Genomic DNA, 62,500 nt, shown 5'->3' with positions numbered 1-62,500 from the left:
TCTGGACAAATAATTGTAGCAGGCCTTGACAAATGATGTGACATGTCTGGACAAACGATGTGACAGTCCTGGACAAACAATTGTAACATATCTGGACAAACAATTGTAGCAGCCCTTGACAAACAATGTGACAGGCCCGGACAAACAATTGTAACATGCCTGGACAAACAATTGTAGCAGCCCTTGACAAACAATGTGACAGGCCCGGACAAACAATTGTAACATGTCTGGACAAACAATTGTAACATGCCTGGACAAACAATTGTAACATGTCTGGACAAACAATGTGACAGGCCCGGACAAACAATTGTAACATGCCTGGACAAACAAGCTTGAGAACTGGCTAAACAAGAATGACAGGAATGACCAGACAATTGTGACAGACCTAGCCAAGTCAGTAATTCTGAACTGATGCCAAAACATTAGATAGTACCTCCGATGATTTGGCAGAAAGTTGTGTCTTTCTGTAGTGCCTCCATACAACACTCCTCGTACTGCCCTCAACCTTAGAACCTAGGACTGACGACTTTCTGTCTATTTTGGTTTCTTTTCTGGAAGCAATCAAAGGCTATAGACAATTACATCCAGCACTGTAGAGCTAACGACTTTGTCTAGAGTTTTGTTGTGTTTGTAACATGGAGCAAGTAAGCGGAAAAAAGACAATTCCGACATATTGACGCATGTCGGCGCCTTAAGAATAACTATATAATATATACTCGCAAGGTAACAAAAGGTCACGTCAGAAACACGTTCATACACGCGCGTTTCATGTAAGTTGCTGTATTCTTCCAAGGTTAACTGCAAATGCAGACATCGGCAAATGTTACAGTTTTCAGGTCATATACATATATTATATTTAAAGTGTAAACAGATATTTGGTGACGTTTAAAACAATGTGATTGTTGTAAGAGTGACTTTAGGTAAAGGTAGAACTTCAGTTGTATCTTAAATAGGCTTTGAATGTTAGTTCCAACAGAACTAATCTAAACCTTTTCAAAACGACTCTATGCTATACTTAGAACATATGATTGGGTATTTGCTGTGGGGAAGAAGGGCCTCGTTGAACCTTACTCAGTTCTATAAGAAACTAGGATCTTTGTCTCGGCTTATTAGTAAATTAAGATCTAGGTGAGTCTGGGTTTATTCAATGGTAAACCAGGTTGTTTGTTGCATTTTTTTGGAGAATAAATAGATGCAAATGAGATAAATATGAGCATAATTAATGTAGAACAGTCAACAATATACATTTATATCATTTTTGTCAGAAAAGGTTGAATGTGACCAATATACACAGAGTTACTGAACACCTTGATGCTGCTCGCTTAACACTCATCATTGTAAACCTTTCACATCTACCTTACAGCTGATTAACACTCGTTAAAGTCTTAGAGTAATATTAATTACATATAAAAAACTTAACGCGGAATTTTTAATATTCTGGTTCATCATTGCTTAACCATACTTTGAAAGTTTAAATTATTTCAAGACTCTAGTGATACCGCGGTATGACGAGGTGGTTATATAAACATTACACTGTCCCCTCAGTGATACAGTGATATGACGAGGTGGTTATATAAACACTACACTGTCCCCTCAGTGATACAGCGATATGACGAGGTGGTTATATAAACACTTCACTGTCCCCTCAGTGATACAGCGATATGACGAGGTGGTTATATAAACACTACACTGTCCCCTCAGTGATACAGCGATATGACGAGGTGGTTATATAAACACTTCACGGTCCCTTCAGTGATACAGCGATATGACGAGGTGGTTATATGAACACTACACTGTCCCCTCAGTGATACAGCGATATGACGAGGTGGTTATATGAACACTTCACTGTCCCCTCAGTGATACAGCGATATGACGAGGTGGTGATATAAACATTACACTGTCCCTTCAGTGATACAGCGATATGACGAGGTGGTTATATAAACATTACACTGTCCCCTCAGTGATACAGCGATATGACGAGGTGGTTATATAAACATTACACTGTCCCCTCAGTGATACAGCGATATGACGAGGTGGTTATATAAACATTACACTGTCCCCTCAGTGATACAGCGATATGACGAGGTGGTTATATAAACATTACACTGTCCCCTCAGTGATACAGCGATATGACGAGGTGGTTATTTCGATATTATATTATCTCCAGATTGATACAGATTGATCACAAGACGATATAAGAAATATTTATTGTCGGTGATCCCAAGACATTGGTCAGATTTTAATCACGGCTTTAAAATTTTTATTTCTGTTTAATTCGTTAGGTATAGTTTTATCAACTTCATCTATATTCCCGTTATTCAGTTAAATCGCCCATGTAAATATTTTAGCGTACATGTCACCAGTGTAATTTACACTGGCCAGTTGTCTCCATGTGCGTTTTCACTATAGTGTATATGTTTCTGAAAGTACGCTTAACATCACGAATGTTTCTGAAAGTACGCTTAACATCACGAATGTTTCTGAAAGTACGCTTAACATCACGAATGTTTCTGAAAGTACGCTTAACATCACGAATGTTTCTGAAAGTACGCTTAACATCACGAATGTTCCTGAAAGTAGCTTAACATCACGAATGTTTCTGAAAGTACGCTTAACATCACGCATGTTTCTGAAAGTACGCTTAACATCACGAATGTTCTTGAAAGTACGCTTAACATCACGAATGTTTCTGAAAGTACGCTTAACATCACGAATGTTTCTGAAAGTACGCTTAACATCATGAATGTTTCTGAAAGTACGCTTAACATCACGAATGTTCTTGAAAGTACGCTTAACATCACGAATGTTTCTGAAAGTATGCTTAACGCAGTTGGGGGTACGGCAACATCTGAAAACAGTTCATCAACACGGCAATATCTTAAAATAGTTTGTGCACACGGCAATATCTTAAAATAGTTTGTGCACACGGCAATATCCTAAAATAGTTTGTGCACACGGCAATATCTTAAAATAGTTTGTGCACACGGCAATATCTTAAAACAGTTTGTGCACACGGCAATATCTTAAAATAGTTTGTGCATACGGCAATATCTTAAAATAGTTTGTGCACACGACAATATCTTAAAATAGTTTGTGCACACGGCAATATCTTAAAATAGTTTGTGCACACGACAATATCTTAAAATAGTTTGTGCACACGGCAATATCCTAAAACAGTTTGTGCACACGACAATATCTTAAAATAGTTTGTGCACACGACAATATCCTAAAATAGTTTGTGCACACGACAATATCTTAAAATAGTTTGTGCACACGGCAATATCTTAAAATAGTTTGTGCACACGGCAATATCCTAAAATAGTTTGTGCACACGGCAATATCTTAAAATAGTTTGTGCACACGGCAATATCTTAAAATAGTTTGTGCACACGGCAATATCCTAAAATAGTTTGTGCACACGGCAATATCTTAAAATAGTTTGTGCACACGGCAATATCTTAAAACAGTTTGTGCACACGGCAATATCTTAAAATAGTTTGTGCATACGGCAATATCTTAAAATAGTTTGTGCACACGACAATATCTTAAAATAGTTTGTGCACACGGCAATATCTTAAAATAGTTTGTGCACACGACAATATCTTAAAATAGTTTGTGCACACGACAATATCCTAAAACAGTTTGTGCTCACGACAATATCTTAAAATAGTTTGTGCACACGACAATATCCTAAAACAGTTTGTGCACACGACAATATCTTAAAATAGTTTGTGCACACGGCAATATCCTAAAACAGTTTGTGCACACGACAATATCCTAAAATAGTTTGTGCTCACGACAATATCCTAAAACAGTTTGTGCACACGACAATATCTTAAAATAGTTTGTGCACACGACAATATCTTAAAACAGTTTGTGCACACGACAATATCCTAAAACAGAGGACAAAGGCTAATTAGATGGCTATTAGTGATAACATCGAAACTATCTTATGTTTAAGGTCTTTCCTCCTCAGGCTGGATATACGCCAGTCTAAAATTTTCCGCTTAGATTTTCTAATACGAAAAACATTAGCCTTTCTCGATAACGAGAGAAGGCCGTGGATAAATCTGCCAAATCGACTCCGGCATCTTGCATATTAAAAATATTACCACTTTTCTGGAACCCGCCCAAATTTTCGATAAAGAAATGAGATTCTCCGGCGTATGTTGCATGAACACATATAACTAACAACAACAGAGCTATAGCTTAAACCACCTGGTCTTAGTCGTCGTGTTCACTCCTACAACCAGGGTTGTAACCTGCTACAAAACAACCGAGAAACTTATCAAAATGAAGCTAATTAGTCGCAGGCTTTGGAGAAACTCACCCGTAATAGTAAATAGTGATACAGTTAATCTTTACATTTCTAGCTCAACCAATGTGTCGAAGCACTTTCCTTTGTTAGTAAAATATCAATAAATCTGATATTTCTACATTTCGCTCCTTTACAGGTATCACCACGAAACAGTTTGCGAATTATGATTTTAGTAAACGGTTTACATTGCATTTATGTGCACAGTAGCTTTCACGAAAACAAAACAATAAAAATACGATGTAGGAAGAGAGAAAAATGAAAGTCTGAAAAATTATTGTTTGTAGGTATTATAGGGTGGGTGAAATGGGAGTGAAGGTAACTCTGGTGTGGGAGGGAGAGGGGAGGCAGCTGTGATATGAAAGGGGGAGAAGATGGTGAGATGGGAGGGTAGGCAGCTGTGGTGTACGAGGAAGAGACGATGGTGAAGGGAGGGGAGGCAGTCGTGGTGTGGGAGGAAGAGACGATGGGTAGAGGAGGCAGCTGTGGTGTGGGAGGAAGAGACGATGTTGAGGGGGAGGCAGCTGTGGTGTGGGAGGAGAGAGGACGGTGTAGTGTAAGAGGGAGAGATGGATGGTGAAGTGGGAGTGAAGGTGGCTGTGGTGTGGGAGGGAGAGAGGACGGTGTAGTGTAGGGGAGGAGCTGATGTGGGATGGAGACGTGGAGAGTGAAGGGGAGGCTGTGGTGTGGGAGGAGAGAGGACGGTGTAGTGTAAGAGGGAGAGATGGATGGTGAAGTGGGAGTGAAGGTGGCTGTGGTGTGGGAGGGAGAGAGGACGGTGTAGTGTAGGAGGGAGAGATGGATGGTGAGGTGGGAACGGAGGCAGCTGTGGTGTGGGAGGGAGAGAGGATGTTGCGGAGGGAGGGGAGGCAGCTGTGCTGTGGAAGGGAGATATGGATGGTGAGGAGGGAAAGTTGTGGTTTGGAAGTTAGAGATTGATGATGATGTCGTACTGGGTAAGGAAAGGAAGATTTGATTGGAGGTATGATGAGGTTGGGAGCTTTGGTGTAAGAGGGAGAGAGGTATGGTGAGGTGGGAAGGGTAGGGAGCTTTGGTATGGGAGGGAGAGAGGTATAGTGAGGTGAGAAGGGGAGGGAGCTTTGGTGTGGGAGGGAGAGAGTTATGGTGAGGTGGGAAGGGTAGGGAGTTTTGGTATTCGAGGGAGAGAGGTATAGTGAGGTGAGAAAGGGAGGGAGCTTTGGTGTGGAAGGGAGAGAGTTATGGTGAGGTGGGAAGGGGAGGGACTTTGGTGTGGGAGGGAGAGAGTTATGGTGAGGTGGGAAAGGGAGGGGGCTTTGGTGTGGGAGGGAGAGAGTTATGGTAAGGTGGGAAGGGGAGGGAGCTTTGGTGTGGATGGGAGAGAGTTATGGTAAGGTGGGAAGGGGAGGGAGCTTTGGTTTTGGAGGGGGAGAGTTATGGTGAGGTGGGAAGGGGAGGGGGCATTGGTGTGGGAGGGAGAGAGTTATGGTAAGGTGGGAAGGGGAGGGGGCTTTGGTGTGGGAGGGAGGGGGCTTTGGTGTGGGAGGGAAAGAGTTATGGTGAGGTGGGAAGGGGAGGGGGCTTTGGTGTGGGAAGGAGAGAGGTATGGTGAGGTGGGAAGGGGAGGGAGCTTTGGTGTGGGAGAGGGTAGAGAAGGATAAGGTGTCTTTAATCGGTTAGTATACAAACATATATTTGCCGACAGTATTATAAGACATCTAGTGTGGAATTAATGGCACATGCCAGACTGGGTTCACTGTTCACATTACGAGACCAGTTCATTACGAGACCAGTTCATCACATTCCGCATATCTCTCACTATAATCACCGAGAATCGACATCGCCGAGATACTCCTCTAATCCAGTCCGTACCGATGTTGATCAACGGCAGTTTGTACATATAGGCATACACCAAAGGTGTCAGGTGTGGGATAATGTTTACTTTTCATGAAAAGTCGAAATGTGTTTCTGATGCCAAATATATTTATGGACTTTTACAGAATAGATGTACCCCCAGGTACATAGGTTGGTCAGGGTTTCCAACCGCATTATTTTTCAGTCAATATATCTGTTTCTACAATATACATACTTACTGGGAGTCATTCGACCTGAACGTCCCTGTAATACCTATAATTTCATCATATTTTCTTTTTAGTTTTGTTTCCTGTTCTGGTCGACTAGAATTTTGCTGTTACAGCTCATCGACAACAACACACACACACTCAGTTAGTGCCGACACAATCTGCCGTGTAATAACACGTGTACAGTCGCCCATAATTATAGGATACAATCAAATAAATCTACTTCTATGATATTTTCAAACTTGTCAATTTTTCTGATATTTTTTGTTACAACAGTTCATTTCTGCCTGTTGTAAACCGTTATCTCCCTGACTGTATCCTCCAGGACTCATAGCACCGATAACCTGCCGTCATTCAATCAAAGCGTTTTATAATTCGTTCTATTTTTAGAAACATATGGAATAGTACTTTCGATCTGAATCTGTGATAGACAAGCTTATCTGTTTACGCGAAAACGCACATGGATTCCAGTAACCCCCGCACGCGCCAAATTATGACATATGAAACAGACACCAGCATGCGGTAGTTTCATTTACGTAAGATTATGAAACCTGCCAAGTAGCTGAGCACTAACTGGATCATCAAAATTCTTCACTGCGGGCTAGAACAGGTGAAATTCGATTCGAATCAAGCGCTAGCTAAAAATAGATATGTAAATCAAGAAAACGTTTGAAGGTCATAATTTCTGCTAATCGTTTCATATCTTAAGACATGGATAGTCTAACATATTTACAGAAACATTTTTGTGCAGAAATGAAATTCTAAACCCAACCTCGTTGCATCCTGTTTAGGAACCATTTTGATCAGGTGTCTATAGCAGTGTTACGTCTGATGGTACAACAGTCCTATTAACTCGGTCACTTGAGCGACTGATTCAAAGTCTGGTGTTTGAAGCGGACCGACAAGCTTTGAAGTGCCTAGAAATCTACCAGTGCCTTTGTTTATTATTCGAAGTCTTATGGAATAAACATTTTGGATACAACATAATAAATGTTATAAAACAGAAATAAAAGTAGAATTGACTTCATTGATCTATTTCACTTTTTTATTTTCTGTTTACTCATCATATATTTATTTGTTTATCCATTAATTATTCACGTTGATCTTATATCTTATCTTAATCAATGGTTGTATAGACTCCGAAAACGTGTGGGGAAGAGAAAGAAAGGTGAACATCTTGTCGGTATAGAATGTGGATATCAGGGTAAAGAAATCGATGTCACACCGGTACAAGGATATTCACAAAATTAGAGTGTTATCTCCGTGACAAGTGAGATAAAATAATATGACGGTTTTGTAATTTTGTACAAGTACTAATACTCGCCATTCTTTCGACTTTCGCATAAAAGTGACAGATACTGAGAGTTTGTGTTAAGTCAGGTATGTACACGACAGTGCTTGGCCGCTACACATCTTATCGATCGTATAGAGTTTCCTACTCCAGTTAGAGACTATTTTTGGTAATCTGTAGTTATAATATAGAGGCAGCAAGGTGTATACAGTGTTCTATAGCATTGTGTGTCACAAGGTGTATAAAGTTATAATCATGATCATGTCGACAAGGTGTATAAAGTTATAATACAGATGGTGACGTATCGACAAGGTGTATAAAGTTATAATATAGAGGGTGACGTGTCGACAAGGTGTATAAAGTTATAATATAGAGGGTGACGTGTCGACAAGGTGTATAAAGTTATAATATAGAGGGTGACGTGTCGACAAGGTGTATAAAGTTATAATATAGAGGGTGACCGTGTCGACAAGGTGTATAAAGTTATAATGTAGAGGGTGACGTGTCGACAAGGTGTATAAAGTTATAATATAGAGGGTACCATGTCGACAAGCTGTATAAAGTTATAATATAGATGGTGACGTGTCGACAAGGTGTATAAAGTTATAATATAGAGGCACCTTGTCGACAAGGTGTATAAAGTTATAATATAGAGGGTGACGTGTCGACAAGGTGTATAAAGTTATAATATAGAGGGTGACGTGTCGACAAGGTGTATAAAGTTATAATATAGAGGGTGACATGTCGACAAGGTGTATAAAGTTATAATATAGAGGGTGACGTGTCGACAAGGTGTATAAAGTTATAATATAGAGGGTGACGTGTCGACAAGGTGTATAAAGTTATAATATAGAGGGTGACGTGTCGACAAGGTGTATAAAGTTATAATATAGAGGGTGACATGTCGCCAAGGTGTATAAAGTTATAATATAGAGGGGGGCGTGTCGACAAGGTGTATAAAGTTATAATATAGAGGGTGACGTGTCGACAAGGTGTATAAAGTTATAATATAGAGGGTGACGTGTCGACAAGGTGTATAAAGTTATAATATAGAGGGTGACGTGTCGACAAGGTGTATAAAGTTATAATATAGAGAGGGGGGGTGGCGTGTCGACAAGGTGTAGAAAGTTATAATATAGAGGGTGACATGTCGACAAGGTGTATAAAGTTATAATATAGATAAAGTTATAATATAGGGGTGACGTGTCGACAAGGTGTATAAAGTTATAATATAGAGGGTGACGTGTCGACAAGGTGTATAAAGTTATAATATAGAGGGTGACGTGTCGACAAGGTGTATAAAGTTATAATATAGAGGGTGACGTGTCGACGAGGTGTATAAAGTTATAATGTAGTGGGAGACGTGTCGACAAGGTGTATAAAGTTATAATATAGAGACGTGTCGACGTGTCGTGTCGACAAGGTGTATAAAGTTATAATATAGAGGGTGACGTGTCGACAAGGTGTATAAAGTTATAATATAGAATTAGGGTGACAAGGTGTATAAAGTTATAATATAGACAAGGTGTATAAAGTTATAATATAGAGGGTGACGTGTCGACAAGGTGTATAAAGTTATAATATAGAGGGTGACGTGTCGACAAGGTGTATAAAGTTATAATATAGAGGGTGACGTGTCGACAAGGTGTATAAAGTTATAATATAGAGGGTGACATGTCGCCAAGGTGTATAAAGTTATAATATAGAGAGGGGGGGTGGCGTGTCGACAAGGTGTATAAAGTTATAATATAGAATTACCGGGTCGACAAGGTGTATAAAGTTATAATATAGAGGGTACCGTGTCGACAAGGTGTATAAAGTTATAATATAGAGGGTGACGTGTCGACAAGGTGTATAAAGTTATAATATAGAGGGTGACGTGTCGACAAGGTGTATAAAGTTATAATATAGAGGGTGACGTGTCGACAAGGTGTATAAAGTTATAATATAGAATTACCGGGTCGACAAGGTGTATAAAGTTATAATATAGAGGGTGACGTGTCGACAAGGTGTATAAAGTTATAATATAGAGGGTGACGTGTCGACAAGGTGTATAAAGTTATAATATAGAATTACCGGGTCGACAAGGTGTATAAAGTTATAATATAGAGGGTGACGTGTCGACAAGGTGTATAAAGTTATAATATAGAGGGTGACGTGTCGACAAGGTGTATAAAGTTATAATATAGAGGGTGACGTGTCGACAAGGTGTATAAAGTTATAATATAGAGGGTGACGTGTCGACAAGGTGTATAAAGTTATAATATAGAGGGTGACGTGTCGACAAGGTGTATAAAGTTATAATATAGACAAGGTGTATAAAGTTATAATATAGAGGGTGACGTGTCGACAAGGTGTATAAAGTTATAATATAGAGGGTGACGTGTCGACAAGGTGTATAAAGTTATAATGTAGTGGGAGACGTGTCGACAAGGTGTATAAAGTTATAATATAGAGGGTGACGTGTCGACAAGGTGTATAAAGTTATAATATAGAGGGTGACGTGTCGACAAGGTGTATAAAGTTATAATATAGAGGGTGACGTGTCGACAAGGTGTATAAAGTTATAATATAGAGGGTGACGTGTCGACAAGGTGTATAAAGTTATAATATAGACGTGTCGACAAGGTGTATAAAGTTATAATATAGAGGGTGACGTGTCGACAAGGTGTATAAAGTTATAATATAGAGGGAGACGTGTCGACAAGATGTATAAAGTTATAATATAGAGGGTGACGTGTCAACAAGGTGTATAAAGTTATAATATAGAGGGTGACGTGTCGACAAGGTGTAGAAAGTTATAATATAGAATTACCGGGTCGACAAGGTGTATAAAGTTATAATATAGAATTACCGGGTCGACAAGGTGTATAAAGTTATAATACAGATGGTGACGTATCGACAAGGTGTATAAAGTTATAATATAGAGGGAGACGTGTCGACAAGGTGTATAAAGTTATAATATAGAGGGTGACGTGTCGACAAGGTGTATAAAGTTATAATATAGAGGGTGACGTGTCGACAAGGTGTATAAAGTTATAATATAGAGGGTGACGTGTCGACAAGGTGTATAAAGTTATAATATAGAGGGTGACGTGTCGACAAGGTGTATAAAGTTATAATGTAGTGGGAGACGTGTCGACAAGGTGTATAAAGTTATAATATAGAGGGTGACGTGTCGACAAGGTGTATAAAGTTATAATATAGAGGGTGACGTATCGACAAGGTGTATAAAGTTATAATATAGAAGGTGACGTATCGACAAGGTGTATAAAGTTATAATGTAGTGGGAGACGTGTCTACAAGGTGTATAAAGTTATAATCACAACATTTATATATACTGTCTTTAAGTGTAACAATGAGACACATTTCACAGCATGAAAGCAAACCGTCTTAATTCAGACGCAGCATGGCAACGTACCGTTTGACAGACATATTTTAAACTAAATGATGGATATCTTGTTAACATAGAAATCCATTTAGATCACACTGTGACGTCTACATTTTCTATACCATTACTACAGGCTAAATTACACAACAGAGGGTGTATAGGTGTGGATGATTCAGAGGCTAACAATCTCCACAGACATAACTACAACGAACGAGTAATGTAATGCTTTATTGACTATGGTGCACGTGTGTTATCAGTGATCAGATCGCGTGTTTACGTATGGCGTTGGAGGGATAGGGGGTGGGGCTGAAGTTGGAAGAGGAAAATGTAGTTAGTAAACAATATCGTCTGAAGCTTACCCGATAAGTGTTCGATATAATTAACTACCGTAATTATATTACAAAGCTGTTCTTACACTAAGTCTGAGGTATCAGAAACAAGAACTGAACTGTCAGTGCCGTCTACAGGAACGTCCAGCTAACATAATAAATTCAATTCACATTTAAATTTGCCACTCAAAGGCATTCAACGACCGTTCCTTTGATCCCTTGCCGACAAAACTTTTTTAATCCAGATAAACAACGAACAATGATGTCAATCATAATGTTGTAACAAACAGTGATGTCAATCATAATGTTGTAACAAACAGTGATGTCAATCATCATATTGTAACAAACAGTGATGTCAATCATCATAATGTTGTAACAAACAGTGATGTCAATCATCATAATGTTGTAACAAACAGTGATGTCAATCATTATGTTGTAACAAACAGTGATGTCAATCATCATAATGTTGTAACAAACAGTGATGTCAATCATAATGTTGTAACAAACAGTGATGTCAATCATCATATTGTAACAAACAGTGATGTCAATCTTAATGTTGTAACAAACAGTGATGTCAATCATAATGTTGTAACAAACAGTGATGTCAATCATCATAATGTTGTAACAAACAGTGATGTCAATCATCATATTGTAACAAACAGTGATGTCAATCATCATAATGTTGTAACAAACAGTGATGTCAATCATCATATTGTAACAAACAGTGATGTCAATCATCATATTGTAACAAACAGTGATGTCAATCATCATATTGTAACAAACAGTGATGTCAATCATCATAATGTTGTAACAAACAGTGATGTCAATCATCATATTGTAACAAACAGTGATGTCAATCATCAAATTGTAACAAACAGTGATGTCAATCATAATGTTGTAACAAACAGTGATGTCAATCATCATAATGTTATAACAAACAGTGATGTCAATCATCATATTGTAACAAACAGTGATGTCAATCATCATAATGTTGTAACAAACAGTGATGTCAATCTTAATGTTGTAACAAACAGTGATGTCAATCATAATGTTGTAACAAACAGTGATGTCAATCATCATAATGTTGTAACAAACAGTGATGTCAATCATCATAATGTTGTAACAAACAGTGATGTCAATCATAATGTTGTAACAAACAGTGATGTCTATCATTGTGTTGTAACAAACAGTGATGTCAATCATCATAATGTTGTAACAAACAGTGATGTCAATCATCATATTGTAACAAACAGTGATGTCTATCATCATAATGTTGTAACAAACAGTGATGTCAATCATCATATTGTAACAAACAGTGATGTCTATCATCATATTGTAACAAACAGTGATGTCAATCATCATAATGTTGTAACAAACAGTGATGTCAATCATAATGTTGTAACAAACAGTGATGTCAATCATCATAATGTTGTAACAAACAGTGATGTCAATCATCATAATGTTGTAACAAACAGTGATGTCAATAATCATATTGTAACAAACAGTGATGTCTATCATCATATTGTAACAAACAGTGATGTCAATCATCATATTGTAACAAACAGTGATGTCAATCATCATATTGTAACAAACAGTGATGTCTATCATCATATTGTAACAAACAGTGATGTCAATCATCATAATGTTGTAACAAACAGTGATGTCAATCATCATATTGTAACAAACAGTGATGTCTATCATCATAATGTTGTAACAAACGGTGATGTCTATCATAATGTTGTAACAAACAGTGATGTCAATCATCATAATGTTGTAACAAACAGTGATGTCAATCATCATATTGTAACAAACAGTGATGTCAATCATAATGTTGTAACAAACAGTGATGTCAATCATCATAATGTTGTAACAAACAGTGATGTCAATCATCATAATGTTGTAACAAACAGTGATGTCTACAATCATATTGTAACAAACAGTGATGTCTATCATCATACTGTAACAAAAAGTGATGTCTATCATCATATTGTAACAAACAGTGATGTCAATCATCATAATGTTGTAACAAACAGTGATGTCTATCATAATGTTGTAACAAACAGTGATGTCAATCATAATGTTGTAACAAACAGTGATGTCAATCATAATGTTGTAACAAACAGTGATGTCAATCATCATAATGTTGTAACAAACAGTGATGTCAATCATCATATTGTAACAAACAGTGATGTCTATCATCATAATGTTGTAACAAACGGTGATGTCTATCATAATGTTGTAACAAACAGTGATGTCAATCATCATAATGTTGTAACAAACAGTGATGTCAATCATCATATTGTAACAAACAGTGATGTCAATCATAATGTTGTAACAAACAGTGATGTCAATCATCATAATGTTGTAACAAACAGTGATGTCAATCATCATATTGTAACAAACAGTGATGTCAATCATCATAATGTTGTAACAAACAGTGATGTCAATCATCATAATGTTGTAACAAACAGTGATGTCAATCATCATATTGTAACAAACAGTGATGTCTATCATCATATTGTAACAAACAGTGATGTCTATCATCATAATGTTGTAACAAACAGTGATGTCAATCATCATAATGTTGTAACAAACAGTGATGTCAATCATCATAATGTTGTAACAAACAGTGATGTCAATCATCATAATGTTGTAACAAACAGTGATGTCAATCATCATATTGTAACAAACAGTGATGTCAATCATCATATTGTAACAAACAGTGATGTCAATCATCATGTTGTAACAAACAGTGATGTCTATCATCATATTGTAACAAACAGTGATGTCTATCATCATAATGTTGTAACAAACAGTGATGTCAATCATCATAATGTTGTAACAAACAGTGATGTCAATCATAATGTTGTAACAAACAGTGATGTCAATCATCATGTTGTAACAAACAGTGATGTCAATCATAATGTTGTAACAAACAGTGATGTCAATCATCATGTTGTAACAAACAGTGATGTCAATCATAATGTTGTAACAAACAGTGATGTCAATCATAATGTTGTAACAAACAGTGATGTCTATCATCATATTGTTGTAACAAACAGTGATGTCATTCATAATGTTGTAACAAACAGTGATGTCAATCATCATAATGTTGTAACAAACAGTGATGTCAATCATAATGTTGTAACAAACAGTGATGTCTATCATCATATTGTAACAAACAGTGATGTCTATCATCATAATGTTGTAACAAACAGTGATGTCAATCATCATAATGTTGTAACAAACAGTGATGTCAATCATCATATTGTAACAAACAGTGATGTCAATCATCATCATATTGTAACAAACAGTGATGTCAATCATCATCATATTGTAACAAACAGTGATGTCTATCATCATAATGTTGTAACAAACAGTGATGTCTATCATCATATTGTAACAAACAGTGATGTCTATCATCATAATGTTGTAACAAACAGTGATGTCTATCATCATATTGTAACAAACAGTGATGTCTATCATCATATTGTAACAAACAGTGATGTCTATCATCATATTGTAACAAACAGTGATGTCTATCATCATATTGTAACAAACAGTGATGTCTATCATCATATTGTAACAAACAGTGATGTCTATCATCATACTGTAACAAACAGTGATGTCTATCATCATATTGTAACAAACAGTGATGTCTATCATCATAATGTTGTAACAAACAGTGATGTCAATCATCATATTGTAACAAACAGTGATGTCTATCATAATGTTGTAACAAACAGTGATGTCTATCATCATATTGTAACAAACAGTGATGTCTATCATCATATTGTAACAAACAGTGATGTCTATCATCATAATGTTGTAACAAACAGTGATGTCTATCATCATATTGTAACAAACAGTGATGTCTATCATCATATTGTAACAAACAGTGATGTCTATCATCATAATGTTGTAACAAACAGTGATGTCTATCATCATATTGTAACAAACAGTGATGTCTATCATCATAATGTTGTAACAAACAGTGATGTCTATCATCATATTGTAACAAACAGTGATGTCAATCATCATAATGTTGTAACAAACAGTGATGTCAATCATCATATTGTAACAAACAGTGATGTCTATCATCATATTGTAACAAACAGTGAAGTCTATCATCATATTGTAACAAACAGTGATGTCAATCATCATAATGTTGTAACAAACAGTGATGTCAATCATCATAATGTTGTAACAAACAGTGATGTCAATCATCATATTGTAACAAACAGTGATGTCTATCATCATAATGTTGTAACAAACAGTGATGTCTATCATCATATTGTAACAAACAGTGATGTCTATCATCATATTGTAACAAACAGTGATGTCAATCATCATAATGTTGTAACAAACAGTGATGTCAATCATCATAATGTTGTAACAAACAGTGATGTCTACAATCATATTGTAACAAACAGTGATGTCTATCATCATACTGTAACAAAAAGTGATGTCTATCATCATATTGTAACAAACAGTGATGTCAATCATCATAATGTTGTAACAAACAGTGATGTCTATCATAATGTTGTAACAAACAGTGATGTCAATCATAATGTTGTAACAAACAGTGATGTCTATCATAATGTTGTAACAAACAGTGATGTCAATCATCATAATGTAACAAACAGTGATGTCAATCATCATAATGTTGTAACAAACAGTGATGTCTATCATCATATTGTAACAAACAGTGATGTCAATCATCATATTGTAACAAACAGTGATGTCAATCATCATGTTGTAACAAACAGTGATGTCTATCATCATATTGTAACAAACAGTGATGTCAATCATCATATTGTAACAAACAGTGATGTCTATCATCATATTGTAACAAACAGTGATGTCAATCATCATGTTGTAACAAACAGTGATGTCAATCATAATGTTGTAACAAACAGTGATGTCAATCATCATAATGTTGTAACAAACAGTGATGTCAATCATCATAATGTTGTAACAAACAGTGATGTCAATCATCATATTGTAACAAACAGTGATGTCAATCATCATAATGTTGTAACAAACAGTGATGTCAATCATCATATTGTAACAAACAGTGATGTCTATCATCATAATGTTGTAACAAACAGTGATGTCAATCATCATAATGTTGTAACAAACAGTGATGTCTATCATAATGTTGTAACAAACAGTGATGTCTATCATCATATTGTAACAAACAGTGATGTCTATCATCATATTGTAACAAACAGTGATGTCTATCATCATAATGTTGTAACAAACAGTGATGTCAATCATAATGTTGTAACAAACAGTGATGTCAATCATAATGTTGTAACAAACAGTGATGTCAATCATTATGTTGTAACAAACAGTGATGTCAATCATCATAATGTTGTAACAAACAGTGATGTCTACAATCATAATGTTGTAACAAACAGTGATGTCAATCATAATGTTGTAACAAACAGTGATGTCAATCATCATAATGTTGTAACAAACAGTGATGTCAATCATAATGTTGTAACAAACAGTGATGTCAATCATCATAATGTTGTAACAAACATTGATGTCAATCATAATGTTGTAACAAACAGTGATGTCAATCATCATATTGTAACAAACAGTGATGTCAATCATCATATTGTAACAAACAGTGATGTCAATCTTCATATTGTAACAAACAGTGATGTCAATCATCATATTGTAACAAACAGTGATGTCAATCATCATATTGTAACAAACAGTGATGTCAATCATCATATTGTAACAAACAGTGATGTCTATCATCATATTGGAACAAACAGTGACGTCTATCATCATATTGTAACAAACAGTGATGTCAATCATCATAATGTTGTAACAAACAGTGATGTCAATCATCATATTGTAACAAACAGTGATGTCTATCATCATATTGTAACAAACAGTGACGTCTATCATCATATTGTAACAAACAGTGATGTCAATCATAATGTTGTAACAAACAGTGATGTCAATCATAATGTTGTAACAAACAGTGATGTCAATCATCATGTTGTAACAAACAGTGATGTCAATCATCATATTGTAACAAACAGTGATGTCAATCATCATATTGTAACAAACAGTGATGTCAATCATAATGTTGTAACAAACAGTGATGTCAATCATCATATTGTTGTAACAAACAGTGATGTCAATCATCATATTGTAACAAACAGTGATGTCAATCATCATAATGTTGTAACAAACAGTGATGTCTATCATCATAATGTTGTAACAAACAGTGATGTCAATCATCATATTGTAACAAACAGTGATGTCAATCATCATAATGTTGTAACAAACAGTGATGTCAGTCATCATATTGTAACAAACAGTGATGTCAATCATCATATTGTAACAAACAGTGATGTCAATCATAATGTTGTAACAAACAGTGATGTCAATCATAATGTTGTAACAAACAGTGATGTCAATCATCATATTGTAACAAACAGTGATGTCAATCATCATATTGTAACAAACAGTGATGTCTATCATAATGTTGTAACAAACAGTGATGTCAATCATAATGTTGTAACAAACAGTGATGTCTATCATCATATTGTAACAAACAGTGATGTCAATCATCATAATGTTGTAACAAACAGTGATGTCAATCATCATATTGTAACAAACAGTGATGTCAATCATCATATTGTAACAAACAGTGATGTCAATCATCATATTGTAACAAACAGTGATGTCAATCATCATATTGTAACAAACAGTGATGTCTATCATAATGTTGTAACAAACAGTGATGTCAATCATAATGTTGTAACAAACAGTGATGTCAATCATAATGTTGTAACAAACAGTGATGTCAATCATCATATTGTAACAAACAGTGATGTCAATCATCATATTGTAACAAACAGTGATGTCAATCATAATGTTGTAACAAACAGTGATGTCTATCATCATATTGTAACAAACAGTGATGTCTATCATCATATTGTAACAAACAGTGATGTCAATCATCATAATGTTGTAACAAACAGTGATGTCTATCATCATATTGTAACAAACAGTGATGTCAATCATCATAATGTTGTAACAAACAGTGATGTCAATCATCATATTGTAACAAACAGTGATGTCAATCATCATATTGTAACAAACAGTGATGTCTATCATCATATTGTAACAAACAGTGATGTCAATCATCATATTGTAACAAACAGTGATGTCAATCATCATATTGTAACAAACAGTGATGTCAATCATCATATTGTAACAAACAGTGATGTCAATCATCATAATGTTGTAACAAACAGTGATGTCAATCATCATATTGTAACAAACAGTGATGTCAATCATCATATTGTAACAAACAGTGATGTCAATCATCATATTGTAACAAACAGTGATGTCAATCATAATGTTGTAACAAACAGTGATGTCTATCATCATATTGTAACAAACATTGATGTCTATCATAATGTTGTAACAAACAGTGATGTCAATCATAATGTTGTAACAAACAGTGATGTCAATCATCATATTGTAACAAACATTGATGTCTATCATAATGTTGTAACAAACAGTGATGTCAATCATAATGTTGTAACAAACAGTGATGTCAATCATCATAATGTTGTAACAAACAGTGATGTCAATCATCATATTGTAACAAACAGTGATGTCAATCATCATATTGTAACAAACAGTGATGTCAATCATCATATTGTAACAAACAGTGATGTCAATCATCATATTGTAACAAACAGTGATGTCTATCATAATGTTGTAACAAACAGTGATGTCAATCATAATGTTGTAACAAACAGTGATGTCAATCATCATATTGTAACAAACAGTGATGTCAATCATCATATTGTAACAAACAGTGATGTCAATCATCATATTGTAACAAACAGTGATGTCAATCATAATGTTGTAACAAACAGTGATGTCAATCATAATGTTGTAACAAACAGTGATGTCAATCATAATGTTGTAACAAACAGTGATGTCAATCATAATGTTGTAACAAACAGTGATGTCAATCATAATGTTGTAACAAACAGTGATGTCAATCATCATATTGTAACAAACAGTGATGTCAATCATAATGTTGTAACAAACAGTGATGTCAATCATAATGTTGTAACAAACAGTGATGTCAATCATAATGTTGTAACAAACAGTGATGTCAATCATCATATTGTAACAAACAGTGATGTCAATCATCATATTGTAACAAACAGTGATGTCAATCATCATATTGTAACAAACAGTGATGTCAATCATAATGTTGTAACAAACAGTGATGTCAATCATCATAATGTTGTAACAAACAGTGATGTCAATCATCATAATGTTGTAACAAACAGTGATGTCAATCATCATATTGTAACAAACAGTGATGTCAATCATCATATTGTAACAAACAGTGATGTCAATCATTATGTTGTAACAAACAGTGATGTCAATCATCATATTGTAACAAACAGTGATGTCAATCATAATGTTGTAACAAACAGTGATGTCAATCATCATATTGTAACAAACAGTGATGTCAATCATCATAATTGTAACAAACAGTGATGTCAATCATCATAATGTTGTAACAAACAGTGATGTCAATCATCATAATGTTGTAACAAACAGTGATGTCAATCATAATGTTGTAACAAACAGTGATGTCAATCATAATGTTGTAACAAACAGTGATGTCAATCATCATAATGTTGTAACAAACAGTGATGTCAATCATAATGTTGTAACAAACAGTGATGTCAATCATCATAATGTTGTAACAAACAGTGATGTCAATCATAATGTTGTAACAAACAGTGATGTCAATCATAATGTTGTAACAAACAGTGATGTCAATCTTAATGTTGTAACAAACATTTCAGACCTTTTGCGTTATTTTTTTGGCGTTATTATAGATTTATATTTGAGAAGTCGTGTTTAGATAGGTATTAGTAAAGCTCTCAACATTCGGATTTTGTAGATAATATGAATGCCATTTTACAGGAAAAGAATATCTATATGATTATTGTATGTTGAAACTAAAAACCCGACCCGATTAAACTACATGTATAACAACAAACAAACAAAAACAAAACAAACGAAAATTGTACGAAGCCCGTAACGAAATAATGTTTCGTAATATCGATATAGAATTAGAATGGTGTCAGTAAACAGGCTCCGTGGGAGAGGATATGTGAATTAAGATTCTCCAATTTTAATACATGTTTTACGGTGAGAAATTCAACTGCGAACTTTCAACCATATAGTAAAAATGCAGTGGAAAAATAGCCCTTGTCACAAATTGACGTGTTGCTCGTTGTTTGGGTAAATAAATGGTTAAGATAAATCTAGTCAAATATTTAGGACGTTATTTAATCAATGTTAATATCTAGAGAGAGTGTCACATTCGTGATCTGTGGGCGATGAATGGGGAGATAACTCTCGTCACACATTCGGGACGTGATATTTAATACACTGTTTAGGTCTATGGACGATGAATGGGGAGATAACTCTCGTCACACATTCGGGACGTGATATTTAATACACTGTTTAGGTCTATGGACGATGAATGGGGAGATAACTCTCGTCACACATTCGGGACGTGATATTTAATACATTGTTTAGGTCTATGGACGATGAATGGGCAGATAACTCTCGTCACACATTCGGGACGTGATATTTAATACACTGTTTAGGTATATGGACGATAAATGGGGAATACTCTCGTCACACATGTTTATTTAATATATTGTTTAGTATGGATGGACACACATACGTGATATTTAATACACTGTTTAGGTCTATGGACGATGAATGGGGAGATAACTCTCGTCACACATTCGGGACGTGATATTTAATACATTGTTTAGGTCTATGGACAATTAATGGGGGGATAACTCTCGTCACACATTCGGGACGTGATATTTAATACATTGTTTAGGTCTATGGACGATGAATGGGGAGACAACTCACGTCACACATTCGGGACGTGATATTTAATACACTGTTTAGGTCTATGGACGATGAATGGGGAGATAACTCTCGTCACACATTCGGGGCGTGATATTTAATACAATGTAGACGGTAGATGTAGTGATACAGTGGCTGATTGATAGGTTGAGAGTCTTGATGACGTTAAGCAGGGATGTCCTTTTCCAACTCTTCTACTCCCTGACTATATCAGGCTGTATACCCGAAGACTGGTGTGTTGTATTGTATGTATGGTTGTGCGTTGTGTTGTATGTTTGGTTGTGTGTTGTGTTGTATGTATGGCTATGTGCTGTATGTATGTATTGTTGTGTGTTGTGTTGTATGTATTGTTGTGTGTTGTATGTATGGTTGTGTGTTGTGTTGTATATATGGTTGTGTGTTGTGTTGTATGTATGGTTGTGTGTTGTATGTATGGTTGTGTGTTGTGTTGTATATGTATGGTTGTGTGTTGTGTTGTATGTATGGCTATGTGTTGTGTTATATGTATGGTTGTGTGTTGTGTTATATGTATGGTTTTGTGTTGTGTTATATGTATGGTTGTGTGTTGTATGTATGGTTATGTGTTGTGTTGTATGTATGGTCGTGTGTTGTGTTGTATGTATGGTTATGTGTTGTGTTGTATGTATGGTTGTGTGTTGTGTTGTGTTATATGTATGGTTGTGTGTTGTGTTATATGTATGGTTTTGTGTTGTATGTATGGTTGTGTGTTGTATGTATGGTTATGTGTTGTGTTGTATGTATGGTCGTGTGTTGTGTTATATGTATGGTTGTGTGTTGTGTTGTATGTATGGTTATGTGTTGTGTTGTATGTATGGTTGTGTGTTATGTTGTGTTATATGTATGGTTGTGTGTTGTGTTATATGTATGGCTATGTGTTGTATGTATGTATTGTTGTGTTGTATGTATGGCTATGTGCTGTGTTGTATGTATGGTTGTGTGTTGTGTTGTATATATGGTTGTGTGTTGTGTTATATGTATGGTTATGTGTTTTATATATGGTTGTGTGTTGTGTTGTATGTATGTTTGTGTGTTGTGTTGTATATATGGTTGTGTGTTGTTATATATGTATGGTTGTGTGTTGTATGTATGGTTGTGTGCTGTGTTTTATGTATGGTTATGTGTTGTGCTGCATATATGGTTGTGTGTTTTATATTTATTGTTTTTTGTTGTGTTGTATGTATGTTTGTGTGTTGTGTTGTATATATGGTTGTGTGTTGTTATATATGTATGGTTGTGTGTTGTATGTATGGTTGTGTGCTGTGTTTTATGTATGGTTATGTGTTGTGCTGCATATATGGTTGTGTGTTGTATGTATGGTTGTGTGTTGTATGTATGGTTGTGTGTTGTATGTATGGTTGTGTGTTGTGTTGTATGTATGGTTATGTGTTGTGTTGTATGTATGGTTATGTGTTGAGTATAATTATGTGAGATTCTAGATTTAGAGATTGCAGGTATTGGTGTTTTGTTTGCTTTTTTTGTCCCAATTGTCCTACCTTACAGGGTTCCGTATGCTGCCAGCCAGAAGACCCGAATCCAACTACAAACCAGTCTATGACCGTTGTACCCCGAGGTTCCCTTTATGTTTAATCTATACTGGATGGATTGTCTTAAATGTAGAGTTCGTGTATTTTCTTTTTAGTCTATTTAACGTGTTTATTTGTGTCTATTGTTTCAGCAGCGAACATTCCGTTCGGAACCCCCGGGGACACAACTGTCTTTGCTGTACGTGTAGACTATTTTATAAAATGGGAATGTGGGGGTGGGGCACAGAGAGGGACACCCCATACCTCATGAGGTGTCAGTATGTACCTATGAATGATATATCAGTAGCAATCATTCCTCGTAGTCTCCCTGGGTATCCTGGGAACCTACCCATAACGTAGAGTATTCCACAGGGTTCAGGTAATCGGAAGAGGAGCCTTACTACGTCCCTTACAGTGACCTAGGTATGGTATTTGTTCATAGTATCCTAATTCTACACCATCTCCTTTACAATCTAGTGTTCAGTACTGAAAAAAAAAACTCACACAAATACATGTCAAAACTGCTTCCAAGTTTATCCCCAAACCCCCAGAGAAACTTACAAACAGAAAACATAGCCCCTGGTGGAATGAGGCTTGCACCATAATAAAACACATCAAACGTAGATGGGAGAGTCAATGCAATAAAGATATTTCAAAAGTTGATTTAAAATGTAACAGAATAACCAAAAATAAATTTAACAGAATAGTCAATAAAACACTGGAAACAATGATAAACAACAGACTGAAATACTACTTAGAAAAACAACATAATCAACAAAAATCAGAGCGGCTTTATGAACAAGTTGACACTCGATTTCCTTGTTAGAATTACATCAGTGGTTAAAAAAACGCACTAAGCAAAACCATAATGCTATAGCTGTATTTCTAGACCTCGAAAAAACTTACGATCAAGTCTGGCATGAACGACTTTTACTATCACTTCAGGAAATCACCACTCGATTCCTAAAAGACAGAAGAATTCAAGTCAGGGTAAATAACTCTTGGTTAGAAGAAAAACCTAGATAATGGAGTCACTCAGGGTAGTGTCATTTCGTCTACACTGTTTAATATATTCATGAGTAAACTTGACCAAAATCTACAAGAGTATTCACAAACAAACAAATTAGCTTATATGGCACAATTTGCTGATGATACTAGTATTTGGAGGACAAATAAGGTTATTAAAAATATCGGTTACACGATTTAAAAAACTTTAAATATAATTAAAAATGGGCTTATGAATGTGGTTTTAAAATTTCAAAAGGAAAAAATGTACTTGTATCATTTTCTAGAAGACTTAAAAAACCAGATCTATATCTAGACGATGGGCACATTGAGTATGTTAAACAAGTCAAGATTTTGGACCATTAACTTTGTTGGAAACCACACATTCAATATAGAGCAGAAGGATACAGAGGAGGAGTTAACACGCCCACTTTTGTTTCTGGTAACAATCTTGTGTATATAGTATATATAGAGCGCTAATAAGATCTAAAATAGATTACGGTGTACAATTCGGCGTCAGATCATGTACTCAATACGCTAGATGTAACCTAACACCAGGCACTTAGAGTTACATAAGGCGCTATTAAAAATGTACCGTCTGTTAGTCTATTGGTAGAATCGGGCGAATTGTCTCTAAAACTCGGAAAAGAAAAACTGATTCTCAAATATTGGGCTAGGGAGGACACTCTGACCAAATGCTCTTCCCAATACATTGATAGAAGGAGCCAGAAAATGGAAAGACAATTCTCCACACAACATCCTACGATACGGTGTTTTGGTATATGGAGGGTGAAAAGAGAGGTAACTCTAGTCACATATTTGGAACATAATCTGTTATACGTACAGACAACTTTTACCATACATTCGGGACGTGATATTTAATCCATTGTTTATGTCTATGGACGTTGGATTAAAAAAACAACCACCTTCATACACTCGGAACATGGTGTGTACCACATTATTTAGGTCTATGGGTGGTGAAGGGAGAGACAAATCTCATCACACATTCGGGACGTGGTGTGTACTACATTATTTAGGTCTATGGGTGGTGAAGGGAGAGACAAATCTCACCACACATTCGGGACGTGGTGAGAATATTGTGAAGGTCTATGGATGGTGAAGGGAGAGACAAATCTCATCACACATTCGGGACGTGGTGTGTACTACATTATTTAGGTCTATGGGTGGTGAAGGGAGAGACAAATCTCACCACACATTCGGGACGTGGTGTGTACTACATTATTTAGGTCTATGGGTGGTGAAGGGAGAGACAAATCTCATCACACATTCGGGACGTGGTGTGAATATTGTGAAGGTCTTTGGATGGTGAAGGGAGAGACAAATCTCATCACACATTCGGGACGTGGTGTGTACCACATTATTAAGGTCTATGGGTGGTGAAGGGAGAGACAAATCTCATCACACATTCGGGACGTGGTGTGAATATTGTGAAGGTCTATGGATGGTGAAGGGAGAGACAAATCTCATCACACATTCGGGACGTGGTGTGTACAACATTATTTAGGTCTATGGGTGGTGAAGGGAGAGACAAATCTCACCACACATTCGGGACGTGGTGAGAATATTGTGAAGGTCTATGGATGGTGAAGGGAGAGACAAATCTCATCACACATTCGGGACGTGGTGTGTACTACATTATTTAGGTCTATGGGTGGTGAAGGGAGAGACAAATCTCATCACACAATCGGGACGTGGTGTGAATATTGTGAAGGTCTATGGATGGTGAAGGGAGAGACAAATCTCATCACACATTCGGGACGTGGTGTGTACAACATTATTTAGGTCTATGGGTGGTGAAGGGAGAGACAAATCTCACCACACATTCGGGACGTGGTGAGAATATTGTGAAGGTCTATGGATGGTGAAGGGAGAGACAAATCTCATCACACATTCGGGACGTGGTGTGTACCACATTATTTAGGTCTATGGGTGGTGAAGGGAGAGACAAATCTCATCACACATTCGGGACGTGGTATGTACAACATTATTTAGGTCTATGGGTGGTGAAGGGAGAGACAAATCTCACCACACATTCGGGACGTGGTGAGAATATTGTGAAGGTCTATGGATGGTGAAGGGAGAGACAAATCTCATCACACATTCGGGACGTGGTGTGTACTACATTATTTAGGTCTATGGGTGGTGAAGGGAGAGACAAATCTCACCGCACATTCGGGACGTGGTGTGTACTGCATTATTTAGGTCTATGGATGGTGAAGGGAGAGACAAAAATAATCACACATTCGGGACGTGGTGTGAATATTGTGATGGTCTTTGGATGGTGAAGGGAGAGACAAATCTCACCACACATTCGGGACGTGGTGTGTACTACATTATTTAGGTCTATGGGTGGTGAAGGAAGAGAGAAATCTCACCACACATTCGGGACGTGGTGTGAATATTGTGAAGGTCTATGGGTGGTGAAGGAAGAGACAAATCTCATCACACATTCGGGACGGGGTGTGTACAACATTATTTAGGTCTATGGGTGGTGAAGGGAGAGACAAATCTCATCACACATTCGGGACGTGGTGTGAATATTGTGATGGTCTTTGGATGGTGAAGGGAGAGACAAATCTCACCACACATTCGGGACGGGGTGTGTACAACATTATTTAGGTCTATGGGTGGTGAAGGGAGAGACAAATCTCATCACACATTCGGGACGTGGTGTGAATATTGTGAAGGTCTATGGGTGGTGAAGGAAGAGACAAATCTCATCACACATTCGGGACGGGGTGTGTACAACATTATTTAGGTCTATGGGTGGTGAAGGGAGAGACAAATCTCATCACACATTCGGGACGTGGTGTGAATATTGTGATGGTCTTTGGATGGTGAAGGGAGAGACAAATCTCACCACACATTCGGGACGTGGTGAGAATATTGTGATGGTCTTTGGATGGTGAAGGGAGAGACAAATCTCACCACACATTCGGGACGTGGTGTGTACTACATTATTTAGGTCTATGGGTGGTGAAGGGAGAGACAAATCTCATCACACATTCGGGACGTGGTGTGTACTACATTATTTAGGTCTATGGGTGGTGAAGGGAGAGACAAATCTCACCACACATTCGGGCGTGGTGTGAATATTGTAAAGGTCTATGGGTGGTGAAGGGAGAGACAAATCTCACCACACATTCGGGCGTGGTGAGAATATTGTGAAGGTCTATGGGTGGTGAAGGAAGAGACAAATCTCATCACACATTCAGGGCGTGGTGTGAATATTGTAAAGGTCTTCGGATGGTGAATGGGGAATAATGCTCGTCTAACATTTAGAAAAATGACGTGAACAATGTTTAGTTCTGTGATTGTTGAATAAGTAGATAAATCTCACCTTAGATTAGGGAGGTGATGATTTATACATAATTTAGGTCTGTGGGCAATAGGTGTAGAGATAATTCTTGTCAAAAATTCGGGACGTGATGTGAACTATTTTTAGTATACGGATAGTGGACGGGAGATAACTTTCGTCACACGTTCAGGGTCGTTCGACATGTAAACGATGAGGTAACTCTCGTCAGTTATTCGGATGTGTCATTCATTATTTAGGAGTGTGGATAGTGAGTCGCGATATAACTCCTTTCACATTAGGGAAGTGATGCACTGTTTATTTCTGTCGCCTGTCACTGTAGAGATAAGCCCTGATATATCACACACCAAACACCTGATTTATAAACGTTTGATAATGACTAATTGATATATTAGTTTGTCACGTACGCATCCAGGTGAACACGTACACAGCAAAAAGTTTTTTTTTTCTTATTTGAAAAGACTAATGATATCAAACTAATGAGAGAAACTAAAAAAAGATATCTCGACCCCAGAAAATTAAACTCAATAAGTATAGGTAGGTAGAGGTGGTAAATAGTCCTACACAACATTAACTAGTCCCTACCTACACAGGTGGGTTGTACTGATACAGAACGTTAACTACCTACACAGGTGGGTTGTACTGATACAGAACGTTAACTACCTACACAGGTGGGTTGTACTGATACAGAACGTTAACTACCTACACAGGTGGGTTGTACTGATACAGAACGTTAACTACCTACACAGGTGGGTTGTACTGATACAGAACGTTAACTAGTCCCTACTTACACAGGTGGGTTGTACTGATACAGAACGTTAACTACCTACACAGGTGGGTTGTACTGATACAGAACGTTAACTTCCTACACAGGTGGGTTGTACTGATACAGAACGTTAACTACCTACACAGGTGGGTTGTACTGATACAGAACGTTCACTACCTACACAGGTGGGTTGTACTGATACAGAACGTTAACTACCTACGCAGGTGGGTTGTACTGATACAGAACGTTAACTACCTACGCAGGTGGGTTGTACTGATACAGAACGTTAACTACCTACACAGGTGGGTTGTACTGATAGAACGTTAACTACTTACACAGGTGGGTTGTACTGATACAGAACGCTAACTAGTCCCTACCTACACAGGTGGGTCATATACGATCACCACATCACATGAACAAGGGTAACATATTGTTGACCCGGGCTCATACCTAGGGCGATGTAAGTAATACAGAAGAGCTCCATCGCTGATTATCCTAATCAGAAACTTTACTCCACGGCCACCTAGATAGTTTGTATAGCAACACCACTGCGGCACTAGACAGAGACTACCAAACCCTAAACATGGGGAACTTTGGGTTACAGTAGGGTCTTTTTACCAGGAACCGTACAATCAACACACGTCCAAATATAGTTCTGTGTGTCTAGTTACAGAATCACCACCTCGTCCGGTGCACTAGTGAAGATATATAACGTCACATAAAACACATACACAACAAACACACACTTATAGTGAAAAGAGTACAAGAAGACTCCCTACCAAGGCTAAAATATGACTTACAACAGTAGCGTAAACACGCCCTGCCACCTCTCCTTCGCTCCCGAAAATTAGAAGGAGCCCTACCCATTCCTACTCCCCCCCATCCCCCCACCCCCATCCCCTAAATACCTACGGGCCCATCTTTCCTACCTTCCCAGAGGTCTTCCGGCATGAACACTCTTACCCTTTAACGTACCAAATTTAAAAATAACGCTCACTTGGCAAATAACATACCTTGTACAAGTCTACTTATTTACCACTTAGTAAACACCCACTAACACCTCCAACATCTGCTGATACAACATCACAATCACGAAATAAAATCATGTAAACGTTAAAGTGGACAACTACATGGAGCACGGAACAGTGAGGATCTACAGAGAGTGAACAGCTACATGGAGCACGGAACAGTGAGGATCTACAGAGAGTGAACAGCTACATGGAGCACGGAACAGTGAGGATCTACAGAAAGTGAACAGCTACATGAAGCACGCAACAGTGAGGATCTACAGAGAGTGAACAGCTACATGGAGCACGGAACAGTGAGGATCTACAGAGAGTGAACAGCTACATGGAGCACGGAACAGTGAGGATCTACAGAAAGTGAACAGCTACATGGAGCACGGAACAGTGAGGATCTACAGAGAGTGAACAGCTACATGAAGCACGCAACAGTGAGGATCTACAGAGAGTGAACAGCTACATGGAGCACGCAACAGTGAGGATCTACAGAGAGTGAACAGCTACAAGGAGCACGGAACAGTGAGGATCTACAGAGAGTGAACAGCTACATGGAGCACGGAACAGTGAGGGTCTACAGAAAGTGAACAGCTGCATGGAGCACGGAACAGTGAGGATCTACAGAGAGTGAACAGCTACATGAAGCACGCAACAGTGAGGATCTACAGAGAGTGAACAGCTACATGGAGCACGGAACAGTGAGGATCTACAGAGAGTGAACAGCTACATGGAGCACGGAACAGTGAGGATCTACAGAGAGTGAACAGCTACATGGAGCACGGAACAGTGAGGATCTACAGAGAGTGAACAGCTACATGGAGCACGGAACAGTGAGGATCTACAGAGAGTGAACAGCTACATGGAGCACGGAACAGTGAGGATCTACAGAAAGTGAACAGCTACATGGAGCACGCAACAGTGAGGATCTACAGAGAGTGAACAGCTACATGGAGCACGGAACAGTGAGGATCTACAGAGAGTGAACAGCTACATGAAGCACGCAACAGTGAGGATCTACAGAGAGTGAACAGCTACATGGAGCACGGAACAGTGAGGATCTACAGAGAGTGAACAGCTACATGGAGCACGGAACAGTGAGGATCTACAGAGAGTGAACAGCTACATGAAGCACGCAACAGTGAGGATCTACAGAGAGTGAACAGCTACATGGAGCACGGAACAGTGAGGATCTACAGAGAGTGAACAGCTACATGGAGCACGGAACAGTGAGGATCTACAGAGAGTGAACAGCTACATGGAGCACGCAACAGTGAGGGTCTACAGAAAGTGAACAGCTACATGGAGCACGCAACAGTGAGGATCTACAGAAAGTGAACAGCTACATGGAGCACGGAACAGTGAGGATCTACAGAAAGTGAACAGCTACATGGAGCACGGAACAGTGAGGATCTACAGAAAGTGAACAGCTACATGGAACAGGGGACAGTGAGGATCTACAGAAATTATAGACATTGATAAACCGAACAGTATATACAGAGGCAGATAGAAATGGAAAGACGATTTATACTTATACGGATACTAAAACAGACCACCACCATCACCTTACTAACAACTAACCACTAACCCACAGTCCGTCGGATGGGACTTAAAATGGGGGTCCGTGTGAGAAAGTCCAACTCGCTCCATAAAGATCCTTCTGTAGCTTTTCGGCCCAGGGGTTAAGGTTAGATAAGCAAAAAGGTTTATTTATTATGTAATAAGTAATTTTGACGGACTTCCAAAATACTATCAATAAATCGGAATCTATCATGGCTCCCTTTCTATTCCTCTCTGTCCTTAACCGGTCCTGTGATATGCTTGGTGTAGGCCAGGTCTACAATTAGGTCAGGGCCTCGTCTTCAAAGTTATAGCCTAAGAACAAGTCAAATAGCACAAACGGGCCCTTTCTACCACGTCTCAGTATCCCACTCTTTCCCATCACTTCATATTCTCCCTTCTTCTCATTTTCCAATCTTTTCTCGTCTGCTGAAAGGCCGTAAAAGTGGACGTAAAACCCGTAAAATAGATAAATAGATAAGTACATAGGTGGGTTGTACTGAAACAAAACGTGCACTAGTCGATAATGTAGCAGGTAGTGATTGTTTTGTTTTCTATTTTAAGAAATATCTACAAGCGTCAGTGAGTGACACGGGAGTCCCGTATCATGACATTTATCTAAGGATATGTTGTTTGCTATGTGATATCTGAACCACGACACCGCGTCTCATCAGTATATATAGGACCAGCGGCATCCGTTCTCTCTCAAGTTCAAAATGAAGTTCTTCATCCGATTTATTTTATTGTTGGGTATTTCGACCTGGTCCTCCATCGCTTTTGATCAGGAGGTTTTGCCGAAATGTGGACCTGATGTGGAGGTTTGTGAATTTGATTGGACCATTGACTATTTGGAGACAATGGTTGTATACGACGAAGGAGGGAATGGTAACCCAGTTGTCAGCAGAAACGGATCTCTTTACAAACGAACTGGGTGTGATAATTACCAACAACTGACAAGAGAAGGTAGAGAAAATGATAAGCATTAGAGAGTAGCGATCATTCAAAGACATTCGGTTAAGAAGTATGATCATTGTGACGTCATATCTGTAACGTCATGGTATTAATTCTAAATTGTAAGTCGTCTTTCACGTCCTGAGAATTAAACGGACTTACTAATATACATTAACAAATACCAAGTATCAATGTTTGCTAGGAATTGTTTCACGTGGCGGTTTTCTCTGACCAGGAATCGGAAAACGAGAAAATGAAACTTTACAGATTTGTAGAACACTAGTGGAACAATGGTTCCTTTGGTGTAATCATATATAATTGTGTAAGGGTGATGACAACACGCCCAGCGCCAAGAGAAAATCAACTAGTTTCCTGTATTCTCGTTTTCATATTTCTTTCTCTAAGTATGTACAATATGTATTGAAGCAAACGCTGTAAGCAGTCTTCACTTTTTACAGAAATGGACACTACTATCTTGGCTGACGGTAACTACAAACTCGTGTATGCCATAAACGGCCAAGTGCCCGGACCGTCCATTGTCGTTTACGAGGGACAACAGGTAATGATACAGCTAAGTCTCGGACTTTGTGTGACCCCTGTGGCGTAACTCTCAACAATGAGCGATGTCCAGTTGCATTCAATCGCATTTAAAGGATGGATTTGCCTTTTGGAAACAGAGAGGCACATGAAATTTATTTCAGACGGTTTTGCTGGCAATAGGGAAAGGCTGCTTTTGTTGTGTTAATCAAAACAATATATTTTCTGATTTAATGAAATATAAAAATATTTAACGAAATCGTTACATTTTCTTTTATTACTATTTCAAAAAGAAAAGTCTAGCTTTCAAAAAGGTAAGGGAAATAAATATGTGTTCTTTGACGACAGATAGTTTCGCTTGACAACAAGACGAATCAATTTTAAATATGCTGCATTACGTGGAATCATATCCCTTTTTGCTGTAGTCTTGGAAAAAAATTACAAAACTGTTTTATATACCAAACAAGAGAAAACCCGAAATGCACTGGGGAAAGAGTTGATAGAACAATTTGTGTTCTAACAGGAAAATCGGCCAAGTTCAATGCAGTAACTAGAAAGCGCCGCTTTGATTGGTCAAAACTACAAAAGATTATATCAACAATAGAGGTGAATAAAGTTTTCATAAAACTGATAAATTCCCATCAATCGCTGGCAAAACTTGATTTTAATGAAATCCTGATTGGCTGTAAACGAATGCTTGCTGTTTCAGGTGGTTGTAAAGATACAGAACAACCTTTTGTACGAAGGTATTACGATACACTGGCATGGCATGGTACAGTGGCTGACACCGTGGATGGATGGGGTAGGAACCGTGTCCCATTGTCCTATCAACCCTGGAGAGAGCTTTACGTACAGGTTAGTGATAAAAAAAAACTAGACAGGGAAAGACGGGGCTCGGCCGGTTAGTGATCGGGTCAACCGGGAAAAATTCCAGTACGAGAATGTCATGTTATTGGCTGAGGATTGACAGGAATAGGTGTCCTTGCAGGTAGCTCGTAGGTAGGGCTAACTGGGGAGAATGTCTCATATAGATTAGTAAACGGAGTTGGGCGGGTAAGTACATGTTAGTGGTCGGGGTTTGACGGGAAGAATGTTATGTACAGGTTAGTGGTCGGGGTTTGACGGGGAGAATGTTATGTACAGGTTAGTGGTCGGGGTTTGACGGGGAGAATGTTATGTACAGGTTAGTGGTCGGGGCTTGACGGGGAGAATGTTATGTACAGGTTAGTGGTCGGGGCTGGACGGGTAGGATGTTATGTACAGGTTAGTGGTCGGGGTTTGACGGGGAGAATGTTATGTACAGGTTAGTGGTCGGTGCTGGGCGGGAAGAATGTTATGTACAGTTTAGTGGTCGGGGCTGGGCGGGAAGAATGTTATGTACAGGTTAGTGGTCGGGGTTTGACGGAAAGAAAGTTATGTGCAGGTTAGTGGTCGGGGTTTAACGGAAAGAAAGTTATGTACAGGTTAGTGATCGGGGTTTGACGGGGAGATTGGTATGTACAGGTTAGTGGTCGGGGTTTGACGGGGAGAATGTTATGTACAGGTTAGTGGTCGGGGTTTGACGGGGAGAATGTTATGTAGAGGTTAGTGGTCGGGGTTTAACGGAAAGAAAGTTATGTACAGGTTAGTGGTCGGGGCTTGACGGGTAGGATGTTACGTACAGGTTAGTGGTCGGGGTTTGACGGGGAGAATGTTATGTACAGGTTAGTGGTCGGGGTTTGGCGAGGAGAATAATATGTACAGGTTAGTGGTCGGTGCTGGGCGGGAAGAATGTTATGTACAGTTTAGTGGTCGGGGCTGGGCGGGAAGAATGTTACGTAAAGGTTAGTGGTCGGGGTTTGACGGGGAGAATGTTATGTACAGGTTAGTGGTCGGGGCTTGACGGGGAGAATGTTATGTACAGGTTAGTGGTCGGGGTTTGACGGGAAGAATGTTATGTACAGGTTAGTGGTCGGGGCTTGACGGGGAGAATGTTATGTAGAGGTTAGTGGTCGGGGTTTGACGGGGAGAATGTTATGTACAGGTTAGTGGTCGGGGTTTAACAGGAAGAATGTTACGTAAAGGTTAGTGGTCGGGGCTGGGCGGGAAGAATGTTATGTACAGGTTAGTGGTCGGGGTTTAACGGCAAGAAAGTTATGTACAGGTTAGTGGTCGGGGTTTGACGGGGAGAATGTTATGTACAGGTTAGTGGTCGGAGTTTGACGGGAAGAATGTTATGTACACGTTAGTGGTCGGGGCTGTGCGGGAAGAATGTTATGTACAGGTTAGTGGTCGGGGTTTGACGGGGAGAATGTTACGTACAGGTTAGTGGTCGGGGTTTGACGGGGAGAATGTTATGTAGAGGTTAGTGGTCGGGGTTTAACGGAAAGAAAGTTATGTACAGGTTAGTGGTCGGGCCTTGACGGGTTGGATGTTACGTACAGGTTAGTGGTCGGGGTTTGACGGGGTGAATGTTATGTACAGGTTAGTGGTCGGGGTTTGACTGGAAGAATGTTATGTACAGGTTAGTGGTCGGGGCTGGTTAGTGGTCGGGGTTTGACGGGAAGAATGTTATGTACAGGCTAGTGGTCGGGGTTTGACGGGGAGAATGTTATGTACAGGTTAGTGGTCGGTGCTTGGCGGGAAGAATGTTATGTACAGTTTAGTGTAGTTTTACAGGTGTGTCGGGGTTTGACGGAAAGAAAGTTATGTACAGGTGTGTGGTCGGGGTTTAACGAAATTGTTATGTACAGTGTGTGGGAGAATGTTATGTACAGGTTAGTGGTCGGGGTTTGACGGGGAGAATGTTATGTAGAGGTTAGTGGTCGGGGTTTAACGGGTCATGTACAGAGTTGGGGCTTTGTGTGTGTCGGGGTCGGGGAGAATGTTATGTACAGTGTGTGTCGGGTCATGATGGTTATGGTGTTTTGTGTGTGTCGGGGCTGGGCGGGTTACAAAGGTTAGGTCGATTGTTTTGTGTGTGTCCCGGGTGTTATGTACAGGTTAGTTTTGTGTGTGGTCGGGGTTTGACGGGGAGAATGTTATGTAGAGGTTAGTGGTCGGGGTTTGACGGGGAGAATGTTATGTTTATGGTCGGGGTTTAACAGGTGTAAAGGTTAGTGGGGTTTAACGGAGAAAGTTATGTACAGGTTAGTGGTCGGGGTTTGACGGGAGAATGTTATGTACAGGTTAGTGTGTGGTCGGGGTTTGACGGGGTGAATGTACAGGTTAGTGTACGGGGAGAATGTTACGTACAGGTTAGTGGTCGGGGTTTGACGGGGAGAATGTTATGTAGAGGTTAGTGTGTGTGTCCATGGTACAGGTTAGTGGTCGGGGTTTGACGGGGTGAATGTTATGTACAGGTTAGTGGTCGGGGTTTGGCGAGGAGAATAATATGTACAGGTTAGTGGTCAGGGCTTGACGGGGAGAATGTTATGTACAGGTTAGTGGTCGGAGTTTGACGGGAAGAATGTTATGTACAGGTTAGTGGTCGGGGCTGGGCGGGAAGAATGTTATGTACAGGTTAGTGGTCGGGGTTTGACGGGGAGAATGTTATGTACAGGTTAGTGGTCGGGGCTGGGCGGGAAGAATGTTACGTAAAGGTTAGTGGTCGGGGCTGGGCGGGAAGAATGTTATGTACAGGTTAGTGGTCGGGGTTTGACTGGAAGAATGTTATGTACAGGTTAGTGGTCGGGGCTGGGCGGGAAGAATGTTATGTACAGGTTAGTGGTCGGGGTTTAACGGAAAAAAAAGTTATGTACAGGTTAGTGGTCGGGGTTTGACGGGGAGATTGTTATGTACAGGTTAGTGGTCGGGGCTTGACGGGGAGAATGTTATGTACAGGTTAGTGGTCGGGGCTGGGCGAGGAGAATGTTATGTACAGGTTAGTGGTCGGGGTTTGACGGGTTGAATGTTATGTACAGGTTAGTGGTCGGGGCTTGACGGGAAGAATGTTATGTACAGGTTAGTGGTCGGGGTTTGACGGGGAGAGTGTTATGTACAGTTTAGTGGTCGGGGCTGGGCGAGGAGAATGTTATGTACAGTTTAGTGGTCGGGGCTTGACGGGTAGGATGTTACGTACAGGTTAGTGGTCGGGGTTTGACTGGAAGAATGTTATGTACAGTTTAGTGATCGGGGCTGGGCGGGAAGAATGTTATGTACAGGTTAGTGGTCGGGGCTTGACGGGGTGAATGTTATGTACAGGTTAGTGGTCGGGGTTTGACTGGAAGAATGTTATGTACAGTTTAGTGGTCGGGGCTGGGCGAGGAGAATGTGATGTACAGGTTGGTTAGCTTATCTGTGTCCCGGGTTATGATGATTTTTTTGTGTGTGTCCCGGGTCATGATGATTGTTTTGTGTGTGTCCCGGGTCATGGTGATTTTTTTGTGTGTGTCCCGGGTCTTGGTGATTTTTTTGTGTGTGTCCGTGTCATGATGATTGTTTTGTGTGTGTCCCGGGTCATGGTGATTGTTTTGTGTGTGTCCCGGGTCATGATGATTGTTTTGTGTGTGTCCCGGGTCATGGTGATTGTTTTGTGTGTGTCCCGGGTCATGGTGATTGTTTTGTGTGTGTCCCGGGTCATGATGATTGTTGTTTTAGTTCATTTTCACTTAGCCTGCATCTGAAACTCGTATCACCTACCCTGCATGGCATATTTCACACCTGAGTGACTCAAACATAGTCTTTATCACCGAACATAACACTGTGAAAGTAATGTACCTTAACATATAAACTTTAATTCTATTTATAGAAAAATTGAATTATCTGTTAATAGACCAGTTAAAATATTAACAGTACTTCAAAACACCTTCGTTAACATGTATTTGTTGTGTTGGGGAAAATAACAGCCTTATATAACCATATGGTATCCTAACCATGAATAGCTAGTCCGCCCTTCTTGTGGATCCAATCACAATTATTTCATTTCTCCAATTATTTTTGTGATCAATAGATATGTGTATAAGTAAGGCTAGATGGTTGTAGATATCTGTCTATTATTACTCAGTCGTTTGTATAATATGATAAACTGACCTTCAAGGACATGGTATAAAATTCTATGATGTGTATTGTGTGTGTAATGTGATAGACTGACCCTCAAGGACATGGTATTATTATTATCTATACATTAGTTTTATAATAAAGTTAAATTAATTTAACTTTAACCCGTTTAACCTGTTTAAAATTATCATCCATATTAGTTATATTATATACAAGAATAATTTATTATTTAACTGTGTATGTTAAAAAATTAAAAGATTGTACGAAAAAAACAAAGTGTCTAAAATAACATGAGTAAACATTTACCTGTAAAGTAAACAAAAAGGCAATTACTGAAATACGACTTCACACAATCTGGTAACATCTGTTGGAAACTGGAAGTTATAGAAAAAAATCCTCAGTGTTTAAGACTTCTTTCCTTCTGTAAAAATGATGTAGAAAACGAATTCCGTTCTAAAGTGCCCCTCTTACAGTGAACTAAGGAATGAAGATATCAAATCATATTACCGTGTTAAAGCTGCTGTCTACAAATTAATCAAATCGTTATCAGACTTTTATATCAAAGAAATAATAATCTTGTTTATGTTTTCATACCATGCTTGTTTACTATGATCTATGATTTACAAGTTGTTAGGATAAACAAACAGTTGTGTTTAGATTGTGGATGTCCTTGGATGGGTGTATCTTACAACCTGCGCTATATTTGAAACCCCGAAGAGAGAAACCTGGCTAAACACTTTAACATGAAAATGGCGTTTTGATAATTTTTTCTCGAACCAGAAATATTTTCCCAATTTACATCAAATACTCGTACCGTTTTATGGTAATGAAACACAGGTATGTGCACCTGTTCCTAACGCCACGTTCAGTTTGTGTGTTAACAAGAGACCAGCTGACTTTAACGTTCAGTTTGTATGTTAACAAGAGACCAGCTGACTTTAACGTTCAGTTTGTATGTTAACAAGAGGCCAGCTGACTTTAACGTTCAGTTTGTGTGTTAACAAGAGGCCAGCTGACTTTAACGTTCAGTTTGTATGTTAACAAGAGGCCAGCTGACTTTAACGTTCAGTTTGTATGTTAACAAGAGACCAGCTGACTTTAACGTTCAGTTTGTATGTTAACAAGAGACCAGCTGACTTTAACGTTCAGTTTGTATGTTAACAAGAGACCAGCTGACTTTAACGTTCAGTTTGTATGTTAACAAGAGACCAGCTGACTTTAACGTTCAGTTTGTATGTTAACAAGAGACCAGCTGACTTTAACGTTCAGTTTGTATGTTAACAAGAGACCAGCTGACTTTAACGTTCAGTTTGTATGTTAACAAGAGACCAGCTGACTTTAACGTTCAGTTTGTATGTTAACAAGAGACCAGCTGACTTTAACGTTCAGTTTGTATGTTAACAAGAGACCAGCTGACTTTAACGTTCAGTTTGTATGTTAACAAGAGGTCAGCTGACTTTAACGTTCAGTTTGTATGTTAACAAGAGACCAGCTGACTTTAACGTTCAGTTTGTATGTTAACAAGAGACCAGCTGACTTTAACGTTCAGTTTGTATGTTAACAAGAGACCAGCTGACTTTGTAGTTTGTTGTTAACAAGAGACCAGCTGACTTTAACGTTCAGTTTGTATGTTAACAAGAGACCAGCTGACTTTAACGTTCAGTTTGTATGTTAACAAGAGACCAGCTGACTTTAACGTTCAGTTTGTATGTTAACAAGAGACCAGCTGACTTTAACGTTCAGTTTGTATGTTAACAAGAGACCAGCTTTTTAACGTTCATTTGTTGTTTCAACAAGAGACCAGCTGACTTTAACGTTCAGTTTGTATGTTAACAAGAGACCAGCTGACTTTAACGTTCAGTTTGTATGTTAACAAGAGACCAGCTGACTTTAACGTTCAGTTTGTATGTTAACAAGAGACCAACTGACTTTAACGTTCAGTTTGTATGTTAACAAGAGACCAACTGACTTTAACGTTCAGTTTGTATGTTAACAAGAGACCAGCTGACTTTAACGTTCAGTTTGTATGTTAACAAGAGACCAGCTGACTTTAACGTTCAGTTTGTATGTTAACAAGAGACCAGCTGACTTTAACGTTCAGTTTGTATGTTAACAAGAGACCAGCTGACTTTAACGTTCAGTTTGTATGTTAACAAGAGACCAGCTGACTTTAACGTTCAGTTTGTATGTTAACAAGAGACCAGCTGACTTTAACGTTCAGTTTGTATGTTAACAAGTGACTTTAACGTTCAGTTTGTATGTTAACAAGAGGCCAGCTGACTTTAACGTTCAGTTTGTATGTTAACAAGAGACCAGCTGACTTTAACGTTCAGTTTGTATGTTAACAAGAGACCAGCTGACTTTAACGTTCAGTTTGTATGTTAACAAGAGGCCAGCTGACTTTAACGTTCAGTTTGTATGTTAACAAGAGACCAACTGACTTTAACGTTCAGTTTGTATGTTAACAAGAGACCAACTGACTTTAACGTTCAGTTGTATGTTAACAAGAGACCAACTGACTTTAACGTTCAGTTTGTATGTTAACAAGAGACCAACTGACTTTAACGTTCAGTTTGTATGTTAACAAGAGACCAGCTGACTTTAACGTTCAGTTTGTATGTTAACAAGAGGCCAACTGACTTTAACGTTCAGTTTGTATGTTGACAAGAGACCAGCTGACTTTAACGTTCAGTTTGTATGTTAACAAGAGGCCAGCTGACTTTAACGTTCAGTTTGTATGTTAACAAGAGACCAGCTGACTTTAACGTTCAGTTTGTATGTTAACAAGAGGCCAGCTGACTTTAACGTTCAGTTTGTTTGTTAACAAGAGGTCAGCTGACTTTAACGTTCAGTTTGTGTGTTAACAAGAGGCCAGCTGACTTTAACGTTCAGTTTGTATGTTAACAAGAGACCAGCTGACTTTAACGTTCAGTTTGTATGTTAACAAGAGACCAGCTGACTTTAACGTTCAGTTTGTATGTTAACAAGAGGCCAGCTGACTTTAACGTTCAGTTTGTTTGTTAACAAGAGGTCAGCTGACTTTAACGTTCAGTTTGTATGTTAACAAGAGACCAGCTGACTTTAACGTTCAGTTTGTATGTTAACAAGAGACCAGCTGACTTTAACGTTCAGTTTGTATGTTAACAAGAGGTCAGCTGACTTTAACGTTCAGTTTGTATGTTAACAAGAGACCAGCTGACTTTAACGTTCAGTTTGTATGTTAACAAGAGGCCAGCTGACTTTAACGTTCAGTTTGTATGTTAACAAGAGACCAGCTGACTTTAACGTTCACAAGTTTGTATGTTAACAAGACCAGCTTAACGTTCAGTTTGTATGTTAACAAGAGACCAGCTGACTTTAACGTTCAGTTTGTATGTTAACAAGAGGTCAGCTGACTTTAACGTTCAGTTTGTATGTTAACAAGAGGCCAGCTGACTTTAACGTTCAGTTTGTATGTTAACAAGAGACCAGCTGACTTTAACGTTCAGTTTGTATGTTAACAAGAGGCCAGCTGACTTTAACGTTCAGTTTGTCTGTTAACAAGAGACCAGCTGACTTTAACGTTCAGTTTGTGTGTTAACAAGAGGTCAGCTGACTTTAACGTTCAGTTTGTGTGTTAACAAGAGGCCAGCTGACTTTAACGTTCAGTTTGTATGTTAACAAGAGGTCAGCTGACTTTAACGTTCAGTTTGTATGTTAACAAGAGACCAGCTGACTTTAACGTTCAGTTTGTATGTTAACAAGAGACCAACTGACTTTAACGTTCAGTTTGTGTGTTAACAAGAGACCAGCTGACTTTAACGTTCAGTTTGTATGTTAACAAGAGACCAGCTGACTTTAACGTTCAGTTTGTGTGTTAACAAGAGGCCAGCTGACTTTAACGTTCTATTTGTATATGTATACCATCATATTGTCACCCTATACTTACAACTTTAATAAAGTTTTAATAATTTCCAAAACAATTTTACCCCTTCCCCAGGGGAAAATGTGAGACCCTGAGACTTTGAAATTAAGCCCTTTCCATCCATGTAAAGCATTTGATTCTACCATACCAAAGCTTGGTGTTGTGAAGAAGATTTTTTGAAATTTATGTCTTTTGACCCTTTGGATGCCCCTGAGGTGATCTTTGGGGAGAAAATATCAATTGGATACTGACGATTTACGACATCGGATAAAAGGCGATCGCGAAAGGTCACGTGAATCTCAGATGACTTAAAGATATAAGGATTTGTGAACCTGTATGAAGTCCCTGTGAAACAGACGAGTTTGCAATCCATATGGGACACTGTCTGTCATATCAGGAAATGTGAAGGTAAAGGGATGCATGTATCACGTTAAAACGATAAAGTTCAATGAAATAGGTGATGTTATCTTGTAAACGTCAAACAAAGGTCAGCTTGTCATAAACACCTGTTAGCTTTCTTACAAACCGTAAACCAGCGTCATTACTATTTATAGTATCCAGTTTCCTGGGGAAAACTTTCTGATTATGAATTTTCATCTTTTATAAACTCAAACGTTTGTAACCAGCAACATGGTTTAATGCCTTAGAGGTTTAATTTGATATGTGTTACTGATTTTGTGTGTGACTCTGTCGATTAGAAAACTGATGTCCACAATTTACATACTGAGTATTTCACATAGTGAGTCACAACAACTTGTTATTGTAATATTCATGCCCATGGCATCGACGTGTTAAAAATTAGGACGGAAAGTAGGCGACCATGTAGTCATCGAAACGTCACACATAAATCTGCTGCTGATTGTGTTATAAGGAATTCGAACGACATTACAAAAATGAAGAAAATGTTTCGAAACATTTGTATTGCAGTGAAATCTGGTCACCGCACCAAACTTCATTTATACTACAACTAGAGTCTGTACAAAGATTTTGTTTTCTTTAAAGCAGGCTTTTATTTCCAATCTAATTCTTATGTAAACATTGAAAGTTGCATTCTTTGGATGCCAATATTCGGATATTTGTTACCATTTTAGAAAACATGAGATTTGGCCGTTCATTTTAGTAGAAACGTTTGACATCTTAGTTCCGAGAAAATGTTTACGTCCTCATGGGTTTCTTTTTTCAATCTAGTTGTCCAACTCACAGACGTACAATCCAGACATTCAGTATTGTCCATTGTACAGAAGGAACTTTAGTATAAATGCTAAAATATTTGTATGTATTCCTTTAACGTCTGGCCTTAAGACACTATATTTGAGATGATAAGTATGGTACTCGAAAGATGTCGTTTATATGTATCTATGATATTGAAATCCCCACATGAGAAGTGAGGAGTTTACTGCTTTAATCGTGTTTTATTATCATCAAGTCCTCATCGTTGATGGCTAGTCGCAGTTGTGCTTTCGGCTATTATTTTTTCGATTGCACATCAAATATTGAGTCCGGAGCCTCTGATTGGTTCAAATGTAACGCGAAGAACTCAACAACTGTTGGTCAAATTGAAATGAAACTTGGTGTGAATATAGATGACCATGTTTGTTAGAAACGTTTCCCCAGAATCCAAGATGGCCGCGGCAGGAAGTGAAATTAAAATTTTGTCCAGTTTTGATGAAAATTAATTCTCATGTTGGGTCTAATATAAAGAACACTGCGGTGTAAACAGTTTTTTTTATTGAACAACAAACATGACCGCTAAAATTGTTTAAACTTTGAAACTTTGATGGATTTTCTAATGTTAAAAATCAGTTTATAGGTGTACCAGCTGTCTATCGTCCAATGTCGTCTGTTAGAGTCTGCTAGCTGGCTACTGGTTTACCCGAGTCACGTATGACTGCCCCTTTGGTCTAGAGTATATACACCACAGGTCAAGGATAATGTTCAAGTGCGGATAGGCCAAGTTGTTGGGTAGAATAATTTCTTACTTCAATTAGCATCACTAGCGATAGCAGGGTTAGTTTGGGGGACTTAAATAGCGTTCTCCGCTACAATAAAAACTTATTTATTATACATTTTTGTAATCATTTTTATCTATTTGGAAATTATCAATAGATGAATATATATATAAATATAGACATCCGGGTTCGTGTGTAGTTAATCACGTTACTATCACATGATCAGAGATGAACGAGTACATTGATAACGAGGCATTATCTTGCGACATTTACTCTTTATCGGAAGTAGAGAATGTATCAATTACGTTACAGATGTGTTGTCGCCAGAGTCAAACAATTAGATAATATTACTGCTTTCCTCGAGGCTTTCTTAAGAAGAGGTTGTCAAATGTGAGCCCAAGAAAAGTCGTCAGCATTACAGGTCACAAATGATTCACGAATTTGACTTGTTTTACCGTTTTCGAATGATAATACAACATGACCTTTCAAAAAAAGTAACCTAAGTTTTTTTCTCCTGTATTGAAAATATAACAGTTTCAAAACCATTATAGTAACAAGAGAAACAGGAATAGATTCGTAACTTTTATCATCGTTTCAAAATGGACATTAAACAAAAATGAAATTATTTTTATCAAAATATCAATAAAAGAGAATGATATCGCTGAATTTGTTTTAAAATGATATTTTTCATTCGTACATGAAATTAATTGGTCATCCACCTCAGCAATTGGCGACTTATATCCAATAAATGGTGGTTTACTTCTGGGAAAGTCTGCTTATCTCTCACATAGATCTGCCCTTTGTTGTCATTTTGTTGTGACTGTTGAGCGGCAACACAGAAGATACCGAGTAACATAGCGAGCTTTCGTGGTAACAACACAGAAGATACCGAGTAACATAGGGAGCTTTCGTGGTAACAACACAGAAGATACCGAGTAACATAGGGAGCTTTCGTGGTAACAACACAGAAGATACCGAGTAACATAGGGAGCTTTCGTGGTAACAACACAGAAGATACCGAGTAACATAGGGAGCTTTCGTGGTAACAACACAGAAGATACCGAGTAACATAGAGAGCTTTCGTGGTAACAACACAGAAGATACCGAGTAACATAGAGAGCTTTCGTGGTAACAACACAGAAGATACCGAGTAACATAGAGAGCTTTCGTGGTAACAACACAGAAGATACCGAGTAACAAAGACAGCTTTCGTGGTAACAACACAGTAGATACCAAGTAACATAGAGAGCGTTCGTGGTAACAACACAGTAGATTCCGAGTAACAGCAGAGATCTTTCGTGGTAACAACACAGAAGATACCGAGTAACAGCACAGAGCTTTCGTGGTAACAACACAGAAGATTCCGAGTAACAGCACAGAGCTTTCGTGGTAACAACACAGAGCTTTCGTGGTAACAACACAGAAGATACCGAATACATAGAGGGCTTTCGTGGTAACAACACAGAAGATACCGAGTAACAGCACATAGCTTTCGTGGTAACAACACAGAAGATACCGAGTAACATAGCGAGCTTTCGTGGTAACAACACAGAAGATACCGAGTAACATAGAGAGCATTCGTGGTAACAACACAGAAGATACCGAGTAACATAGAGAGCTTTCGTGGTAACAACACAGAAGATACCGAGTAACATAGAGAGCTTTCGTGGTAACAACACAGAAGATACCGAGTAACATAGGGAGCTTTCGTGGTAACAACACAGAAGATACCGAGTAACATAGAGAACTTTCGTGGTAACAACACAGAAGATACCGAGTAACATAGAGAGCTTTCGTGGTAACAACACAGAAGATTATGAATAAAAGAGATCTTTCGTGGTAACAACACAGAAGATACCGAGTAACATAGAGAGCTTTCGTGGTAACAACACAGAAGATACCGAGTAACATAGAGAGCTTTCGTGGTAACAACACAGAAGATACCGAGTAACATAGAGAGCTTTCGTGGTAACAACACAGAAGATACCGAGTAACATAGAGAGCATTCGTGGTAACAACACAGAAGATACCGAGTAACAGCACAGAGCTTTCGTGGTAATAACACAGAAGATTCCGAGTAACAGCAGAGATCTTTCGTGGTAACAAGACAGAAGATACCGAGTAACAGCACAGAGCTTTCGTGGTAACAACACAGAAGATACCGAGTACCATAGAGAACTTTCGTGGTAACAACACAGAAGCTACCGAGTAACATAGAGAGCTTTCGTGGTAACAACACAGTAGATACTGAGTAACATAGAGAGCTTTCGTGGTAACAACACAGAAGCTACCGCGTAACATAGAGAGCTTTCGTGGTAACAACACAGTAGATTCCGAGTAACAGCAGAGATCTTTCGTGGTAACAAGACAGAAGATACCGAGTAACATAGAGAGCTTTCGTGGTAACAACACAGAAGATACCGAGTACCATAGAGAACTTTCGTGGTAACAACACAGAAGATACCGAGTACATAGAGAGCATTCGTGGTAACAACACAGAAGATTCCGAGTAACAGCAGAGATCTTTCGTGTTAACAACACAGAAGATACCGAGTAACATAGAGAGCTTTCGTGGTAACAACACAGAAGATACCGAGTACATAGAGAGCATTCGTGGTAACAACACAGAAGATTCCGAGTAACAGCAGAGATCTTTCGTGGTAACAACACAGAAGATACCGAGTAACATAGAGAGCTTTCGTGGTAACAACACAGAAGATACCGAGTAACATAGAGAACTTTCGTGGTAACAACACAGAAGATACCGAGTAACATAGAGAGCTTTCGTGGTAACAACACAGAAGATACCGAGTAACATAGAGAGCTTTCATGGTAACAACACAGAAGATACCGAGTAACATAGAGAGCTTTCGTGGTAACAACACAGAAGATACCGAGTAACAGCACAGAGCTTTCGTGGTAATAACACAGAAGATTCCGAGTAACAGCAGAGATCTTTCGTGGTAACAAGACAGAAGATACCGAGTAACATAGAGAGCTTTCGTGGTAACAAGACAGAAGATACCGAGTAACAAAGACAGCTTTCGTGGTAACAACACAGAAGATACCGAGTAACATAGAGATCTTTCGTGGTAACAACACAGAAGATACCGAGTAACATAGAGAGCTTTCGTGGTAACAACACAGAAGATTCCGAGTAACAGCAGAGATCTTTCGTGGTAACAAGGGAGCTTTCGTGGTAACAACACAGAAGATACCGAGTACCATAGAGAACTTTCGTTCGTGGTAACAACACAGAAGATTCCGAGTAACAGCAGAGATCTTTCGTGTTAACAACACAGAAGATACCGAGTAACATAGAGAGCTTTCGTGGTAACAACACAGAAGATACCGAGTACATAGAGAGCTTTCGTGGTAACAACACAGAAGATACCGAGCAACATAGAGAGCTTTCGTGGTAACAACACAGAAGATACCGAGTACATAGAGAGCATTCGTGGTAACAACACAGAAGATTCCGAGTAACAGCAGAGATCTTTCGTGGTAACAACACAGAAGATACCGAGTAACATAGAGAGCTTTCGTGGTAACAACACAGAAGATACCGAGTAACATAGAGAGCTTGCGTGGTAACAACACAGAAGATACCGAGTAACATAGAGAGCTTTCATGGTAACAACACAGAAGATACCGAGTAACATAGAGAGCTTTCGTGGTAACAACACAGAAGATACCGAGTAACAGCACAGAGCTTTCGTGGTAATAACACAGAAGATTCCGAGTAACAGCAGAGATCTTTCGTGGTAACAAGACAGAAGATACCGAGTAACAGCAGAGATCTTTCGTGGTAACAACACAGAAGATACCGAGTAACATAGAGAGCTTTCGTGGTAACAACACAGAAGATACCGAGTAACATAGAGAACTTTCGTGGTAACAACACAGAAGATACCGAGTAACATAGAGATCTTTCGTGGTAACAACACAGAAGCTACCGCGTAACATAGAGAGCTTTCGTGGTAACAACACAGTAGATTCCGAGTAACAGCAGAGATCTTTCGTGGTAACAAGACAGAAGATACCGAGTAACAGCACAGAGCTTTCGTGGTAACAACACAGAAGATACCGAGTACCATAGAGAACTTTCGTGGTAACAACACAGAAGATACCGAGTACATAGAGAGCATTCGTGGTAACAACACAGAAGATTCCGAGTAACAGCAGAGATCTTTCGTGTTAACAACACAGAAGATACCGAGTAACATAGAGAGCTTTCGTGGTAACAACACAGAAGATACCGAGTACATAGAGAGCTTTCGTGGTAACAACACAGAAGATACCGAGCAACATAGAGAGCTTTCGTGGTAACAACACAGAAGATACCGAGTACATAGAGAGCATTCGTGGTAACAACACAGAAGATTCCGAGTAACAGCAGAGATCTTTCGTGGTAACAACACAGAAGATACCGAGTAACATAGAGAGCTTTCGTGGTAACAACACAGAAGATACCGAGTAACATAGAGAACTTTCGTGGTAACAACACAGAAGATACCGAGTAACATAGAGAGCTTTCGTGGTAACAACACAGAAGATACCGAGTAATATAGAGAGCTTTCGTGGTAACAACACAGAAGATACCGAGTAACATAGAGAGCTTTCGTGGTAACAACACAGAAGATACCGAGTAACATAGAGAGCTTTCGAGGTAACAACACATAAGATACCGAGTAACAGCATAGAGCTTTCGTGGTTACAACACAGTAGATACCGAGTAACATAGAGAGCTTTCGTGGTAACAACACAGAAGATATCGAGTAACAGCAGAGAATATTTGTGGTAACAGGAAAGAATAATCTTGGTTCTTTTTTCTATGAATTCATTAAATAAACATGTTTTCAGTTTCACCAGTCATATTTTAAATTTCGGAATACTTTTTTTAGAAAAGACATCTTGTGGTTCTTAAACTGACATAGTGGTACAATAATATTAAACTATTTGAAACTGTAAATGCTAACAGTAGAATGTCCCTTGGCTGATGATAAAATTCAGAATTGATGCCTGTTTTGAATCGCTGTTACTTTAAAGATAAATAAAACATAGCAAACAAATTGAAATGGAAGCATTGTAGTAGCGGCCGATTCTATTCGTTACCTTATAGAATAACAATCGAAGTGTGTATACTCCCAAAATAATATTTTGTGAAACCAAAAAGAAAATTGATAGTTTGTCACAAAAGTTGTTTTCTTGCTTTTGACTGGAACAATTTTAAGATTGTAAGCATCTTCAAGTATTGAAATTTAGGACAACTTCTGATATTGACACAAATATAATTGTAAATATCCTTGACCTCATTAAAATGATTGTAATCGTTTGTCTCAGACTCTAAATTCTATTCTGTACAATTTAACAACTGCAAAATTATGAAATCGCAAAGCTACTTTTTTTAATAATCATATTAAGGTAGCAGTACACAGTTTGTTCATTAGATTACCCCACTGTAAAGGTTTTAATTAATTTAAAATTGAAAAAATAAATCCTTTCTAAAATTGGTCCTGTCATGTTAAAGTGGATAACGTGGGGTTTCATTTTTTTCGGAATAATATTTTAGCTTTGTGTTGGAGATTACTATTTGGGCAGTCTCGAATCTTTGTCTACGCACCAAAATCTAGCTTTACAGGAAGTGAATTTTTCATAGTCTTTACACGTGGTCATGTTATGAAGGATTTCCGAGTTGGAATTTGCTGAAATATAAGAACTTTGTTACCACGACAGTGTTGTTGATTTTAAGATAGGTGTTCAGAATTAAATTTCTTCTAGAAAGTTGTAGTGTTAGGTTGGAATTAGCAGTATTTTTGCATTTTTAGCATTTTTTCAGTAGGTAACCATGACAATCAAATGTCAGAAATCAGAGGAAATTTTCTTTTTACACAAATTTCATCTCTCTACTGTTAATGTAATGGTTGTGTAGTTTATAAACATATATACATGTAATGATGTATTTTTCATAACCAATCTGCTATGCCTGTATATTTCAAACATGACCAAAAATTTCAGGAAAAATGCAAATAAACTGTTTCCTGCTACCTTAGATTCACATTTCATTTTCCAATCTTGGATCCTAGAGTTTCCATTCATTTGACCTATGACCTGTACCTGTGACGTGTGTGTTTATGACGTAGGTGGATGGCCGATCCTCGTGGAACTCACTGGTATCATTCTCATCTGGGAGTTGAGCGTACTGACGGTCTAGCCGGGGCTCTCATTGTTTTACCAAGGCCAGAGCCAGAGGTTCGTTTTTTCTTTTTTCTTTATTTAAAAAAAATTTTTTTTTGTAAGTTTTTTGTTTTGTTTTGTGTTTTTGTTTTGTTTATTTTTTTCCCGAATTTTATATTTGAAAAGAACCAGCTCTGTCTTTGATAATATTATAATGCTGATAATTTGGCACACAAACCCGCACAAAATCCACCAATCCGAACGATACAGTGAATGGTGAAGCATCTGACGACAAATTTAACTGAACTATCAATGTGTTAACATTTGACAGAAAAATCGAATTGGCGAGTACGAATTTGACAAGGACTACGTTGTATTTCTACACGATTGGTTTCCGTTCCATTCCATTGAAATCAACAGGGAATTGGATTGGGGTCTCACGAGGCAAGTAGATGTGTTTTTGTAAAATGGAGACTTATTTTACACTGTTCAGGACCGCAGCGATTTGTATCATGAGAAGACATAAAAGGATATTCTATTTCCAATGAAGTTTGCTGAAATACAAGCTTATCATTACCCACCTTGTATACAGTCACGTTTCTCAAAGAAAATTTTAAAAGCTTATGTCAAAACATTTGTCTGGTAGATTGCTTTATGGGGTAGTGAAGGTAACAAACGTACAAACCGAGGTAACAGGACCTGGTAGATTGCTTTATGGGGTAGTGAAGGTAACAAACGTACAAACCGAGGTAACAGGACCTGGTAGATTGCTTTATGGGTAGTGAAGGTAACAAACGTACAAACCGAGGTAACAGGACCTGGTAGATTGCTTTATGGGGTAGTGAAGGTAACAAACGTACAAACCGAGGTAACAGGACCTGGTAGATTGCTTTATGGGGTAGTGAAGGTAACAAACGTACAAACCGAGGTAACAGGACCTGGTAGATTGCTTTATGGGGTAGTCAAGGTAACAAACGTACAAACCGAGGTAACAGGACCTGGTAGATTGCTTTATGGGGTAGTGAAGGTAACAAACGTACAAACCGAGGTAACAGGACCTGGTAGATTGCTTTATGGGGTAGTGAAGGTAACAAACGTACAAACCGAGGTAACAGGACCTGGTAGATTGCTTTATGGGGTAGTCAAGGTAACAAACGTACAAACCGAGGTAACAGGACCTGGTAGATTGCTTTATGGGGTAGTGAAGGTAACAAACGTACAAACCGAGGTAACAGGACCTGGTAGATTGCTTTATGGGGTAGTGAAGGTAACAAACGTACAAACCGAGGTAACAGGACCTGGTAGATTGCTTTATGGGGTAGTGAAGGTAACAAACGTACAAACCGAGGTAACAGGACCTGGTAGATTGCTTTATGGGGTAGTGAAGGTAACAAACGTACAAACCGAGGTAACAGGACCTGGTAGATTGCTTTATGGGGTAGTGAAGGTAACAAACGTACAAACCGAGGTAACAGGACCTGGTAGATTGCTTTATGGGGTAGTCAAGGTAACAATCGTACAAACCGAGGTAACAGGACCTGGTAGATTGCTTTATGGGGTAGTGAAGGTAACAAACGTACAAACCGAGGTAACAGGACCTGGTAGATTGCTTTATGGGGTAGTGAGGGTAACAAACGTACAAACCGAGGTAACAGGACCTGGTAGATTGCTTTATGGGGTAGTGAAGGTAACAAACGTACAAACCGAGGTAACAGGACCTGGTAGATTGCTTTATGGGGTAGTGAAGGTAACAAACGTACAAACCGAGGTAACAGGACCTGGTAGATTGAGGTAATCCAATGGTGATAAGAGGACCTGGTAGATTGAGATAACAGGACCTGGTAGATTGAGGTAATCCAATGGTGATAAGAGGACCTGGTAGATTGAGGTAACAGGACCTGGTAGATTGAGGTAATCCAATGGTGTATTGCTTTATGGTAGTGAAGGTACCTGGTACAAGATATGAGGTAACAGGACCTGGTAGATTGAGGTAATCCAATGTACATTTTCAGCTACTCATATGGGTAATCCTGGTGACGAAGGTGAGTTTTACCCAATGTTACACCTACAACGCAAGTACAGACAGGACCTGGTGTGGGTAATCACCACATTTTCAGCTACTCATATGGCAACCACAAAAGGTGAGTTACACTCAAAGATAGCATCTAATGGAAAAGGTGAGCCTGTATTCAATAGGACAAAAACACCAAACAGTCTACCATACAACCACACCAAACAGCCTACCATACAAACATACCAAACAGCCTACCATACAAACATACCAAACAGCCTACCATACAACCACACCAAACAGCCTACCATACAACAACACCAAACAGCCTTACATACAAACACACCAAACAGCCTCACACACATCCACACCAAACAGCCTACCATACAACAACACCAAACAGCCTACCATACAACACATCAAACAGCCTGCCATACAACCACACCAAACAGCCTCACACACAACCACACCAAACAGCCTACCATACAACCACACCAAACAGCCTACCATACAACACATCAAACAGCCTACCATACAACCACACCAAACAGCCTCACACACAACCACACCAAACAGCCTACCATACAACCACACCAAACAGCCTCACACACAACCACACCAAACAGCCTACCATACAACCACACCAAACAGCCTACCATACAACCACACCAAACAGCCTAATACGCAAACACAAAAAAAAACAGCTAACCACACAACCACACCAAACAGCCTACCATACAACCACACAAAACAGCCTTACATACAATCACACGAAACAGCCTTACATACAACCACACCAAACAGCCTTACATACAAACACACCAAACAGCCTACCATACAACCACACCAAACAGCCTACCATACAACACATCAAACAGCCTTACATACAACCACACCACACAGCCTACCATACAACCACACCAAACAGCCTACCATACAACCACACCAAACAGCCTTACATACAAACACACCAAATAGCCTACCATACAACCACACCAAACAGCCTACCATACAAACACACCAAACAGCCTACCATACAACCACACCAAACAGCCTACCACAAAAACACACCAAATAGCCTACCATACAACCACACCAAACAGCCTACCACACAAACACACCAAACAGCCTACCATACAACCACACCAAACAGCCTACCATACAACCACACCAAACAGCCTACCATACAACCACACCAAACAGCCTACCATACAACCACACCAAACAGCCTACTACACAAACACACCAAACAGCTTTACATACAAACACACCAAACAACCAGACGTTATCCCGAACTAAATCAAGTAGAATATAAGTTTGATTATTGATAATTAATCCTTATAAAACTTTTTAAAAAATTTAAAATAGTGCTTTCCTTCCTTCTTTGTCTCCTTGAATTTTTGTGGTGTCCCACAATCCTTTGCAATAAATGCGCTTTGTGCTTTGTGTTCAATCTTCCGTCGTTAAGTTTCCTTAATATGGGATTTTATTTATTTTTTTTTTGCGTTCAAATTTCCAAGAGTTAGTATCGATGTGTTCATATAAATCGATATTTCCATCACACGCGATAATTTAACGTCAGTTCTTTCTTTTCACACTTTGTTAAATATAGTATGAGTTTAACATCTTATGTAAAATATTATTTATCACCAAATTAGGCCACACCTTCCATAATTCAATCGACGGTGACATCGAGGCGCTACCTCTTGAGACCTTCGAGGTTAAGAGGAACTCCTACTACCGGTTCCGGTTGGTCAATGCCGGGATGTTGTTTGCCTTCCGGTTTTCTTTTGATCAGGTATTAAATTATCACGTTATTGAATCACTTTTATTGTAAATCAGTTTAAATACACTTCATTATTTCTGTCAGGACTCTGTGCCGTTCTGATGGGGTTTGTCGTCCTGTGAACAGCCAGTCAATTTGGGACCGGATTTTCTTGTATACATCACTGCAAAGCATACCAAGTCAGCAAAGACTTGTCCGTTTCTCAGTTTCATGAGAAACACAAATCTCCGTGTGTAGGGAGCGCCGAACTTCTCACCTCAGATCTTCATCTGATGTTTCAAAGGCCAATATTCTAATTGACTGAGCTATCGTTTTCCCTTGACAGAGCTCTGTGGCATCCTGACGAGAACCTGTGGCGTTCTAAAAATACCAAACGACATCCCACGCGATAAGCGGGAGGTAGTACTGCTAAAGTAAATAAAACTGATAAAACCACTTTAATGAAGTGATTTAAAATTTCATTGTGCATGTTTCCCGCTCATGTTTTGTATTTTTAGTTAAATTGTCTTATTCACAGCACGATGTACAAGTTATTGCAGTGGACGGAAATGACGTCATTACAACGGCGGCAGAGTCGATCATTATTAATACCGGAGAGCGTGTCGATATTGTTCTCTACGCAGGCGCAGAACAGAAAAATTACTGGATTCGAGGGGAAACATTAGAGGCTACTGCTAACGGAGAGGTACATCATTTTCAACATGAGGGTTGAATGGTTGTATCGTTACCAGAGATACGTTAGAGGTCACTGTCAGCAGAGAGGTTGTATCGTTACCAGAGAGACGTTAGAGGTCACTGTCAGCAGAGAGGTTGTATCGTTACCAGAGAGACGTTAGAGGTCACTGTCAGCAGAGAGGTTGTATCGTTACCAGAGAGACGTTAATGGTCACTGTCAGTAGAGAGGTTGTATCGTTACCAGAGAGGCGTTAGAGGTCACTGTCAGTAGAGAGGTTGTATCGTTACCAGAGAGACGTTAATGGTCAGTGTCAGCAGAGAGGTTGTATCGTTACCAGAGAGACGTTAATGGTCAGTGTCAGTAGAGAGGTTGTATCGTTACCAGAGAGACGTTAGATATCACTGTCAGTAGAGAGGTTGTATCGTTACCAGAGAGACGTTAGAGGTCACTGTCAGTAGAGAGGTTGTATCGTTACCAGAGAGACGTTAGAGTTCAGTGCCAGTAGAGAGGATGTATCGTTACCAAGGAAAAGTTACAGGTCACTGTCAGTAGAGAGGTTGTATTGTTACCAGGCAAAACATTAGAGGTCACAGTCAGTAGAGAGGTTATATCATTACCAAGGAAAAGTTACAGGTCACTGTCAGTAGAGAGGTTGTATTGTTACCAGGGAAACGTCAGAGGTCACTGCCAGTAGAGAGGTTGTATCGTTACCAGGGAAACGTTAGAGGTCACTGTTAGTAGAGAGGTTGTATCGTTACCAGGCAAAACATTAGAGGTCACTGTCAGTAGAGAGGTTATATCGTTACCAAGGAAAAGTTACAGGTCACTGTCAGTAGAGAGGTTGTATCGTTACCAGGGAAACGTCAGAGGTCACTGCCAGTAGAGAGGTTGTATCGTTACCAGGGAAACGTTAGAGGTCACTGGCGTTAGAGAGGTTTCGTAAATTACACATTTTCCGTTGGCGTTCCCAAAGTAAGCTCGATTCTGATTCTATTGTCTCAATATTGATATGAAAATATGATGAAAAATAGCATGTCAACTGAATTCATCGCTGTTATGCTTTGTTTGTCAGTATTTCTCCACATTGTATTACTCCGCCATGATATTACAATTTCAGGAAGTAGTCCCGGGTAAGGCGTTTGCTATCCTCCATTACTCGAATGCTAGCGATGACCCGCCGACCACAGAGAGAGCAGAATGTACGAAAGAAGATCCGTGTCGGGTGATAAACTGTCCATTTGGGTAAGTACTTCAACACCTCGACCACCACTAGATACTTATCCCCGCCTACGTCGACAAAAGCGCGTGAAGACAACCATCGCGATAGGTCCCTTGAACACATATTCCCTTTTCCTTTTCATAGTAACGTCATCCTTCGTGAAGAAAAACATCATAATTATTTTCTTGTGAAATTTTCTCGATGCATTTCCTTACTGACGTCATATCCTGTAAGCATGCACTAGCTAAGTTAGACACTCTAGTGAGGTTTCTGGAACTCCTCTGCATCACACAGCAGTTTCGTCCTTCTATGACTCGTCACTGATGCCTAGTGAGAGCCTAAGTTTTTTTTATTCAAAAGAGGAGGAAAATCCAAAGTGATCCGGAAAAATATGTCAAAATCTTAGTGGGGAGTTCCACTTGCTCTGATCATCTTAGCAATTGTTATATGTCTGGCACGTGTATAATCTGAACCCTTCAACTATTCAAATGGATTCAAACGAGGCAAACTGATTTGGGGTTTGTCGATATGCATGATTAATTTACCAAAACAAACAACAGACATCTTCTTGCAAACATATATACAGAGTTCGAAAAAGAGGAAACAAAATACAGGATTATGATACAGTGTAGACTTAACACAGGATTATGATACAGTGTAGACTTAACACAGGATTATGATACAGTGTAGACTTAACACAGGATTACGATACAGTGTAGACTTAACACAGGATTACGATACAGTGTAGACTTAACACAGGATTACGATACAGTGTAGACTTAACACAGGATTATGATACAGTGTAGATTTAACACAGCATTACGATACAGTGTAGACTTAACACAGGATTATGATACAGTGTAGACTTAACACAGGATTACGATACAGTGTAGACTTAACACAGGATTATGATACAGTGTAGACTTAACACAGGATTATGATACAGTGTAGACTAATTACAGGATTACGATACAGTGTAGACTTAACACAGGATTATGATACAGTGTAGACTTAACACAGGATTACGCTTCAGTGTAAACTCAATACAGGATTACGATAGAGTGTAGACTAAATACAGCATTACGATACAGTGTAGACTATAAATGTAAAACTATGGTGATATTTACAGACAGTTTCCTGACAACTATAACCGCGAATGTATGCCCATATCAGACTTAAAATCCACTGCTGAACAAATGGAATCTCATCCAGTTCCTTCCGCTGAATCAACAGAGGAATTCGATGAAATATTCGTCAATTTCCACTTTTCATGTGAGTAGAATTCTTTTCAGGAATTAGTTATACATGTTATGTAATTTATGACAGGAGCCAGTCTAATTTTTGAAGTGAAATATCTTTTTTTAAAATATGTGTTCAAATTTTTACCGTTTTTTTTCTGCAGTGTAAATATTTTCTTGTATATTTACAGCCGGGGCGGATGTCCCATTTACTGCTTCCGTGAATGGTCATAAATACATCCCTTTCTCCGCCCCACCACAGGTAATGTACATCATATATCTATATTTATCCCCTTCTCCGCCCCACCACAGGTAACGTACATCATATATCTATATTTATCCCTTTCTCCGCCCCACCACAGGTAACGTACATCATATATCTATATTTATCCCCTTCTCCGCCCCACCACAGGTAACGTACATCATATATCTATATTTATCCCCTTCTCCGCCCCACCACAGGTAACGTACATTATATATCTATATTTATCCCCTTCTCACAGGTAACGTACATCATATATCTATATTTATCCCCTTCTCCGCCCCACCACAGGTAACGTACATCATATATCTATATTTATCCCCTTCTCCGCCCCACCACAGGTAACGTACATCATATATCTATATTTATCCCCTTCTCCGCCCCACCACAGGTAACGTACATCATATATCTATATTTATCCCCTTCTCCGCCCCACCACAGGTAACGTACATCATATATCTATATTTATCCCTTTCTCCGCCCCACCACAGGTAACGTACATCTTATATCTATATTTATCCCTTTCTTGGCCCCACCACAGGTAACGTATATCATATATCTTTATTTATCCCCTTCTTGGCCCCACCACAGGTAACGTACATTATATAACTACATTTATCCCCTTCTCCGCCCCACCACAGGTAACGAACATCATATATCTATATTTATCCCTTTCTCCGCCCCACCACAGGTAACGTACATCATATATCTATATTTATCCCTTTCTCCGCCCCACCACAGGTAACGTACATCATATATCTATATTTATCCCTTTCTCCGCCCCACCACAGGTAACGTACATCATATATCTATATTTATCCCTTTCTTGACCCCACCACAGGTAACGTACATCATATATCTATATTTATCCCTTTCTTGGCCCCACCACAGGTAAAATAAATGTAGTCATTAGAATTATTCCTAACTCGATGTTGTCATTAGAACTACTCCTCACTCAGTGCTAATAATTACTAGGTCAATGCTACCAATAAAATAATTACTAGGTCAATGCTACCATTAGAATAATGCCTAGCTCAATGTTACCACTAGAATAATGCCTAGCTCAATGTTACCACTAGAATAATGCCTAGCTCAATGTTACCACTAGAATAATGCCTAGCTCAATGTTACCATTAGAATAATGCCTAGCTCAATGTTACCACTAGAATAATGCCTAGCTCAATGCTACCGTTAGAATAGTGCCTAAATTACATCATATATGCTCCTACTACATAATACCAAATGATGGTGTAAATTAACGCAATGATCAAGAAATTCGTGGTAACCGTTTTGTCAACAACAGGGTTTGGTAGTTTGTTAATTTGTTTTGTGTTATTTTTGTTTGAATGTTTTGTTTTTGTTTTCATCACTTATCAAATCATTTAATTTTGTCCATTTTCCTTTCTTACTTAATATGTCTACTATTGATTGACTGTGAGAAGTATCCGTTTGTAGATCTACCCAACGGGGAACGACACACATGCCTCTTGTGACGATGAGGACTGTAGTGACAACTGTCACTGTTCCTACAAAATCAAGATTGACCTAGGCAAAACTATACAGGTTGTCTTCCTCAATCAAGGTTAGAGTTTAAAACATTTAGATTTTTTCCTCATTCAAGTTTCTTGAATAAAGGTTAACGTCTAAGAATTGTAACGTGGGTCTCCCTCAAACAAGGTTAGAATCAACAAGCAGCTGTTCCACTCATTAATCTCCACTACAGATTACATTCTACAAGTGTACCACCCATCAATTTCCAATACTAATTAACGTCTTCCGGTGTACCACCCATCAATCTCCACTAGTGTACCACCCATCAATCTCCACCAGTGTACCACCCATCAATCTCCACTAGTGTACCACCAATCCATCTCCACCCATGTACCATCAATCCATCACCACCAGTGTACCACCCACCCATCTCCTCCAGTGTACCACCCATCCATCTCCACCAGTGTACCTACCATCCATCTCCACCAATGTACCACCCATTCATCTCCACCAGTGTACCACTCATCCATCTCCACCAGTGTACCACCAATAAATCACCACCAGTGTACCACCCATCAATCTCCATCAGTATACCACCAATAAATCACCACCCGTGTACCACTCATCAATCTCCACCAGTGTACCACCCATCAATCTCCACCACTGTACCACCCATCAATCTCCATCAGTGTACCACCCATCAATCTCAATCAGTGTACCACCCATCCATCTCCACCAGTGTACCACCCATCAATCTCCATCAGTGTACCACCCATCAATCTCCACCGCTGTACCACCCATCAATCTCCACCAGTGTACCACCCATCAATCTCCATCAGTGTACCACCCATCAATCTCCACCGCTGTACCACCCATCAATCTCCACCACTGTACCACCCATCAATCTCCACCAGTGTACCACCCATCCATCTCCACCAGTGTACCACCCACCAGTGTACCACCCATCCATCTCCACCAGTGTACCACCCATCAATCTCCACCAGTGTACCACCCATCCATCTCCACCAGTGTACCACCCATCAATCTCCACCAGTGTACCACCCATCCATCTCCACCGGTGTACCACCAATCAATCTTCACCTGTGTACCACCCATCAATCTCCTCCATTCTACCACCCATCCATCTCCACCGGTGTACCACCCATCAATCTCCATCAGTGTACCGCCCATCAATCTCCACCAGTGTACCGCCCATCAAGCTCCAATACAGATTAACGTCCACCGGTGTACCACCCATCCATCTCCACCGGTGTACCATCAATCAATCTCCACCAGTCTACCACCCATCAATCTCCACCACTGTACCACCCATCAATCTCCTCCAGTGTACCACCCATCCATCTCCACCAGTGTACCACCCATCAATCTCCACCACTGTACCACCCATCCATCTCCATCAGTCTACACCCATCAATCTCCACCAGTATACCACCCATCAATCTCCATCAGTGTACCACCCATCAATCTCCACCAGTGTATCACACATCCATCTCCACCAGTGTACCACCCATCCATCTCCACCAGTGTACCACCCATCAGTCTCCACCAGTGTATCACCCATCAGTCTCCACCAGTGTACCACTCATCCATCTCCACCGGTGTACCACCCATCCATCTCCACCGGTGTACCACCCATCAATTTCCACCGGTGTACCACTCATCAATCTCCACCAGTGTACCACCCATCCATCTCCACCAGTGTACCACCCATCAATCTCCACCAGTGTACCACCACCCATCCATCTCCACCAGTTTTTTGGTAATATCATCTTACAGAGAACCTGTAATCAGTTTCATGATGGTCACTGTCGGGAACTCTTTCAATTCAAAGAAACAAATCTATTTTTAGACGATGCAGTTTTTGGAATGGCACATCCCGTCCACATGCACGGCCATCACTTCCACGTGTTGAAAACTGTGTACCCTACCTATGTCCCGGAAACTGGAAAGATTGCGGAAGAAAATACGGATATTTTGTGTAACACTCAAAGTTGTAACAATCCGCACTGGAGAAATACCTCTTGGCAACAAGGGAACGTTCCAGGGCTTAATCTTGATAACCCGCCAATGAAGGATACAATCATAGTACCAAGGAAGGGATATGTCGTGACGCGCATCCGGTCCGATAACCCAGGTTAGCAGCCATTGTTTTTTCAGTGTTAGGACTAAGATGATTCATTAATTGTCCCTAAATTCATCGTTACATAAAGTCATTATCAGTAATCCTTAGTGTAGATTTTGTTTGATTTTGCATTGTTTAACGTCCTATCAACAGCTGAGGACATTTCATTTCTGTGTATGCGATGTGAGAGCACGTGCAGCGTTGGGTTTGTTTGTTTGTTGGAGACTGATATACGTTCCAGTCTCTTAAATTATCAGATATATAAATTAACGAAATTGATTAAATTATAGGTCTAGTGCACCTACCCATCTAGATTTTTACTTTTCTTTCGAACAATTTCAATTTTCCTCAGTCTCCTATGCTTCAGATTTAGGCACTTATTATTACTGACGAATCCTAGAAGGCCAAAACAGCTGCATAATGTAGTTTAATCATTTGGCTCGACTGTCCTAAAGTCATAAGATGTATTGAAAAGGTGCTGTTCATTTTGTGTGTGTTTTGTACAAATTCCTTTCACGATTCTATTCTAAGGATACTGGTTTATGCATTGTCACATTGAGATGCACCAGATCTCCGGGATGGCCGTCCTGTTGCAGGAGGGAGAAACCTCGGACATGAATCCAGTCCCCGAAGGATTTCCGACGTGTGGAGATTTCAATTTCTCTGAAGATGAGTTCAAAAGGTTAACTGCTGGGGTGAAAAGTAAGGAATACAGCGTAATGTTCTATATAAAACAAAACGAATCTATATTCAGATATAAACGTTCCATGCCTTCACCTGGTGACAAACTCGTCCACAGTGTAAACAGATATAAACGTAATATCCCTTCAATTGGTAACAAACTCGTCCACAATGTAAACAGATATAAATGTTATATTACTACACCTGGTAACAAACTCGTCCACAATGTAAACAGATATAAATGTTATATTACTACACCTGGTAACAAACTCGTCCACAATGTAAACAGATATAAATGTTATATTACTACACCTGGTAACAAACTCGTCCACAATGTAAACAGATATAAATGTTATATTACTACACCTGGTAACAAACTCGTCCACAATGTAAACAGATATAAATGTTATATTACTACACCTGGTAACAATCTCGTCCACAGTGTAAACAGATATAAATGTTATATTACTACACCTGGTAACAAACTCGTCCACAATGTAAACAGATATAAATGTTATATTACTACACCTGGTAACAAACTCGTCCACAATGTAAACAGATATAAATGTTATATTACTACACCTGGTAACAAACTCGTCCACAATGTAAACAGATATAAATGTTATATTACTACACCTGGTAACAATCTCGTCCACAGTGTAAACAGATATTAATGTTATTTTACTACACCTGGTAACAAACTCGTCCACAGTGTAAACAGATACCACACAAAAGTAATATCTCACCACGTTTCTATATATTACAGAGAATGGTCGCAGACACAAGTATATGCGCAGCGAAGAAAAACATCATCATCATCATCATTCGTGGTTCCGTCATGACTATTTCAAAAAATACCTGCATCACAGGAAAATCTACGTCATTATTGTATCTGTACTTCTTACTGTCAATATTGTTACCTTTGTTATTATTGGAGTACTTAAAAGGAAGTTAGCCCGACAAAATCAGCAGGTAGAGAACAAACGAGGGCAAATTAACAAGGCATTGGTGTTTGATTCCATTCAACAACTCAACAAAGGCAAAAGCTCAAGTTTATCGGAAAAATATCAATCTTCGTGAATAGTGTAATGTATAGGGAATGTGGATCATAGGAAAAAGTGAAAATATGATCCTTTGTGTGAACATATGTGATCACCTTGATCGGAACATAATGAATGAAAAAAAATACTGAGGTTTATAATTGATTAATTAGTAATTAATGGATTGTATCGCTACATGTATGTCGAAATTATTATCACAGTGAAACAACGTTAACACAGGCGTGGTCGTGTGTTCAGTAATCTCAATCGTTTGGCGTTTTTCTGTAATTACCAAGTTTGTTTTTTTTTTTTTTACATCATCAGCATCATGACGTCATAGGCTACCACGGAGTCATACTATAAAAAGCATGTAATCTGATACATACATTTTTTGACCTAAAGACTGAATTGGTGTGATTATCATTTAAACAAAGTTGTAACAATATCCGACAGCAGACACGATATGTTAGAAACGCGATAATCCATATGTATCTCACTGCATGTATTAGAAACAAAAGTTTTGTTTCTGAAATTCAATTCTAATGTTTGCCTCATCAAGTGATTGCGTAAGTGTTTTTATACCATCTGTGGTCTCAGTATTCGCTGTATTACGGTTTAACCATTGATTATATATGTATATAGGAAACAATAATAATAAAAAAAAAATCCTGCGCTATCGTTATGTCTTTGAATCTTTGGAACATAGAACAACATGTTACATTCACTTCCCAAAATAAGTCACACTTTTGTTTCTGTTTGTCAAGAAAACATAGGACAGCAGCATCGCTTTAAGTAATACGCTGTCTTCTCGGCTGTGAAGGTAGCGTTATTTGAACTCCATGATTTGTAAGAAAACGCTCATCAAAAAGATGTCCAAAATGTAT

At 38.8% G+C, this 62,500-nt stretch overlaps 1 protein-coding gene across 1 annotated transcript; it reads left to right on the top strand.

Annotated features, from left to right (window-relative positions):
• The first annotated feature begins 31,290 nt into the window (after positions 1–31,290).
• LOC132543181 (uncharacterized) lies at positions 31,291–61,656 on the top strand. Its single transcript, XM_060206650.1, has 16 exons — positions 31,291–31,537; positions 31,984–32,084; positions 32,772–32,917; positions 49,036–49,144; positions 49,401–49,517; positions 49,716–49,737; positions 51,082–51,210; positions 52,739–52,878; positions 53,384–53,551; positions 54,660–54,784; positions 55,891–56,033; positions 56,191–56,261; positions 57,717–57,843; positions 59,623–59,907; positions 60,427–60,597; positions 61,343–61,656. Exons 1-16 carry the CDS (start codon positions 31,291–31,293, stop codon positions 61,654–61,656), a joined length of 2,415 nt encoding a protein of 804 aa, XP_060062633.1.
• Positions 61,657–62,500: the final 844 nt, after the last annotated feature.

This window comes from Ylistrum balloti, unplaced genomic scaffold (genome assembly GCF_031769215.1).
Source record: "Ylistrum balloti isolate Yb309-2 unplaced genomic scaffold, AGI_CSIRO_Ybal_v1 Utg369742, whole genome shotgun sequence".
In the NCBI taxonomy this organism is placed as follows: Eukaryota; Metazoa; Mollusca; class Bivalvia; order Pectinida; family Pectinidae; genus Ylistrum; species Ylistrum balloti.
This window is presented reverse-complemented; position numbering and strand designations above follow the sequence as displayed.

Excerpts from the sequence above, each read along its gene's own strand:
- LOC132543181 (XM_060206650.1), top strand. The coding sequence starts at position 31,291 with ATGAAGTTCTTCATCCGATTTATTTTATTGTTGGGTATTTCGACCTGG. Across the intron at positions 32,918-49,035 it reads GGAGAGAGCTTTACGTACAG|GTGGATGGCCGATCCTCGTG; the intron begins GTTAGTGATAAA and ends TTTATGACGTAG. Across the intron at positions 49,145-49,400 it reads TACCAAGGCCAGAGCCAGAG|AAAAATCGAATTGGCGAGTA; the intron begins GTTCGTTTTTTC and ends AACATTTGACAG.